Source organism: Miscanthus floridulus, chromosome 7 (assembly GCF_019320115.1).
Source record: "Miscanthus floridulus cultivar M001 chromosome 7, ASM1932011v1, whole genome shotgun sequence".
Lineage (NCBI taxonomy): Eukaryota > Viridiplantae > Streptophyta > Magnoliopsida > Poales > Poaceae > Miscanthus > Miscanthus floridulus.
In genome coordinates this window covers 27,046,086-27,107,033 of record NC_089586.1, presented here as the reverse complement: position 1 = coordinate 27,107,033, position 60,948 = coordinate 27,046,086, and the positions used below count along the sequence as shown (strand labels likewise).

The following is a 60,948-nucleotide window of genomic DNA, read 5'->3' as shown; positions in this document are numbered from 1 at the left end:
AGAGACTCACGATTTATACTAGTTCAGGCCCTCGACTTGGTCGAGTAATAACCTTACGTCTAGTTTTGGCGTTAGCCTGTTTGCGTTGTATTGCTCTGAGTATCGGGTATCCGTTCTCCTCCTACAATGGGAACCCTCGCCAACCCTTTATAGTCCAGGCGCTGAGAGGCGTTGTTTATGTCCTATTTGGATACAAGGTCAGAGTCCTAAGCTACGCTTCGGGCGCCTTTCCTTGTATAGTTAGAGTTAGAGTTTCGGTTTTGCATGTTGCTTTGCTCCGCGTTCTTCTTAGCGATTGGGCTGTAGGCCTTGTTACCAAGGCCTACCTCCCTATAGTATGGTCTATGGGGGGGCCGTAGGGTTCCCCATCAACAAGCCCCCGAGCATTTCATGATTGAGCTTCAAGGGCCGAGTTGTTGTAGTCTTGATCCGGGTCCTTCTTGAAGTGAAATCTTGAGATGGTCTTCTTTGATTCTTCTTTTGGCTGATGTACACTTTTGCTTGATGTCCTCTGGGTTCTTTTTCCTTTGAGTGCAGCAAGTGCAATTTTGCAAAAATTGCACTCATTGAGTGTAGCCCCCGAGCCTCTTGTTTTTTTGGTACAAAAAAGCTAGAGGGTCAAAAAATTTGAAAATATGTTTTTCTGTGGTAGGTACTTGCAGCCCTCGAGCCTTCTCCGGGTTCTTTTCTGTTGAAAAGAAGCCAGAAGAAGGGTCTTGATTTGTACTCCTTTGATCTTTGTCTTTTGCTGGTCACGGATGGGTCTTGTATAGCCATGAGTGAGCGTCTTGTTTTACTTTTTGTCAGGAATCTTGCTTTTGAGTACTATTTGCCTTTGTTGCTTTGCTCTTTTGTTCTTTTCCTCTTTCTTTCTTGTGATCTTTAACCTTGTTTACCTCTGGTTTGTTATAAATACCTTCTTTGTTGGTTGTGGTTCTTCCTAGAGTAGGAAATTTCTTCTTCAATTCTTTCTTCATTCGTAGATATGCTGGTGTGTGAGGTTGAGTAGCCCCTGGGCTTATGCTTGCTTGGTTCTTTTGTTCCTTGCAAGGTGGCCCTTCGTTTCTTCATGGTTGACAGGTTGTTCTTATAGTAATCTGAAAACTCTACCGTGGTGCTAGATGGATAAGTCTGAAATCTGCCCGTTGGATCGTACCATTGTGTAGATTTGTGTCTTTCGTCATTTTAGCTGTGTCAGTAAATGGATCATCGCGTGGTTGATGGTAGAAGCCGAATCGCCATATTGGTTTTGATGAAGGAATTAACTCCGCCCTTAACCTTTTATGAAGAAAGTTTTAACTCCATCCTTATCTCAAGGAGGCTGTTGAACTGCCTGGGATGGCGATTTGGTCTCTATTTAACTGGCCACTCCGCAATTGTTTTGCCATAGCCACAATGACGAAGAAGAAGTTCATCCATAGGTAGAGTGTCCGTAAGGTGTCACGTTCTTCGCTTGTTCGCTCTTCGAGGACGGCCATGGCAGAGTCGTCGAGCGGAAGGTCTTCGTCGTCGCCTTTATTGCCAGCCCCTCCGGTGGTGGGGAAGGCTCCCCTTGTTGGGACATCAGCGCCGGTTGTCCCTCTACAGAAGGAGGATCCCTCGGCTGCTCCTGTGGTCACTCTTGTCCCCCTCTCTACTGCTGATGCTACTTCGACAAGGGCGGATTTGATCGTCCTTAGTAGTGACAGTGAAGATGAGGTTGATTGGGAGGCGCTCGCCGCCGAATACGAGGTCGACTAGGGCACCCTTGCTGTCGAAGATGACAATGATGTCGAATCTATGGGTAGCGGGTCTCCGGCGAGGAACTGATGATGGCTGGATGCATTGTCATTAGCCCTCGCTTTGATGTTGGTGTAAAGGATATCGAAGGGCAGATTGTCCGGTCGTAGATTTATCTTGGTGATTTGATGTATGTAGTAGTCGTGTTCTTCTATGATCATCATAAACTTTGTTTCCCCAATTTCTCTTTTCCTTTTCTTTTGATGTGGCTTCTTTTGTTTCTTTGTGTGGATGTCTCTGCTTTACTTATTCGTTAGACAAATTGTGTGAGTGATCAGGATTTCTTCCGAGTAGTTGCTTTGTGGTACGTATCCGTAGCTTTGAGTAGATGAATTGTTTCCATTTGTCATGAAATGACTCTTTGGTAGGTGGAGTGCTTTGTCTAGCTTTCGTTTGCGCCATGTAAACAACTCAGTATGTGTAGAACGTCGTCTTGAGAGACTGTCTTCGAGTGCTTTGTCTGGCTCTCGTGCAAACAACTCGGTATAAATTGTTGTTTTGTCAGACTTCATGTTCTTGCTAGTACTAAAAAGACTTAGGATCAGCGATCTTGAGATTGATAAGCCTCTGAGTACTTCATGGTGGAGTTCTAGGAATTTCTTCTTGTTCCTTCAGGTCTTTGCCGAGCAGGGATTACCGATGCTTTTTTCTGGTTTTATGATTTTGTGAAGGGTGGCTTTTACCGGTGCATCAACAATGTGGTTTCGTATGTCCGGGTTGTTGCCCCTGATGCTCCTTTTGAGCAGATTACTGAAGCTTCTATAATGGCTGAGTTTTCAAGACACTGGGAGGAGGCCAAAGTATAGCTTAGTGGTCTATCAGACCAAATTCTTGATCAAATGAATGTACTTCCTCCTTCTCTTTCGTCTTCTTGAACAGATGTGAAAAGTCAACCTTCTTTTGATGTCCTTGTAATATACTTTGTCTCTGAATTTTTAAGATGTGAGCAGGCTTCATCCTGTCTTTCTTTTCTTCTTAGATGTCTTTGAATAATATGGACTAGTTTCACCCTGTCTTTCCTTGTGGCTTTTTTCTACTTTGCCATATCTTGTTTCGCTCTTTGGGTCGGCGACCGAGTTGTTTGTACTATTTGTGCCACTCTTTGGTCGAAGTAGTCGATTGTACCGCTCTTGGGATAGATGATCGAGTTGTTGGAGTGTTTGTGCCCCTCCTTGGGCAATGTAGTCGATCGTGCCGCTCTTAGGGTAGGCGACCAAGTTGTTGGAGTGCTTGTGTCCCTTTCTGGGCGAAGTAGTTGATCGTACCACTCTTGGGGTAGGCGATCGAGCTGTTGGAGTGCTTGTGCCACTTCTTGGGCGAAGTAGTCGATCGTACCACTCTTGGGGTAGGCGACCGAGTTGTTGGAGTGCTTGTGTCACTTCTTGGGCAAAGTAGTCGATTGTACCACTCTTGGGGTAGGCGATCGAGTTGTTGGAGTGTTTGTGCTCCTCCTTGGGCAACGTAGTCGATCGTGCCGCTCTTAGGGTAGGCAACCGAGTTGTTGGAGTGCTTGTGTCCCTCTCTGGGTGAAGTAGTCGATCATACTACTCTTGGGGTAGGCGACCGAGTTGTTGGAGTGCTTGTGCCGCTTTTTGGGCAAAGTAGTCGATCGTACCACTCTCTGCTTCTTGGGCGAAGTAGTCGATCGTACCACTCTTGGGGTAGGCGACCGAGCTGTTGGAGTGCTTGTGCCGCTTCTTGGGCGAAGTAGTCGATCATACCACTCTTGGGGTAGGCGACCGAGTTGTTGGAGTGCTTGTGCCGCTTCTTGGGTGAAGTAGTCGATCGTACCACTCTTGGGGTAAGCGACCGAGTTGTTGGAGTGCTTGTGCCGCTTCTTGGGCGAAGTAGTCAATCGTACCACTCTTGGGGTAGGCGACCGAGCTGTTGGAGTGCTTGTGCCGCTTCTTGGGCGAAGTAGTCGATCGTACCACTCTTGGGGTAGGCGACTGAGTTGTTGGAGTGTTTGTGCTGCTTCTTGGGCGAAGTAGTCGATCGTACCACTCTTGGGGTAGGCGACCGAGTTGTTGGAGTGCTTGTGCCGCTTCTTGGGTGAAGTATTCGATCGTACCACTCTTGGGGTAGGTGACCGGACCCATATAGCACAACCATTTATGGGTTGGCTGTTTGCAGGGTAAGTAAGCAATCGTACCAGCTCTTGGGGTAAGCGATTGTGCCCGTATAGCAACAACCGTTTCCGGGTTGAGCTGTTTGCAGGGCTGCCCCTTTTTCCCCAACCTGATTATGGGTTGGTTCTATCCGTTGGACAGGGTTGTTAGTCGTACCATCTCTTTATGGTAGAGTGACAAATGCTAGCTTGGGTCTCCTTACCCAAGAAGCTATTTGGCCGTTGGCCATCAGTCAAACCATCTCCATATGGTTGAGTGACAAGATTGCCCATGTAGCACAACCATTTCTAGGTTGGCTATTAACAGGGAAGCCCCTTTTTCCCCAACTTGATTACAGTTTGGCTCTGTCCGTTGGACAGGGCTCATATTTGAAGCTATTCTTCTTGAATAATTTCTGTTTTATTTCTCTTGAAACTTGAGTACAATCTATTGTACTTAATTGTAGAATCTTTTGAGCTGGCTAATATGCCAAGTGTTCTTTACAGGTATTTCATCTGGAGTCATCAACTCGTATGTGCCGGGTCCTGTTGCTGTCTTCACGATGAAGGGTCCTTCCCATGGACTGAGTAGTTTGTGTCGTCCATCTTTCTTCTAGATTAGTCATAGTACTGAGTCCCTTGGCTTTAGTGATCAGGGTTGAGTACTTTTGTCATAATGTCTTCGTAACCCTTGCTGATATCTTGCATTTTGTATGATTGCACTGTCACTTATTTCTTCTATTGAATCAATTTCTAACTGCCTTGTTTATTCTGCTTCGCCTTCTTCATATTGTTCTATTCTTGGAGATAGCCATATTAAGTTGGTTGGTAGTACTGCCTCTGATCCGTAGACCAGAAAGAACGGTGAGTATCCAATTGCTCTACTGATTTGGGTTCTCAGACCCCATATTACTTTTGGTAATTCATCGACCCATTTTCCACCATAATCTTTCAAATCTTCATATAATCTTAGTTTTAAACCTTGTAATATGAGTCCATTTGCTCTTTCGACTTGTCCATTGGCCTGCGGGTGTGCTATTGATGCAAAGTCGATTTCTATCCCACAATCTCTTGCCCAGTATTGGAATTCTCTTGCTGTAAATGGTGAACCAAGATCTGTGATTATTTTGTTGGGTATGCCGAACCTATGCATGATGTCTTGTATGAATTCCACTACCTTTTCTGCACTGTATTTGACCAAAGGTTTGTATTCAATCCACTTTGTAAATTTGTCGATTGCCACAAATATGTATTCGAAGCCTCCTTTTGCTTTTTTGAGTGGTCCGACTTGATCCATCCCCTAGCATGAGAACGGCCAAGCCGGCGGTATGCATATTAAGTTGTGAGCCGGCACATGTGATTGCCTAGCAAACATTTGGCAATTCTTGCATGTTCTGACGAGCTCTTCTACATCTTTGAGTGCTGTTGGCCAATAGAAACTGGTTCTGAATGCTTTACCAACTAGTGTCCTAGAGGCTGCATGATTTCCACAACATCCTAAGTGGATTTCGTCCAAGATTTCCTTTCCTTTATCTATCGGAACACATTTAAGCAGTACTTCTGATGATGCTGCTCTTTTGTATAGTTTATCCCCCACCAGAACGTAGTTTTTGCTTCTTTGTACAACCCGAGTTGCTTCTGCTTTGTCTTTGGGTAGTTTCGTCTCTTTGATAAAATCAATGTATGTTTGTCTCCAATCACTTTGTATGACCATGATTTGTCTTGACTGGTCTGGTTCTTCTGCTTGATCTATTTCCATTGGATCTGTTGTCTCCTTCTCTTTTTTTGTGTTTCCGAGTTGTTTGATGGATGGGGCTGTGAGTTCTTCCACAAATATACCGGGTGGTACTTTTGCTCTATCTAATCCTAATTTGGCTAGCACATCTGCTGCAACATTGGAATCTCTTAGTACATGATGGATTTTGAGCCCTTGGAAATTTTTCTCCAATTTTCTGACTTCTACACAGTACGCATCCATATTATCTTTTGTACAATCCTAATCCTTGTTGACTTGATTGATTACTACAGCTGAATCATGGTAGACAAGTAGTCTTTTGATCCCAAGCGAGCTTGCAACTCTTAGACCGTGTATTAATGCTTCGTATTCTGCCTCATTGTTAGTTGCCTGCCAAAGTATTTGTAGCACATATTTTAACTGTCTCCCTTCTGGTGATATGAATAGTACTCTAGCTCCAGCTCCTCCTAACTTTAGGGAACCGTCAAAATACATTTTCCAATGATCAAGTATTGGTTTGGGTTCTTTTTGACTGATTTCTGTCCATTCAGCAATGAAGTCGGATAATGCTTGAGATTTGATTGATGTTCTTGGTTTGAAGTCTAGGTTGAGAGCACCGAGTTCTACTACCCATTTTGATATCCGACCTATTACATCTTTGTTGCGTAGAATGTCTTAAAGTGGAAAATTGGTTACCACTATAATCTTGTGTTCATGGAAATAATGTCTCAGCTTTCTTGATGATATCAACACTGCATAAAGTAGTTTTTGCACGTGTGGGTATCTCACTTTTGATTCTGTTAGTACTTCGCTTATGTAATAGACTGGTCTTTGCATTTTGTATGCATGTCTGGGTTCTTCTCTCTCAACCACAATTGTTGTGCTGACAACGTTCTTGGTTGCTGTAATGTATAGCATCATGTCCTCTTTGTCTTTTGGTGGTGTTATTACTGGTGATGATGCCAAGTATTCTTTTAACTTTTGGAATGCTTCTTCTGCCTCTTCTTTCCATTCAAAATTCCCTACCTTTTTCAATAATTTGAAGAAAGGTAGCCCTTTTTCTTCTAGTCGGGAGATGAATCTGTTGAGTGCTGCCATGTATCCTGTAAGCTTCTGTATGTCTTTAACTTTCTTTGGAGGTTTCATATCCATGATGGCTTTAACCTGCTTTGTACTTGCTTCAATTCCTCGGTTACTGACTAGAAACCCGAGTAGTTGTCCTGATGGTACCCCAAAAACACACTTTGTGGGGTTTAGCTTCCACTGCCATGCTTTTAGATTTTTGAAAGTCTCCTCGAGGTCTTCTATCAATGATCCGGGTTCTTTTATCTTGATTACTACATCATCAATGTATGCTTCTGCATTTCTTCCGACTTGACTCCCCAAGCAAGTTTGAATTGCTCTTTGATATGTTGCCCCTGCATTTTTTAGCCCAAAAGGCATTGATTTATAGCAATATGCCCCAAAGGGTGTAATGAACGAAGTCTTGCTTTGGTCTTCTTCTCTTAAGGATATTTGATGATAGCCTGAATAGCAATCTAGAAAGGATAACAGAGTTGATCCTGCTGTCGAGTCGATGATTTGATCAATCCTTGGTGGGACATATGGATCTTTTGAGCAATGCTTGTTGAGGTCTGTGTAGTCGATGCGCATGCGCCATTCTTTTGAATTCTTCTTCTCTACTAGGACTGGGTTGGCAAGCCAATCTAGGTTGATTATTTCTCTGATGAATCCTGCTGCCATGAGCTTGGTGATCTCTTTTTTGATTGCTGCTTTTCTGTCTAGAGCGAATCTTCGTAACTTTTGCTTAATGGGTTTGGACCCTTTGTTCACATCAATTATGTGCTCAGCCAACTCCCTTGGGACCCCTGGCATGTCTGCTGGCTTCCAAGCGAAAATATCTTTGTTGTCCCGAAGAAAGTTGGTGAGCGCGAGTTCCTATTTGGGGTCGAGATTTGCACTGATGATTGCCGTCTTCTCCGAATCACCAGTCAGTAGGTCAATAGTCTTGGTAGCGGCTTCTTTTGGTGGTGCGAAGTTGCTTGGCTTCTTAGCCAGTATCTTAATCTCATCTGGGTTCATTTCGTTGGCCAGCATTGCGATCTCCTTTCCTTCCTTTATATCTTGTAATCTTTTGGATATTTGTACTGCTTGTACGTCATAATCATGTGCTTTCTTTAGATCTCCTTTCAATGATAATACGCCCTTTGTTGTTGGCATCTTGAGCAGTAGGTATGGATAATGTGGTACTGCCATGTATTTTGTTAAAGCTGGTCTCCCAAGTATTGCGTGGTAGCATGATTCAAAGTCTGCAACTTCGAATTTGATGAATTCCATCTGGTATTTGTCTGGTGTGCCAAAGGTGATGGGTAGGGTTATCTATCCGAGGGGCATAGTTGCTCTGCTGGGTACTATTCCGTAGAATGGTGTGCTTGTGGGTATCATTAGATCTTCACAATCCAGATTCATCCTTTTGAGAGTATCTACGAAAATTATGTTAAGCCTGGCTCCTCCATCGATGAGTACTTTAGTTACTGCTACTCCTGTGATAGTCGAACCTAGTACTAGTGGGTAGCATCCTGCGTTTGCTGCACTGGTCCATTGGTCTTCTCTTGTGAAGTGGATGGGGTACTCTGACCAATCTAAATATCTTGGGATGGCTGGTTCAGCTGCCATGATGGCTCGGTGAGCTAGTTTCTCTTGTCTTTTGCTTCGTGTGTTAGGAACACCTGAAAATATCACCGCTAATTGGCGTTGGGGTTCTTGATAATCTCCTTCAGCTCTCTTTTCCTCCTCCTTGGATTTTTCTTGCTTTGGCTCCGAGTTGTTTTGATTCCTGTTTTCTCTCTTCATGAATTGCCGCTGAAAAGTGCTGCATTCAACTAACTTGTGTCTGGCCCCTAGGTGTATGTGACACGGTATATTTTCTATGTTTTCCGGTGCTCTTCCTCGGTAGTTGTTACTCTGATAGTTGCTATTACTGTTGTAACCGCTGTCGTTACGGTTGTTGCTATTGTTGTAGCTGCCATTGTGATTACTACCATTGCTATCATTGCCATTGCCATTGTATCTTCTTTTGTTGTCTGTGGTTGCCACCATATTGTCCTGCCTTGGTCTTTTGTCTTACTGTCTATAATCAGGTCTTCTATTCTCTGGGTTGTCCCTAGCAAATCTGTGCCGAGTTCTTTCTTCTGACGAAATTAGCTTCTCAACAACCCTCTTGAAGTCTTCATTTGTTCTTGGGTTCTCATTGAAATAGTCCTTGTATTGCCAGTTTGCCCAGATTCCTTCTGCAAAGGCCTCTATCACATCCCTATCAGTAATGTCATGGACTTGAGCCCTGAATTCTCCAAATCTTCTATAGTATTCCCTTAGACTTTCTCCTCTCCTTTGCTTTACTCCTTTCAATTCGGCTGTAGTCATTGGATGGGTAATAATGCCTGCGAAGTTGTTGCAGAAAGCTTCTTGCAAGTCTTCCCAATACTTGATTGATCTTGGCCTCAATTTGTCAAACCATTGTAGCGGCATTGCTTCGAGGGCCATTGGGAAGAATAGAGCCTTGATGTCGTCGTCTCCTCCAGCTAATTCAGTAGATTGGGAGTAAACCCTTAGCCATTGTCTTGGTTTGACTTTGCCATCATACTTGGAATGATTTGCTGGTTTAAACTTGTGCGGTAGCTTTAAAGTTTGTAGTCTTCCTGTGAAACAAGGGAATCTGTCATATGGTTCTGTTCTTCCGTAATCTAGCGATCTTGCCCTTCTGTAATAAGACCTGTCTTCTTTTAACTCAGACTCTCCATAGTCATCTTCTTTGTTAAATCTTCTTGATATTTCTTGGTAGCGTTGGCTGAATTTTGGTTTGTCTCTTTCTTGTTGCTTTGAGTAGTGTTCCTTCCTTCCATTGATATCAGCACTTTCTACTGGTCCTATCCTTTGAAAATTCAATTTTTTGGGTGGCTGCTCCCTTTGTGGCTCCTGTGGAATTTCTTCACCGGGTTGTTTTTTTGATCCCCCGACTTCTTTCTTCTGGTCTTCCTTTGCTTTCTCGTTATTCATGAGGGTGTACAACTCCTTTGTTAATTCTTCAATTCTTTCCATTTTTGTATTTTTGTGGCTTCTTTTTCTGCCTTCTTTCTGTTGTATTCTGTTAGCTCCGCTTTGTATTTATTCCAGACTTGCTTTCTTTGTTTAGCCTGGTTCCTCCTTCTAGCTTTCAATTTGTTCTTCTTTAGCCTTGCTAGTCTTTGCTCATCATTTTCGTTGCTGTCGCTTTTCTCATCTGGCGAGATGTTGCCTTCTGATTCGTCTAAAGATTTTATATCTGGTATCTATGGTGGTTCTAAAGGTTGTTCTAACTGCTCTGCCATATATACAATATACCTCTTCCGAGCTCTTCTTGTACGGTATTCCATCCTTCGTTTGGTTGAGCTGTTTGTAGCTTCTGAACTAGATCCGAGTTCTTTTCCCACTTGATAAGGTAGTTCTTCAATGCACGTGCCAGTCTGGACTTTGCTTGAGGTGAAAGAACCTGGCCAATGCACCACACAATCTTGCGGGGTCACTGTCATGATCATCCCTTCTTGTGCTCCCTCTAGGAGTATTCTTCTTGCTGAGTTCATCTTGTTTTGGGTAAAGTGTTGATAGACTAATGCCGCGTTGCGCAGTCCGTAAGTTCCTAAGTTCTTCTTTGAGTTGTACAGGTCGTATCCCTTCGCGATCGTTGTTGTGTCTCTGAGTCCAATTAGGCTTGGCCCTTGTGCCGTGAAGATTGTCTTGGAATCGGGTTGTATCTCTTTTTCAGAGTCGGTTTCGTATCCGCTTTCTTCCTTATTCCGAGTTGTATCCGAAGTTGAGAGTTTCGTCATCTTCTCGGCAAGTTTGTATTGAACTTCATCATCGAATTCTTTTTCTTCTTGGAGATGGGTACGAAGCTTACCGTCGTCGTCAGCCTTGCAGATCTAGGATCCGAAGACAAAGGTTGTTCCCATCGAAAAGGTCATCTTGAGGTTAAGGTCCGCCGAACTCTCGAGAAAAAATTCATCAAAAAGCCCCTACCTGGCGCGCCAGCTGTCGATGTTTTACCACCGATAGCCTACCACAGGGGTACCCGGGACAGTTGTTCGGGCTTCGGCGAATAGCGGAATTTGGTGGTTACGCAAAGAGACTCACGATTTATACTAGTTTAGGCCCTTGACTTGGTCGAGTAATAACCTTATGTCTAGTTTTGGCGTTAGCCTGTTTGCGTTGTATTGCTCTGAGTATCGGGTATCCGTTCTCCTCCTACAATGGGAACCCTCGCCAGCCCTTTATAGTCCAGGCGCTGAGAGGCGTTGTTTGTGTCCTATTCAGATACAAGGACAGAGTCCTAAGCTATGCTTCGGACGCCTTTCCTTGTATAGTTTGAGTTGGAGTTTCGGTTTTGCACGTTGCTTTGCTCCGTGTTCTTCTTGGCGATTGGGATGTAGGCCTTGTTACCAAGGCCTACCTCCCTGCAGTATGGTCTATGGGGGGCGTAGGGTTCCCCATCGACAGTAGCATTGAGCTCATCAGAGGATTGCTCAAGAGCACTAAGCTTCTTTTGCAATTCTTTGCACTTCTTGTTTTTCTTGTTAATTATTGAGTTGGCTTGTTCTAGCATGTTCATTAGTTGTTCATTTGAGAATTCATCATCATCATCACTATGATTTTCACTTTCACTGTCATCATTTTCACTCTCATCATATTTTACCTTGGAGCCCTTGATCATGAAGCATGATGGAGTGTCAAATAGTGAAGGCTTGTTGTTGATAGCAATGCTTGCTAGAGCCTTCTTCTTGGATGCCTTGTCATCATCACTTGAATCATCATCGATGGAGGCATCACTATCCCATGTGACAACATAGGATCCACCCTTCTTTTTCTTGATGGTCATCTTCTTCTCTTTCTTCTCCTTCTCTTTCTTGTTCTTCTTCTTCTTCTCATTATCCTCATTGTCACTATTGTAGGAACAATCTGCTATAACATGATCGGGGCTCTTGCACTTGTAGCACAACCTCACATACTCCTTATTCTTGAAGTGGTCTCTTCTCTTTCTTGCACCATAGCCTTTCTTCTTCTTCATCTTGCCAAACTTGCGCACAAAGAGAGCTAGTGCTTTACCATCACTATCATCATGAGAGCATTCTTCATCACTTGATTCTTCCTTCTTAGCCTTGCCCTTGCTCTTGTTCTTGAAGGATGAAGTGTCAGCCTTGAATGCCACACTGTTCTTCTTCTTGTCTTCCTCCTTCACAATTTTTTCACCATGACTATTGTACTAGTCCTTGGTCATCACATCACCAAGCACCTCATTTGGAGTGACATCCTTCAATCCATCTCTAAAGATGATAGTTCTCAATGTCTTAAATCTCTTTGGCAAACACATCAAGAACTTGAGAGAGAAGTCCTCATCCTTCACCTTCTCACCCAAACTCTTGAGATTATTGATGATGACTTGTAGCCTATAGAACATCTCCGGAATAGACTCATCATCCTTCATCTTAAAGTTTGATAGCTTGTCTTTGAGCATGTAGATCTTGGCACTTTTTACCATTGAAGTGTCCTCATATGTTTCTTCTAGTCTCACCAAAACTTCACTTGCCTTCTCAAGATCTTTGATTTGTTCAAACACCTTTGAATCAATGCCATTGTAAATTGTGTTGAGTGCCATAGTGTTGCATTGCTTGTTGATCTTGTCATTGTCGGTGAGATTGGCAGGGTCAATGATTACAAACTCATTCTCTACCACATCCCACACCTTGTCATTGATTGAACCAAGGTACATCTTCATCTTTCTCTTCCAATAATCAAAAGATGTGCCATCAAAGAATGGTGGTTTACCCCAAATATGGTTGAACACAATTTGAGCTATAATTTGCACCGAAGGTTGTTAAGCCTTGAAACAAACGGTGACCACAACTCCGATACCACCTGAAAGGTCCTAATATGGCTAGAGGGGGTGAATAGCCTATTTAAAAATCTATAAGATCACTAGAGCAATTTGATTAGTATGACAAATAGAGAAATGCAAACTTGCTCTAGCTCTACAAGGGTTGCAAGCCACCTATTCAATAATTCTAGTTACTATAATCACTAGGCACACAAATGAGTAAGTCACTACTCACTAAGAGCTCTCACACTTGCTACACTAAAGAGCTCCACTAGATGATCTTAAGCTACAAAGCAAGCTCTCAATTTGTCGGTGCAGAAAGTGACCAACACGTAAATATTTGTAGTTTTGCCGCACGTTGTGATCGGATGTGGCCTATCACTCAATGACACAGGGTTTATACTGGTTTAGGTAACGTGCCCTATGTCTAGTTTGAGTCGGTTGTTGACTTTATTCCTGAGCCTAGGTGCTCGAAGTTTGCTGTGGGGTTATAAATGAGAGGGAGAAAGATGGGAGGTGTAAGAGGTCCAGTCGGACTCCGGACTGAAGGGCCAAAAGTGACGGGAGCTCCTACGTGCACTAAGTATTCGAGCGAGTGCTCTGTGTTTGTGAGATTGATCATGTGTTGTTCGAATGGTTCGAGAGTCCTTGGAGTTGTCATCGATCGATCGATCCTCCTCATTGGGAGAGAGCGTATCTCCTTTCATAGATGAAAGAGATGGCCTTACAAGTGAGAGAGGGAGAGTTTACGTATGCTATTAAGTCTTGTTGCCCATGCCATCGGGTACAATGATGATTGTAGGCGCCCACAACACTGTTAATGTTAGATGCATATGGGAGGTTCCGTCATCTTCTTCTGGTATGGCAGATGTCAGCGCCTACCATACTGTTGGTGCCCAGAGGTATGTGGGGGGTTTTACCGTGTTCGCCTGGTATGGGAGTTGAGGGCGCCCACAACACTATAGGGCAAACGTTAGCGCCTACAATACTGCTGGGGCTCTAACATGCCTGGAAGGTGGTAGACATGCCCTGTTGGTACTGTGCTGCAGGTGTACAGGGTACAGTCCTTGGTATTGCGGTTTTGACTTGAGCGCCCTGCCTTACTTGCTTCACCCGTTTCCTAGGTCCTCACTGAGCGGGCATCCCCGGTTGGTTGGTCCCAGTTGGCTTTGACTGCGCCAGTCAGAGAAGAGCTATAAGCAGAGGTTCGGTGTATCCCTAGTCGAAGACGCAGGTCAGAGTCAAAAGCGAGTGTCGTTCTGCTTTGGCCAGGCCTCCCGGTCGAAGAGGCGGGCCGAAGTTGGAAGTGAGCGTCGGTCGGAGAGGTGGGCCGAAGTCAAAGGCGAGCGCCATTCCTCTTTCGCCAAGCCTTCCGGTCGTAGAGGTGGGCTAGAGTCAGAAGCGAGCGTCATTCCTCTTTGGCTAGGCCTTCCGGTCGGAGAGGCAGGCCAGAGTCAGAAGCAAGCGCCGATCGGAGAGGCAGGCTGGAGTTAGAGGCGAGCGTCGTTACTCTTTGGCCAAGCCTTCTGGTTGGAGAGGCGTGCAGGAGTCAGAAGCGGGTGCCGTTCCTCCTGGTCAGGCCTTTCGGTCGGAGAGGCGGGCCAGAGTTGGAAGCGAGCGTCATTCCTCCTTGGCCAAGCCTTCCAGTCAGAGATTGGATTGTCCTTCTGGTCTATCGTTAGGTATTTGGGCCAGCCTAGGAGTTGCACGTCGTTCGCAACGTCGTCTGCTGGGTCGAGCTTTTGCTGGGAAACAGGTCCATGAGGGACCCCGGGTTTATCAACCCGACACAATTCTAGCTACACTAAAGAGCTTGCTACAATTAGTTTATGGGAATATAAACGAGTGAGTAGGGTGATTATACTGCCGCGTAGAGGAGTGAACCAATCACAAGATGAATACCAATTCAATCACCGGGAGAATACCAAAAGGGCAAGAGACAACCAATTTTTCTCCTGAGGTTCACGTGCTTGTCGGCACGCTAGTCCCCGTTGTGTCGACCAACACTTGATGGTTCAGCGACTAAGAGGTGTGGCACGAACCTCATCCACATAATTGGACACCGCAAGAACCTACTCACAAGTGAGGTAACTCAATGACACGAGCAATCCACTAGAGTTACCTTTTGGCTCTTCGTCGGGGAAGGTATAAGACCCCTCACAATCACTGGAGCCAGCCATGAACTATCACCAACACGTGCCAAAGGCTCCTCCGCTGCTCCAAGCCATCTAGGTGGCGGCAACCACCAAGAGTAACAAGAACTCCGCAGCCACAACAATCCCTAAGTGACACTAGATGCAATCACTCAAGCAAATGCACTAGAAATCACTCCCAATCTCACTATGATGACGAATCAATGATAGAGGCCCTGTTCGGCTTACCCTATATTCAGCTTGTTTTTTCAGCCGGAACAGTATTTTTTTCTCTCACAACAATTCAGCCAGAACAGTGTTTTCAGCCAGTTTTAGCTAAGATTCAGACCAGCGAACAAGACCAGAGATGAGTGGGAGGTGATTGCTTAGGCTCACAAAAATGTCAAGTATGTCAAAGTACCAAGAGAGTGAGCCTAGGACCAGCTAAACACTATTTATAGACGTCCCCTCGAAATAGAGCCATTGGCCAGTCGCCAGCCGACCGAACGCACCTGACCGGAGGCAGCTCCGCGTCTAGTCGCCCGAGTCCGATCGCTAGATGGCTGCCACGCATCCCTTCATTCAGTTACGTTCATCAGATTTTAATGGTCGAAATCAATCAGCACGTAAGTCAAAGACTGACCGGACGCGCTCCTCTAAACAACCTGACTCTGTGTCAGTCAAAGTCCGGTCAACAACATAGAGGTTTCAGATAAGGAAATAAGTGACCGGACGCGCCCGGTCGAACGCGACCTAACGCATAGCAGTGTCCGATCTTCACTGTTTCACTCACCACGTGCACGACGTCAGCGTACATCAGCGAAAATGCTTTTCTTCTGCGCGTCCGGTCGCTTCTCTGCTCCTGCGTCCGATCGTGCACCGAATGCCGCCTCCTATGGTTAGCATGACCGGATGCACGGCCAGCGTTAGGTCGCTACGTCCGGTCGCTTCTCAGCGCTCTCGGCCAGAGACTTCATCGTGGCTATAAATGACCGTACGCGGCGCTAGAGTCCGGTGCAGCGTCCGATCAGGGACTGCCGCCGCCTTTTTTTTTCTATCTCCTCAAACACTTCGTCCTTGCTTCCAACTTACTAACCACAAAGTATAGAACTTGTGTGCACGTGTGTTAGCATTTTACAAGGGTCAAAGTTAGCACACTAGGTTCCTAAATGCATATGCAAAAGTCATGTCACCTAGTGGCACTCGATAAAACCGTTTAGCCAAAGATTTCTCCTCTTTATAGTACGACTATAGATCCTAAGTGCACTTACACCCTCTATGGTGTCTTAAGTGCTAAAACAAAAATCTATTAAATACCTTTGCCTTGATCATCTCGGTTTTTATTTTTCTCTTTATTTTTTTTCTAAGTTAAGCTTGATCATCTTCAACTTATGTCCATCTCCATCTCTTTGGACTTCATGACCATGCTTCACACTTAGATTGCACCAACCTAGCTCATTTCACAACTCATGACAAATGTTAGTGCTAGGTTTCATCAATTATCCAAAATCAAACTAGGCTTTCAAAAGGCACCCTACGCTCCGTGTAACAGAAAAGAGGCAACTAGCATTGTGTCATTGTGTGGCGTGAACGTGTGGTGGAGAATCTTTTTATTTGGTCGGATTGTTCACTGGATTGGAAACCAGTGAACGACCAAGGGAATGGAATCCGGGAGTTCGGGTGATTGGTGTCTATTTTAAGTTGAAAGAAAAAGAAGACAACAAAAGGTATTCAGTTTTTTACGATATGAAACATCCGAGATCTGTTTATAATATAACAAATCTTTGAGTATGTACTCTAGCCATGGAAACTTAGTTGTGACAATTCGGAATCTCACACGGAAGCCTTTTGCTTTCATGTCTTTTCTACAAACCATTTTCATTGTAATGTTGAGACAAAAATCTTGATAGGTAGAGATCCTCTATAGTAGCACAATCGATGGAGTTTTTACATTATTGCACAGTTTGCACAAGTGCGAGGTAGTCCAGCCCACATGCACGTTAGTTATAAAGTGATAAAATATATTTATGTAGCACTAGTAGAAATGCACGTGCGACACGCACGTGTATATTAAAAAAATCATACGCAATGTTGAAATAATTCTCTCTCAGAGTACAACAAACTAATAGTAATTGTATTTAACAATTTAATCATGCGCGTGCTCCTTCCCTCAACCAGGGTCCAAGATAGGCGTAGAGCATACAAACTAATAATAAATCTATTTTACAATTTAGTCATGGCCGGTATGCTCACTCCCTCAACCAGGTTGCAAGGTATGCCACTTAGGATATTGATGATGTAGTGTATGTTTCAATAGCTAAAAAAGTGATATGTTATGTCTTCTTGTACGGTTAGGTCCTTTCAGAAAAAAAGGAAGGTCATAAAATATATTTATGTAGCATTCACCTGTACCAACACATGTGTATATTTTTTAATATAATCTATATCTAGTATTTAAGACAATAAATTTCTTCATCTCTTGCTTGACTCTCACCTCTCTTAATCAGTCACTCTTTGTCTCACTCCCACATTTCTTCTTTTGTCCTAAATTCGTCGTCCCTTATCTTCTCGTTTTCACGGCCGGCAAACCTAGACTGATGAAAGGAGTCCGTGACCTGAGTGTATCAACCTCCATCATAGCATCGGTTACAATTTGGGGGGCCTATGTGGTAAACGTAGGGCGATGGAATGAGTCTAAAGCCTAATAGATTGTATCATTTGTCAACAAGTGGCCTGTTACAGTTTGGAGATGCAAAACCTTTGTTGGCGTCGCATCGTTCATGTTGTGGTCTAGCCATCGAAGGCTAAGATGTCTTTTGTTACTGGTTTCTGTAATTTAGGTGCAAGGAGATGCCGCAGTGCAAGATGTCTTTGCCGAGATCGACAAGCTGCTGGGGCGTTCTAGCCTGGACAAGAAAACAGAAATGGTGTCCAGCGCATGAGCAAGGAAAAAAAGATTGGGTGCAGGTCCAACAAGTTCATGTAATGTAAGCCATCTCACATGATAGGAACTTCTCTAACCGGATATAGTTGAAGTATAGGGCGACACGTACATGTAATGTAAGCCGTCTCACATGATGGAAACTTCTCCATGTGGCATACGAACTTTTTCTCCAATTGTTAATTGTACGCGAATGGAAGCGACGGATCATTCGTAGGTTGCGAGGGCTTAAGAGATCCTTGCTGCTGTACATGTTTTGTTGCTGTCTTGTGAGCATACATGTCATGTTGTTTCTCAACTGGAGGAATGGTGTTAATGCATTGATTTACAGCACTAGTGATTGGTGTTGTCTTAAGGTTGATCAGTGTTGCAGCTATGATGGTAGCAGTCTCTGTTCACACACGAACACGTTACAGTGTGCTCCCAGCGATGAGCGCGATACGCAGCCTCGCCAGAAGCGCAATACGCAAGACAGCCGACGAGGTCTCTTGATACCCGACACCCCACACGTCTGGGAGGGACCCCGTCACGGAGTGCGGCCACTACGTAAGAAACATTTTTTAGGGGCGGCTCGTAATCCTTCGTAGGGGCGGTTTTGCCAGCCGCCCCTACGAAGGGATGGCTACAAATCGCTAATTTGTAGGGGCGGTCACAAATCGATTTGTAGGGACGGCTGACGGCTGGTGTTATCAGCCGCCCCTACAAATTGATTTATAGGGACGGCTGGATATTGAGCCGCCCCTACAAATCAATTTTCAGAAATCACGAAAAAAGGGGCAAAAATTAGCAATTTTTTTAATCCGAGGAGATCCCCACCGGCAGCCACACACACACTCTATCGTTGCAGCATTTTTTCACGATTTTTGCACACTTTGCGTGGGCCGGGTTTCTAACCCGCAACCTCTCGCTCGCGCGTAAACTCCTCTACCACTGCACCTCACGATCACTTGCGTCTATATTTCATTTTGGTTCCCCACATATTATACAAAACTGAGCATAAATTGATTATTTGAGGCCATAAACTAATTCAAATGAAAAGTTGTCAACTACAAAGTTTTATAACTTTTCGAGACCTACAACTTTCATTTTGGTAGTTTCTCCATCCGAGGTCACTTATAAAATTTGAATTTCAAATTTGAGAAATTCGAACGTAGTTTTCCATGACAAGATGGTTTCAAATGAGAAAATTATCAACTACAAAGTTTCATAACTTTTCAAGATCTACAACTTTTATTTTTACTGTTTGTCCATCCGAGGTCGTTTAAAAATTCAAATTTCAAATTTTAGGAAATTCAAACATAGTTTTCCTTGACAAGATGATTTCAAATCAAAAAATTATCAACTACAAAGTTTCATAACTTTTCGAGATCCATCCAAGGTCGTTTACAAAATCTAAATTTTAGTGCTTAATTTTGAATAGGGGCACTTCAATATTGAGCCGTCCCTACAAATCCGATTTGTAGGGACGGTTGGATATAGAGTCGTCCCTATAAATTAGGCCATTTGTAGGGGCGGCTGATAACACCGGCCGCTCCTATAAATTCATTTATAAGAGCGGCTCATTTGACAACCATTTATAGGGAGCCGCCCCTACAAAGAAAGAAAGGCGTTGCTACGAATCGTTTTTGTAGTAGTGGGCGGCTATGGGCTGCCCTAGCCAGCCTGACCACTCTAGGGCTTCGCCATCATTGAAGCGATGAACATCATCGTCGACAACAAAGAACGAGAAGAAATAGTAGATTGGAAAACATGATAAAAGAAAATAGTAGATATGTATTGATAGGTTAGATGTGTTGTCAACCTGTTACGGCTACCAGTCTGGTCGGTTTAACCAATTCCGAGCCGACCTGTGGTAAGTACATGGGCGAATACATGCATGTGCCTTAACTTGCCTATATCTGCCTTATTTATTTACGGTAACCAGCACTCCACCAAAATATAATAAGCATCCATCACGTGACCATCATCAGGTAAACAGGATTGTGTGCTGCACTTGGACTCTCTCCTGGCACTCCTTTCCCTTCCTTCCCTTCATGCACGTATTCAACTAGGCATGCACCATATACGTGGAGAACTGGAGACCCTTTCCGTGTCGTACAGCCGTACAGGTACAACGCTCCTCCGCCTGTGTGTCCACGGAAGATCTGGCTAGCTTGTCGTTACTGTGTGTTCCAACAAAATCATCCTTCTTTCTCTAATTCATTTGCTTAACCGTCGTGCAAATTTATCAATGTACTAATCACCAGCTAAAACACTTAATCGGCCAGAAACTTCTTTACAATATTATTTTATAGCCTAATTAATCAAACTAAGGCACCTATCACCAAATCAATTTATAAGTCAAATTTGGCTATTCCATGATTCCGAAAAATACAACTAAGCCAAATTTGAGTGTCGACACTCTGATACTTTGCTGAATCAGATACCTTCTTTCAGAGAAAGGTTTGCCATGATCTAAGGCCTAAGGGACTAGCTGGCATTTCTTCATGGATTCTTTTTTCAGAATTAAGTCTGTGTAGAAGAGGATGGCAAGTGCGAGACGTGTGGCACCTTGTCCAGCAAACCGGAATGTAGCATGGTAGAATTAAGTCTCTGACGGACTACGGACCAAGATAGCTTCACATTTTCAGATTCCAGGTTGGTTAGGAAGCACAGTAGCATGGTTAATTCTGTAGCTCATGCTGATTTGGTTGAACAAGACCAGCGAAAGAGCTCAATGACCTGGCGATCTCTTCTGTTCCTAGGCCCTAGCTGGAGCTCAGTAAATTTCTTGAGAAAGGCCAAGAAAAGAAGGTAAAATGTTATGCTGATGATCATTTCATTCCTGCAAGAGAAGGCATGGCGGTCAGAATATGAATTTCCCACTCCAATTAGGAAGTAAGATATATCATTGCACATTTGTTGACGAAGAGCCCTCCGATAAACATTTCAGTATGGCACAAAAACACACATATATATATGGCAACAAATAAGCAAAATGCATATGTGATTCCAAGGAAACTGGCCATTGTAGGCCTTATAAACTGCTTGTGATTACAGAAACAAAACATCGTTCATCTAAAATAATTATACATTGCACACTTACATCAACTCATCTGACTGATACTAAATTCTAGAACCTTGCTGGTCTAACTCAAGGTTATTAGTATCCCGATCCTTATCTTAGAATCTCATGATACTATAATCCTACCAAGTCGAAAAGATACCAATTCCATATATCCTAATTTTTTTGGTATCCCGATCGATCCTACATGAAGGTTTCAAACGATCCTATATAAGATTTCATAGTATCACGATCCTACAGTACTATACAATATTTGATGTAATTAACTTCCTAAATGATTTAGCTGTGTTAAAATTCTATTTAACGTCAAGATAAGTTGAAAAATGCCAAGAATTGCACTTAAATGTAGAAAAAGTAAAATTAATCAAAGTCAATAATATAGACTTAAATGTTTACAGCATATTTCAAGTATCATATAAAATATATAATTCATAAAATCCGATATGATTCCCATCCTCCGATCTGATATTGTCAGACAGAAAATCCCAAATAGGATCCTGATTCCGACAACCTTGGTCTAGCATGGCACCGGCTACAGGGCTTTAGAACAGTTAGCTGTACTGTAGGGGGAACTTTATCCTCAATGTATGCTCTAATAGCTGTGACCGTTCTACGGGCTTCCCTGAGAATAGAGTCTCTCATGGGGATGCATGTTGTATCTTTTTTTCCAAGACACCTAAAACCATAGAGCGTGTCCAGTGTCAGACACTCAAGTGAAACTGCGTTGCTGAGAATATAACATGCTAGCTCAACCAAGCCCTTGGCAGAGCTAAACCCTGTGATGGTCACACTCTTGAGGCAGCAGTGCTGGTGTTCAGGCATCTGCCTCAAATGTGAGGAACCTCCAACAACCGATTCATGCTTCATAAGTTGCTGAGTCACCTGAAAGATCAATAAAAAGGAAAGTGAATGAGTAAGAATGACCTTTGCAAGATGGGATTGGATGGAATGGAATGAACAGCATAGGCCTTACATTCAAGATTAATGTCTCCAAGCAAGGAGATGCATCAAGGAAAGATACCAAAGAAAAATAATCATAGGACGAGGAAAAGCTCAATGCTGATGATATGTCAATGGACAGGTGCTTGAGGTAGAAGAATTTGCTAGACAGCATTGGTGTACTGACCACCTGCACACAATAAATGCGTGATGTCTCAGGTAAGGTTAATTATGCACAAGGTATGGTTTGACCACAACACCTTAAGTTTGAGAGTACATATACCTCCTCCCCTGAATTTAGGACTAGAGTCTCAAGATTTGGCATAACGCATGGAAGCTCAGCACGTGCATAACAGACAACGTTTTTACGGTGCATGGTTAGATTCTTCATGTGCAAGGTTTCTCCAAGCAAGACTTTTGAAATTTTACCGGTAAGGAAAAAGCTGGAGAGATTTGGAGCTTTGCTCTCTATAACCTGCAGCCTCCAACACCCAACGATCTTCAGGTAGCCGAGTTGCCGTAGCACGCATGGTATCTTCAGGCAAACTATCTCCCTGCAATCAAAGAGTTCCAGTTGCTCCAAAGCAAGAGCGTTGGAAAGAAAAGACTCCAATTCATCCCCAGTAATGCGCACAGTACAGAGACATAGACTCGTTAGGCTTCTCAAGGGGCCAAGTTCAGCGGTGGGGTGGAAGGTACAGATCCCAAGCTCAAGATGTTGAATGGAGTTTCTAACCCCGTCAGATAAAAATGAGCATGGGACATTGTACTTGCGTCTATATGGCGTAAGGGTAAGTTCTTCAATTCCTGGTGTAACTGCGTCATCAAGCCAGTTGTCGAGATAACGGCAGGAGATATCTTCTAGATTAAGGTCCAATACCTTCAAGCAGCCTGAGTGATTTCTTAGAATGCGGTCTATTTTGTAACTAAAACTCCCTCTATGTGTATGTGTTTCTGAGCTGAGCACATCCCAGTTCAGGGTGAGATTGGGACAACATCTCCAGGAACGTAGAAAGGCACGGGACAGGCAAGCAGCACGAGCAGCATCACGCAGCGGCATTAGGTAATGTATATGGCGCCAAATGTCCTGCATGCACAAGCATGGGTACAAGTTCAACATTGGGAAATGGTTCCTATAACCAGAGAAGAAATAGTAAGACTACATGTTCTACCTAAGTCCCCAGGTAGCTCTGTGCATGATTGCACAAGGTGCGCCATGTTACATAGCTAGGTAGTGCAGTGATAATGTAACCATGGCAGGTAAACTGAGCATTGCATTTAAAAAAAAAAACTAACAATGTTATTTGTGCCTTTACAAGAAAACAGTTAACAATGGCAGGCACTGATTGATTACTACGAAATGTACTCTTTACTTGCATTAGAGCACCGAGAAATCAATGCTATCGGTTTCTTCTCAACTGTGCCAATCAAAAAGCACAAGATGACATTTTGTTGTGCAACGATATGTTATAAATACATCAAGATAGTGGAGAATCCAAGACTCATGATAGACAGTACTTAAAAAATCTATATTATGCTCACTCAAGGAAAGTAGATGTAGATAAGGGCTTATACCCTCATAAAAAGCACTAGCTTCTTAATGTTAAAGTTTAAGATGCAATAGTTTCTTAAGATGAACTGCATCAGTTAAAAAAAAACAAAGCAAAGCTGCTAATTCAGTATTAGTGTAGGGCTGTAGGAAACAATTTGTTTTCTGTTTAGCACAGTTCCAAGAATATGTGTGGTTAGAGCAGTAATTGCGATATTACACTTGTACTATCTATAAGCCTTCCATCATCAAAAGTTTATGCTGCCACATACCTCAGGAAGTTCTGGGATTGAACATCTCATTATTTTGGCAGCTCGAGAATCACCATCTTGTTGACAGAGCAAACCCTTTCTTTTGTTCACTGATGAAGCATCTGCAACCCAAGAATCATGGTTGTAACTATCATGAATTGGACAAATTCATGCAGGAAAGGCAAAAATATCCTCCCAAAATCAATTTTTTAAGGAATCAACCTTGCTTACTCTGTTGTTCATGTGAAAATTTCGTTTCAATGACGACACTACCTAATTGTCTCCAACATCTTTGAACACGCGGCAATGTTTGTTGTTGGACTAATCTCCTCCCGACGTGATTGGGGGGGGGGGGGGGGGGGGGGGGGGGGGGGGGGGGGGGGGGGGGGGGGATTTTGACTTGTAGCCTTGTAGGGGATTCAATCCCCTCTCATCCCCACCAAACCGAATAAGGGGGAAAATCAATTTTAGGATCAATCAAAGATTGCATATACATAAGGTTATAAAACAGATTGGTTGGGGGACCTAACCTATTGAAACACAACACCAAAGTGGCAATCTAAGCTCTGCAGTACAAGTTTTGCTGCCGGCTCACACTATCCTAAAATGAATAGGTTAGTGGACACAACAGTAAAAAAAAAGATGATCTTTTTTTCTCCGGCGAATCGAAGAAACAGTAGTGATGAGGGGCAGGAGATGTAGGGGGCTTACGCTGGCCTCGGATTTGTTTCAGACGACGACGCTGCCGGTCGCGCTGCAGAGTTATGAGCCGCTGTAGCGCCAGTAGTCCCATGGCCGGAGCCGACGACAATTCCTTCCCGAGGGATCCAGCCGAGAAATCAAATCCGGAAGCCGGAAGTGGTTTTTATCTTATATATGATAATATACCTCCCGCTCTCCGTGTTTGGTCCAGTTTAGAACTCAAATTTGGTTGGAATCCAACCAGGCGCCAAAGGAATCGTGCCTGCGCCGCCATCAGTGCGCGGAGCCGACCGGGGACTCCGCTCCGAACGGGGAGATCATCAGAAGATTAGGCTTGTTCGTTTCATCAGTAACAGGGCCCCAGGAATAATTCATAGTCGGAATAATTCAATAATTTGTACTAATTTTGAGAAGCTATAACGGTTTCTCGTGTATTCTGAGAAAACTGAACAGCCCCTGAATGAAAGTAGACCCACCAAATCCGATCTGCAAGTGTGTTGGGTCGTGTTAGGGCTCTGATTTTCCGACCGTGAACCAATCTAACCTGAAAAAACTCGGCTCAAAGTATGAAAACTAAAAAAAACAAGAAATAGTCCAATAATAGTGCGTCGAGCACGTATCAAAGATGACTGGGTCATTTTTCTAAACCCAGCCCGATGTTTGATTAAGTCTAAGTGAAACACATATTGTAACCCTATATAAGAAGGGGAACGAAGATAAGGGCCCGGCCCAAGATGTATCTGTTGTCAATTTGGGATCCATGGGCGAAGAAATTTCATAAGTGGGCCAAACCCAGTCCAACTGCACGAATCAATTTCAAGTTCCAACTCAGGAGCTCTTTAGATCACAGGAATTCTAAAGAGTCACATGTCGGTGTTTTCGGACCACCGATGAGTAAATTTGTATTTATACGTCTGGCTCGGATGGTGTGCTCAGAGGACACAAGGGTTTATACTGGTTCGGGCGGAACGTTCCTACATCCAGTTTGTTGCTGCTCGTGTTACCGACACTTGGTTTGCAGTAGGGGTTATAAACAGGCAAGAGAAGAAAATGATCCCAAGTCTCTGGTGAAAGGAATGAACGGGTGCTGAGAGCTCGATCGCTGCTCAGTCATGTGTTCGTGTCGTGCTCTTGTGTTTTTATCTTATGGTTCGGTCTTGTGCCGATCGGGATCCCCCATCCCCCTGGTAGGGGCGCCCTACTTTCTCTTTTATAGGCGAAGGGAAAGCGTGGGTTATAGCGGAGGAAAAGGAGAAGAACCAGAGGGAGAAGAAGGCTTCCAAGATCAATGGGTCCTTCTTCTCTTTCATGCGGGTCCCACCGACCCTGTAGATGTCAACAGGGACGGATCCACGTCGCGGTCCTGTTCGTCACTGGCGACGTACGCAGGTGTCATCTGTCGGCCATGGCGTCCCACTCCGTCCAGGTGGACGTCGCGGTGAACTGACGCACCTGTCAGCGTTCGTATGAGGGTTAGGCAGAACAGCACCGGCAAGCCCAACGCTGTTCTTGATGTGAATCCCCAGGTATGGCCCGTCATGGCCACGGGTTACATCGAGTCATCCCCGTCTCTTCCCTGGTGTCGGAGTTTTGACCTAGGCCCATACGCTTGGACCTAAAGTGGTTGGCGGCGGTATGGGTCCCCGTTAGACGAGACGGAGCCCGCGACCCTTAGGGGTCAGGCGAGACAGAGCACGCACCCAGGGGTCGGGCGAGACGGAGCCCGTGACCCAGAGGTCGGGCGAGGAGGGGCCCACGACCTAGAGGTCAGGCGAGGCGAGGCCCGTGACCTAGAGGTCGGGTGAGGCGGGGCCCGTGACCCAGAGGTCGGGCGAGGCAGGCCCCCGACCCAGAGGTCGGGCGAGGCGGAGACCACATTCCTGGGGGTCGGTTGGAGCTGTAGTCGTGCTTTTGACTGCTCAAATGAATCATGTTGATGACCATTAGCTCCTCCTCTTTGGGCACCCTAGTATTAGTCCCCGACAGTAGCCCTCGAGCCTACGGAGGAGTAGAATACTCCTTCGGAGGCTTTTCGGAACGGGAGGACTCTGAGGGCTTTGGCCTTCTTTTGTCGCCCACGGCGTGTCCTGGGGACGACGATTCCCTTTTGTTTTAGAAACGTTGTTCTTAGTTTTCGTTCGTACCCCCTCCCTAGGATCAGAGCCATCGTTCTGCGACCGCGCATTCGGTCTCCTTACGAGTCCAACTTTCCTCGAGCCTCCATGCGTAGCGGGGGTCCGGTAGAGGGTCGGCTCGTCTTTGTGATCGTTACCCCATCCGTGGTTTCCACAACCGGAGGGGTTGAGCTAACGTCACTTGCCTCGATGGAACCGCCCAATTTATACAAGATCAAGTACGGCTATCCGCTAACATGTTGACACGCGTATACCTTCACTTATATAAACCTGGTAGTCCATCGAGTGTCACGAAGGACCTTGGTAAATCAACATCACAACCAAGATCATGTGATTAAGCAAATACACATTACATACGCAGAGTTGCAGCGGAAATAATATTATAATTGGGTTCACAAATAATAGTACAAGTTTGGATTTCAAAACTGATTAGTGAAAACAACATAGCTTTCAAATGATTACATTAATATAAGTTCCAAATTCATTGCTAGCATAAGTGACATCCTCTGATAAAAGCATATAAATGAGAAGTAATTATAGAGTCATCGAGCCCACCGGCGGTTAGCCACCATCTTCAGCAGGTCGAGAACTTCACCTGCAACATGGTGGGATAAACCCTGAGTACTCGAATGTACTCAGCTAGACTTACCTGTCATAAACCAAAATAAAATGACACCAAGGATTATGCAAGGCTTTATAAGTGGAGCTAGCATGACAACATTTTACATAAAAAAGCTACTAATTCAGCTATACATTTTATAATTCGATCATCAAGTTAATTATAGCTATTCATCTCTAGATTAGCAACTAACCTATACCAAACATGTGGTATAGCATTTAGTAGCATGACAATAGTAACCATAGCCAGTGTAGTAATTCTATGTTTATCCGAACCATCACATTCCATAATACAATTACTACGATGTTGGAGCTAGCCAAGTTTCTCACTATCCGGGAGAGACGGCGATTCGAATCGATTTCAACCAGCTAGGAATTTATTCCTAACACAAACCCAGACATACCTACGCCAAGGTAGTCTTAGGTCACCTCTGGTACAACTTATGTACACATTTCGCAGGTTCACCCAGCGCCGCACAATCAGGGACGACCAGCTGCCAGGACGATCAGGACTACCCTTCCCTTGGGCTCATGTCTGGCTCCCCGCACATACTTACTACCATCTAGAGTGCACACTTTTATAGAGCGGGGCCTGACCTGAGTTGAGCTACTCAGCTTCGCAGTCAGAACGAGTTATCCGGCCACCTAAGTGAGAGGCATGCGTTCAATCTTGTCAGAAGTTCCAACAACAGTGCGGTCCTTAATCAAGTGGTTCCAATCAACACTTATAACCTAATGCATCAAATATAAAGAACTCAAGTGATATTTATAAAAACGTAGGAGCCTTAGAATGCTCTGGGGCTTGCCTGTGATTCAACAATAGGTTAGTGTTTGTTAGATAACACTCGCTTGGTGAGCATCTCCTGTTCAGGCATGTACTCCAGGGGTCCTTCCATCTTCGGGATAGGTCCACCATACACTGTCTTTGGGTTCGGCTCCAACATCATGGCCTTCACATGGTTTATCTAGCGTACCTAGATGAGATGCAAGATGCAAGTGCATGAATATGAAGAATGGTAATATGAGATGCATCACATAGTAGCATTCAAGGCAAACATAAGATCATGCAAGACATAGGCACCTAGAGTTATTTAACTAAACATCACACAACCTATTATAAAGGGACAATAAGCATATTAGGCATGGAACACAAGTGAACTTAAGTTTAGATATTGTACACATGCATCGATCAAGAACTAACCAACTAGTTTAGCCAAAACAAGAGCAAGCTAAAGCAATCATCTATCACATGTATAGAAATCTAGACAGTAGCACAACAGTCACTTGTTTTAACCATAACTAGTGATCCAGACATCCAAAGAAGATGATCATAGACTTTCTAGAAAGTTTATTAAATTATCTAAAACACGTTTATTAACATCACAAGGTGATTCCACCATTAACAAGGTCAATCAAGCACAATTGAGCACCTCTGTCCAAACTCGGACATATTCTGCCATGCAACTTCACAAATTTATAACTGGAGCTCTACAACACCAAAAGGGGTGATCTAGGATAATTTGGAAAGCTTAACTAAAGCACTATAACTCTTGTATTACCACCAAGACATGATTCAAAGCTTAGCTAAGTCAAACAACACAATCATTCAGATCTGTACAGAGAGCATGCAAACCTAACAGTGAACTTGTAAAATCTATATATCCTAAATTATAAGGCCTATGGTCATGAAAATTTATAACAAGCTATAATATGAAATTATCTACAACTTTGGTATTCACTACAACCACAGAAAACATCATTTCCACCATGAAAATACTTGCACCGCAAAACTGCACATGCAGCCCAATAGCAGTGGTACAGAAAAATGATAGGAACTTCAGAGAAGCATAACTGGAGTTGTAGACCTCCAACAAATATGAATCATAACTTTTTGAAAATCTTATGAAGTTAACTAAAACTTTCTTATTATCATCTTAAGATGATTCTATAGTTAACAAGGTCAATTAATCCAATAAATACATCTCTGTCCAAAACATGGACAGAATCTGACATGCCACTTTAAATAGCTATAACTGGAGCTCTACATGTCCAATAAATGTGGTTCTAGACTTTTTAGAAATCTTATCAAATTATAAACAACTTTGTTATAAACACCTAGAGTTATTTCTACTATTAAAAATGTCCCACAGTACCAACAAGGCGACCCTATCTGGGTTTGGGCAAAAACAGTCACAGAAATTTAAACAACTATAACTAAAAATCTATTTAACCAAAAATCATGATATTTAGCTTTTTGAAAAGCTTAATAAAAGTAATACAACTCATGTACTGTCATAAAGTCATGATTCATAACTTAACTGAGCCAATTAATTCAAACATGCAGGCCTATTCAGAATAGGAGCAAAGCAACACATGTTATTTGTTATTTTTATAGCTCTTAAACTATCAAGACTAAAATCCTCAAATTTTCACCAGACATCAACCATCACATGAGTAGCACTCTATAAAAATTTTACATTTATTTGAGCACAACAACTATAGTTATGAAAAGGACAAGACACAACTAGTATTAAAAACCTAACTGCATGAATCTATTTTTACAGCAAAATATTTAAACTAAAATATGCCATATTATACATCTAATGCATAGATAATTTCATAAGGATTCCAAAAAGTCCACATTTGTTATTTTACAATTTTTCTACCATTTCTACAATTTTCCAAAGTCCAGCTGATTATATGCATATAATGAAAAAGAAAAGGAAAACACTTTTGCACTGGGGCCCCTGCAAAAAACACAAATTAAACTCTAGCGAAGAGGTCATCAAGAGCACTATTCATATGTGTCTATGGTTTGTAGATCGACCCTTCCCATATGTTGAATTTCTGCGCGAAGTCCCTGGCGTCGTTCAGAACAGAGGAGGTGGCCGGGAACGGTGACTCCGGCCAGTGGGGCTATTCCCCGACGGGGAGCGACGGTGTCACGGCCAAAGAAGGCCTATGCGAACCCATAGAGGGGCACTTCCCAGATGGAGAGAGCCCGTAGGAGGCCAGCCACAGAAGCCGATGGCTCAAGCCCGCCCGAACTAGCGGCGACGACGCTCCGGTGGCCTGAAGAGACGGTGGAACGGCAAGGGCGCTCGTACAGTCCCACGTGAATCTGATGGGGAGCTCGGTGCAGGCATAGGAGGGCTATAGGAGAGGGAGCCACAACAGCATGGGAGCTCGGCGGCGGCGGCCTTGGTGGCCGCGCTCTGGCACGCACGTGTGCACGACACCGAGAGCGAGAGAGCGCAGGGGAGTGGGGGTGAGTGAGGGAGGTCGAGAGAGAGCTTTGGTGTCCGCATTTGGAGGCACAGGGAGTAGGGCGGCGCGTGGCAATGGAAGTGGACGCGCTGTGGTGCATGGCGGCCACGTGGCACTCTACCGAATAGGTGGCGTGCGCGAATGAGGCCGAATTTGGGTCCTGTTATTGGCATATTCTAGTTGGATTCAGACCTTGGCACCTATAGAAAAGTTGGTCTCCTCTGAATGCTCTTCGACTTGTATTAAGGGATCAAGACCATTAGAGCTATGGATTAGTAGGTAATTAAGCTCTAAAGTGATAGTGTCAACGTATTGACAGCGACAAATAAAAATCCAAATTGATGGTCCAAACGAAGTCAAACGAGTGCCATATTTTTACATGCTCATCTCCATTGTGTACACTCCAACTTTTATTTTGGTACCAAATTAAGTTTCTTAACAAAATTTGCAGAACGCGGAATGCCAATGTCGATGTTAGTTAAGTGACAAAGTAAACTTTTGATGTTTTTAAAACTATTATTGAAGATCCAAATGAACTCCAAAATTGATGAGACTTGATCTTTTGTTTTCACCATGAAAAGTACTTCAACTCATCTTAAGGAATCCAATTGAGCTACCACATGAATTTGGAAGATAAAAATTCACAAATATGTCAACTTGTCGTTGTCAATCGGGGACTATTTTTCTAAGATCCTAAGACAGAAGCTGATCCAATCTTCAAACCTCAGTTTGACTTAGTTCCAAGTTGATTTGGCTCTTGGTATAAAAACAAAGTTTGGTCTACTCCACTCAAACTTCAAATTTTATTTAAGGTGCAACTTCATGCAAGCACTATAAGCCACTGTTCAAACCAAGTCAAAGTAGCATCACAGTAAAGCTTAAATTAGGGTTTTTGACCAATTGAGGCATTTTCTTGACTTCTGCTCAACACGAACCCTTCATGACTTTTGTTGTAGAGTTAAATTAGAGTCATTTGAGCAAGGTAGCAAGGTTTGGTTGACTATTTATAATTCCATTTCACTTAATAAAGCAATCTAAGAAAGATTATAACTTATCATTTTCATGTGACTTCTTGATTCCAAACTTTATGAAACTTTTCCACTGGTCTAGATAGCATGCATGTTGATGTAATGTACATGGAATGAGCATGTTTAACCTTACTCTTACATAATCTTAATAAGGGTCCACATGTAAATAAGGGTGTGTTGGCCAAGTTTAAGTTGGTGCTCACTCTTGTAGATTTGATCTTCACACCTTCATCACCACTTAACATGTCATGTTTGAGTTTAAACCCATTGCTTAACTGGTGACAAACACCTAGGGTGTTACAGTTAGGATCGAACGAGAAGGTTGAGATGACCCTTAGTCCGCTTCTGAGTGTGTCAGCCAAAGCCTGCTAGGGCTCATCTACTGTTTTCTCCCTTGGCTCTGTTCGACACGAGGCGGCCTCGAGCCCTTCGTGGGCCGGCCTTCGAACCACGGTCGGTTGCCATTTTTGTGATCGTCACCCCATCCGCGGTTTTCGCAACCGGAGGCGTTGAGGTAACGTCACTTTGCCTCGATGGCTCGAGTGTCGCGCTCGGTGAGCTCGCTAACGGGCATGTCCGAGTGGAATCCGGGTTTGTCGTTTGTAACAAGGTCGGCATAGCCCTCATGTGGGATTCCACTGCTCCTTAACCCGCCTCCCGGCAAATGCCTGAGTCATTTCGAAGACTGACTCAGGTGGCCTGCTGGCCTCTCTTCGATGGAGATTCTATGGGCATGGCTTGAGGTTAGGATCGAACGAGAAGGTCGAGATGACCCTCTCCGCTTCTGAGCGGGTGGGCAAAGGCCACTGGCGCTCATCTATGTTTTCTCCCCTAGCTCTATTCTATGCGAGACGGCCTTGAGCCCTTCATGGGTCAGCCTTCGAACCCCAGTCGGTTGTCGTTTTTGTTGAATGAGACGACTACGGCTTCGTGATGCGACATGAAGCATTGTGATGCAATAATTGCATATGCGATGCTTGGATGTATGAGAATGAATGAATGAATGTTTATGCACTAGTAAGGTAAAATCGGGGTTGGTAAAGTTACCTCGATGGCTCGAGTGATGAGTTTAGGGAGCTCTTATCGGATATGTCCATGTGGAATCCGGATCCGTCGTTCATGACAGGGTTGACATAACCTATATGGGGCATCCTACTGCTCCTTATCCGTCTCTCGGCAGCGGCTCGAGCTATCTGATCAACTTGGGTGACCTGCTGGCATAGGACTTACCTCGATGGCTCGAGTGATGAGTTCGGGGAGCTATTATCGGATATGTTCGAGTGGAATCCATATCCGTCATTCATGATGGGGTTGGCATAACCCGCATGGGGCATCCTACTGCTCCTTACCTGTCTCTCGGCAGCGGCCCGAGCCATCCGATCAACTTGGGTGACCCGCTGGCATAGGACTTACCTACAGAGATAGAGGATGATATCATCCCAAGAAATTAGTTAGGCAGATAAGCCAGGCGGCGAACTCGTAGAAAAGCTCTTAAATTTCGTCATGGCCAAACAAATTTTTAGCCCTTGTCCCCTTTTATATAAAAAGGTTAATGCGTTTCGACCCTTTCCATCGTTAAGGCTATAAAGCTCAGGGTGCGGGTGAACAAACTCTGATCACGCTGGTGAGCAAAAGCGTCATAGCCGCTAGGACGTAGGTTTCTTGCAGTCCGACCAGTTTTACTCAGCGTTCGTTTTTGTGACCCTTGCTTCTAGATCTTAACGTGAGAGAGGGTCGGGCACAACATCAGGTGGATATACTCTTAAATGTGTACCAACTCTTTAAGTAGTTAAGGCTAAAAAGCTTAGGGTGCAAAAAAAACTCTATCATGTTGGTGAGCAAAAACATTGTAGCCACTGGGGCATAGGTTTCTTGTAGTCAGACCAGTTTTACTCAGTGTTTGTTTCCGCAACCTTCGCTTCTAGGTCTTAATGTGTGAAAGAGTCGGGCATGGAGAATGTCTACCGGATAGATATGCTCTTATCAGCCCCTGAGTGAGGCCCAACCCCCTACCGCTGCTGGGGTTGGGTGTCACTAAAGATCGAGGAGTTGATTGCAAAACTGATAAGAGAAAGCGTGCATAAATTAAGAGTAAACGTGACGTAGATGTTCGATGTTCTAGGCGTTGATGAAGACTTCGTCGTCGATGGTCCTGAGCTTGTAGGTGCCTGGTCGAAGCACCTCCATGATGACATACGGTCCCTCCCATGGCAGAGAGAGCTTGTGGCAGTTCTTATTGCTCTAGATGAGGCGGAGCACCAGGTCCCCGATGTTGAAGGCCCGACCCCACACTCGACGGCTGTGGTACCTATGCAATGCTTGCTGGTACTTGGCCGAGCAGAGGAGGGCAACATCACGTGCTTCATCTAGCTGGTCCATGGCATCCTCGAGGGACACCTCAGCTCCCTGTTCGTCGTACGCCCTGACCCTTGGCGCTCCATAATTGAGGTTGGTCGGGAGGATAGCCTTGGAACCGTAGACCATGAAGAATGGTGTGTAGCCAGTGGCCCAGCTGGGGGTTGTCCTCAGGCTCTAGAGCACCACGGGAACTGCCTCATGAGGACATAGTCCTTATATAGGTGCTCGATGGGGAAAGCATGGTTCGGGCATGGCCCTTCGAGCAGCTTCTCAAAGTGGTTTAGGGTACCCTTGGTGGGCTTCCGACCCCCCTTGCGGTCGGCGGCGGCCACGAGTGAGCCCTCATGCTGCTGCTTGTTGTTCTTCTTGCTAGGACAGTTGGAGGTGCCTTCGCCAGCATCCTCAGTCCCGCTTAGCCTTGCCTTTGAGGTGGTCAAAAATTGCCCCGACCGCCTCCTCACCTGAGGCATGGCTGGTGGCGATGTCAAGGAGCTCTTTGGTGTTTCACGGGCCCTTACATCCTAGCTTGTGAACTAGGGACTCGCAGGTGGTTCTAGACAGGAAAGCTCCTATGACGTTGGCGTCGGCGATGTTGGGCAGCTCGTTGCATTGCTAGGAGAAGCGCTAGATGTACCCACGAAGAGTCTTCCTCGGACTTCTGTCCGTAGTTTTTGAGATCCCATGGGTTCCTAGGACACGCTTATGTGCCCTATAAGTTTTCCACAAAGATCTCTTTTAGGTCCGCCCAACTTTGGATTTGGTTGGGTGGAAGGTGTTCTAACCACGTTCGCACCGAATCGGCCAGGAACAATAGAAAGATTGCGGATAATGAAATCATCATTATCCATTCCATCGGCTTGGCAAGCAAGCCGATAATCCTCGAGTCACAGTCCAAGGGTTCGTTTCCCCAGAGTATTTTGGGATGTTGGTCGGGGGTCGGTACCATTGTGGGAAGATAGCGTTGAGGATGTGGTGGCCAAAGGCCTGAGGTCTCGACCGGTCAGGGCTCGGGCTTCGGTCCTCGCCTGTTGTCGTAGCGTCTGCTATGACGAGGGTGGTAGCCACGACTAGCCTCCTCCCTCGCATCGCCATGACTACGCCTATAGGCATCCACGGTGCCACACGTGTCACGGTGGAGGCCGAGACGCTTATGCACCGAGATCGCGGTGCGCGGCCTATCGCCTTGCTGTGCCTGGTGGAGTGACATGTCCTTGTTGGGTCATTCAAAGGGCATGTGCTGGCTAGCGTTGAGCTTGCGTCGTCGAGACAGTGAGCTCTTGGCTTGTTGCGCCACTGCATGCTCGAGTAGCGCACAAATCTCGCAATGGGCCCGACGATCCTTGAGCATCATGGCCCCAGAAGCCCTCGGAGCAAGGCCACCGTACCAGCGATGTTCTAGTTTGCCCAGGTGAAGTGTGGGAGGGCTTCATCATCCTCGATGATCCTCCGGTTCACGTCGTGGGCCACAACGTGCGCACGCCTATGAAAGCTCTAGTTTGGTTTTGGTGAATTGATGAACCCTAAGTGCTAACCTAGTTTATCAAAGTGATCATGAGATAGGTAGCACATTCCAAGTGGTGAAGCAAATGAAGATCATGGCATGATGATGGTGATGCCATGGTGATGATCAAGTGCTTAGACTTGAAAAGAAGAAAGAGAAAAACAAAAGGCTCAAGGCAAAGGTATAAGTGGTAGGAGCCATTTTGTTTCGGTGATCAAGACACTTAGCCAGTGTGATCACATTTAGGTTCGATAGTTCATACTATTAAAAGGGGTGAAACTCGTATCGAAATACAGGTTATCAAAGTGCCACTAGATGCTCTAAGTCATTGCATATGCATTTAGGATCTAGTGGAGTGCTAACACCCTTGGAAATGTTTGTGAAAATTGCTAACACACATGCACAAAGGTGATACACATTGTGTTTAGCACTTGGGAGCAAGGGTTCGAAACTTCATCGGCTGGAGTGTTCGCCCAGTAGAGTGCAGGATAAGTCCGACTGGTGCCACCGGTGCCCCGTATAGAAAAGACAGGGTTTCACAGAGTGCACTGGACGCTGGTCACGCAGTGATCGGACGCTGGGTCCTACGTCCGGTCAGTGGCGCGCAGTGAAGGCCACCCTCGGTCTCTTGATCCGGACACAAGCGATCGGAACTCTAGGCTAAACACTGTTCAACGTCCTGGTCCTACTGATGTGGCAGCGCACAGAGAAGACCTGTGAGTGATCCGGACGCTGGGCGAGTTCGGTCGGGCTTGACCGGACGCGTCCGGTCGCGAATTTCCACCTCTAGAACCTTACTAGAAGTGACCGGACGCTGGGGTCCTGTGTCTAGTCATGATCTAACTAACATGTCTGGTCAGTGACTACAACCTTACTGGAAGTGACCGAACGTTGGGGTCTTGTGTCCGGTCCTACACTGTAGAGCGTCCGGTCACAACTTAAATGTGCTGATGACCATTGAGATCGAACGATTAGCATTTGAAGTAGGGGTCACGTGGCGTGCATCGTGCGACCAGACGCTGGGGTCCTATGTCTGGTCGATCTGACCGGACACATCCGGTCACCCCGAGCAGTGCCCAATAAAGGGGTACAACGGCTCTATTTCGTGGGAGCTTCTATTTAAGCCCCATTGCCGACTCTAGCTCACTCACTTGGCTATTTGCATTGACATAGCAACCTTGTGAGCTTAGCCAAAGCCCTCCCACTCATCTCCATCATTGATTTATCATCTTTGTGAGTTTGGGAGAGAATCCAAGTGCATTGCTTGAGTGTTTGCATCTAGAGGCACTTGGTGTTCGTGTTTCGCTGCAGGATTCGCTTGTTACTCTTGGTGGTTGCCGCCACCTAGACAGCTTGGAGCAGCGAGGATCATTGAGCGGAGGTTATGCGGCACCCTTATTGAGGGTTTGGCGTGTGATGCCAATTAGTGCGTGAACCTCCATGTGAGTATATCGCCACAACGAGGACTAGCTTGCTGGCAAGCAAGTGAACCTCGGTAAAAAATCATTGTGTCATCATTTGATTTCGAGGTGATGGTATTCATTGGTATTTATCCTTGTGATTGATTGGTTCATTCCTCGACTCGGCGGTATATCCATCTTGCTCTATCTCTTTATATTACCATAAACTAGTTGTCAAGCTCTTTAGTGTAGCTAGTCGTGAGAGCTTGTTAGTTTGGTTAGTATGGCTCTTTAGTTAGCCTTTGAGAGCACACTAACTTAGTGTAGCAACATAGCCATTGTGTGGATAGAGACTATACAAAATAGAATTGGGTAGGTGGCTTGCAACCCCAAGTATAGTGCTAGCACAAAATTTGCTTCGCCATCTTATTGACTAATCATTTGTTTTAGTGTTGTTGTAGAAAGTTTTAATACGCTATTCATCCCCCTCTAGCCATTAGGACCTTTTAGCCTACTGTCTCCATGGCGCTCGATCTCTCGCTCGAGCTAGAGTCGTGCTTCCTCAATCTCTTGGTGCTGGGCCTTCAGCTGCTCTACCCACAGGCGAGGTGGGGCCCCTACATCCCCCCAACCTCATCGTCGAGGTCGTTCATTGTGGTAGCCTCTCCCTCATGGATGCTTTCGACGTATCCCTCAGGGGTACCTGCTATGAAACATTCACGAGAAGGGTGATGGCTCCCCCTGCTAGAGTCAGAGTCGGAGGGCGACCCCAATTCTCTCGCGAGGAGGTCATGGAAAGATTCTGCGACATATTCGATCATCCCCATGAACTCATCGTTCGCAGGGGATGGAGGCGTGCGTTGTGCCACAAGGTGGCCAACGGTCTCTGCGGCGTTGTGGAGACCGAAAACAGGAGCATTGTCGGGGTGCTTAGGATGAGGTATTCCGAGGAGAGCGGCTCTCCCCCAGCCAGCTACATCATGACGTTGGCAAAGGAGAAGGTGAGGCAGCCTTGGTCCTCCCAGGATGGTCGAGGTCCCAGGAAGACACCGAGCTGGCGCTCTAGCCTCCCATAATCAACGTCGAGGAGCTGGTCGCTCCTAGGGGCATGGGCCTCTAGTGTGTGTAGCTATAGCTCCTCAAGCGCCTTAGCGATCGTGTCGAGGCTGATGGAGTGGGGAGGTTGGACGGCGATAGGAGCCTGTGCCAACTCTCCCTCCATCGTGACGATGAAGTCCATGTTCTTGAAGCACACGTGTGTGCCTAGGGACCCAGCTGATGCCATGCCTAGCCATCTGAGGCCTGATGTGGACATCGAGACGCTGCAAAAAGCCCATACCTAGGTGCGCCAACTGTCGGTGTTTTTGGACCACCGATGAGTAAATTTGTATTTGCGCGTCTGGCTCAGATGGTGTGCTCGGAGGAACACAAGGATTTATACTGGTTTAGGTGGAACATCCCTATGTCTAGTTTGTTGCTGCTCGTGTTACCTGGCACTTGGTTTGCAGTAGGGATTACAAACATGCGAGAGAGGGAAATGATCCCAAGTCTCTAGTGAAAGGAATGAATGGGTGCTGAGAGCTCGATCGCTGCTTAGCCATGTGCTCATGTCGTGCTCTTGTGTTTTTATCTCATGGTTCAGTCTTATGCCAATCGGGATCCCCCATCCCCCTAGTAGGGGCGCTCTGCTTTCCCTTTTATAGGCGAAGGGAAAGCATGGGTTACAACGGAGAAAAATGAGAAGAACTAGAGGGAGAAGAAGGTTTCCAGGATCGCCGGGTCCTTCTTCTCCTTTCATGCGGGTCCCGCCGACCCTGTAGATGTCAACAGGGATGGCTCCACGTCGTGGCCCTATTCGTCACTGGCACCATACGCAGGTGTCATCTACCGGCCATGGTGTCCCACTCCGTCCTGGTGGACATCGTGGTGAACTAACGCAGCTGTCAGCGTTCATACGAGGGTTAGGCCGAACAACACCGGCACGCCCGATGTTGTTCTTGATGTGAATCCTCAGGTATGGCCCGTCATGGCCACGGGTTACATCGAGTCATGCCCGTCTCTTCCCTGGTGTTAGAGTTTTGATCTAGGCCCATACGCTTGGACCTAGAGTGGTTGGCGATGGTATGGATCCCAACGGACGAGACGGAGCACGCACCCAGGGGTTGGGCGAGACGGAGCATGAACTCGAGGGATCGGGCGAGACGGAGCCCGCCCCCAGAGGTCGGGTGAGGCAGAGCCTGTGCTCCCGGGGTCGATTGGAGCTGTAGTCGCGCTTTTGACTGCTCGGATGAATCATGTTGATGACCATTAGCTCCTCCTCTTCGGGTACCCTAGTTTTGGTCCCTTGACATCACCATTCCTATATTTTCACTCCTATAGCAGCGTTTGGAATGAAGATTATCCACATGCTTTCGAAAGAAATGTTTATTGTGCATGTACGTTTGGTGGAAAATGAACATCCAGCCCTATTGATTTTCTTTCCTTCACGAAGTCCAATACAATATAATAGCATGTGTATGTTGGCATGCAAGCTAGCCAAAACCTTATACAAAAGTCTAAGGCCTCCTTTTGGTTCACATGAATTTCATTGGAAAAATGGGGGATTGCCTTTCCTTTAGGATTCCACACTGTAGCACCCTTTGGCTCATAGGATGCGTCCGATGCCATGGAATCTGCTACAAAGTTAATGTGACTAGGATAGGATTTGTTAACCTGAGGACTGGCCTTTTTCCTAGGGATTAGACCAAGTCAGAAAAGGGATTGTGCTTTCACAGTGCATCAATAAGAAGGAATAACTTGTTCACGGTAAAGAACTTAGGCTATTGGGATCGACCCTAAACCAAACGAATTTGAAGCATTTATTTGAACAACACCAAATCATTTTACCATAGGAAATGTAATTCCTTCATAGCTCATTCCATAGGAAAAGTACATGAAAAAAAATCCACTCTAACTTCTTTGTTTGTCTGGCTTGCGTAGGAACGAGGCATATCAACAGCTAAATCACAGGTATCACCAAGAAATAAAGAGCTAGGGGACAAATATCACATCACATCATGGGAGATTATACATTCCTATTCCTATGAATTTCCTATAGCCATCAAACACCTACCTAAATAGTTTTCCTATGTTTTTGATCCTATGTTTTGTAATTGTATTCACGTGAAGTTCCTATGTTTTTTCCTATCCCTATGTGTTTGCAATCCTTAATTTCAAAGGGGGCCTAATCATATACGTCAATATCAGGTTTGAGCATGTCTTTCATTCGTGCGTTCCAAATGCTAATGTTTTAAAAATTCTTGTGTTTTTTATGGCTCTGTTTTAACACTACATTCCTATCTCTTTTATATGCTTTGTTTGATTGCTCTGTTTGTATTCCTACGTTCCGAATTTTTTTTAGAGTTCAAGGGCAAAAACGCCCCGGCCTTTCATCATTAACAAAAGACCAAAGTTCATAGCGCAGTTAGCTCAAAGAGCTCATCAAACTCCAACTGCCAGACAGTGAACACTCACCCCGCCATTACCAGGCAAACAACCAAAACAGAAGACAGAGTACAAAGCAACCTCCAGAAGCAGGCACTTAGACCAACACTAAAGAACTACACCCTATTACATCTTCTAAAAAGTTCCAGCTCCTTCGTCAGGTAAAACCCGGTAGGACCAGCATCCTTGAACACTTTCCAGGTAACTGATCACCTTCATCAACGGCCACCGATGTCATGCTTCTGAAGTACTTGGCATTGTGTTTCTGGTGAACTCGGGAAGCCAGTAAGTCATCTTTGCAGCAGTCTTCAAGTCCTCCAGGAAACCATCCAGCCACTTCTTTTTGTTCACCAGGCACAGAACTATCCAGTTCTATAGCAGCCCCAAGATCTTGTAGAACAATACCTCCATACTTTTCCACCCAGTCCTCTGAAAACAAAGCTCATTCCTGAGTTTCCAAATCGACCACAACACAGCAGAAGTTATCATGTTAATAACACTATACTTTTTTTCACTCAACCACAATTGTCCTACACTAACTATGTCTCCACCTACTTGTATTCCTAACAACTCAGCAACAACTGACCAGCATCTCCTAGCAACCACACAACCAAAAAATAAATGCAGGCAGCTTTCATTCTCCACACAGAAAAGACAAGAAGCATCATCTACTTTTCTATGTTTGGCTAAATTATCCCTAGTTAAAATTCTGTTATTAATCAACAGCCATAAAAACATATGAACTCTAGGAGGAACTTTAATCCCCTAAACAGCCGAAACATGCCCTTGCTTAATCCCTCTAAAATTAATAACTTTGTACAAAGATTGAGAAGAGTAAGATCCTTTAGAAGAAAACTTCCAGATCATCTCATCTTCCTCCTCCGAAAGATTAACTGTTGAAACTAGTTCAACTACTTCTAACCATAACTGATAAAGAACATCATTTATAGTTCTCCTAAAGGTACATTTCAACTGAAAACCATCCCATAATTCTGCAACAGTCTTCCCATGTTCATTGATGATCCGTTAAAGAGGCCAAAACTGTATGGCCAGACTAGACGATCCTAACCAAGTATCTTCCCAAAACCTAACCTTCCTCCCATTCCCAACTTTCCATAGAAAACCCATCTTAGCAGCCTACGCTGCCCACATAAAACCCTTAAAAAAAACTAGAGGCAGAAGAAGATCTAGTAAGCAGAACATGAGGATTCAAAGTATCATACTTGAAGTCTATTAACTCTTTCCAGAGTTTATCTCTATCTACATTATATCTCTTAAGCCACGAAGCCAAAAGACACAGATTTAGATCTCTCAGATTAGGGATCCCAAGACCTCCAAAATCTTTATGCATAGAAACTAACTCCCAGTTGGCTAAATGATATCTATGGTTATTCTCACAATCATCCCAAAGAAAATTAGCCATATGGGTATTTAACATTTTAATGGTCCATTTAGGGATCTTGATAAAAGACAGAAGATAAACAGGTATACTAGAAAGATAGGATTTGATTAAAACTACCCTAGCAGCCAGGGACATCAGTTTTCCTCTCCATCCTGCAATTTTATTCATCATTTTATCCACTAGAGGCTGTATGTCATCTCTGGTCAGAACATCAAAATGTAGCAGAATACCTAAGTACTTAAAAGGGAAATTACCAACAGGGCAGGAGAGAATCTGGGCTAAACTATGTACTTCATGATCTCCTAAGTTGATTGGAATCATTTCACTCTTGTTAAAGTTAATTCTCATACCCAAAACTTGTTCATACCACATAAGAATACATTTAAGATTTTCTAACACAGCCTCCTCAGCTTTGGAAAATAAAATAGTGTCATCTGCATACTGTAGAGTCACAATCCCCCCTTGCCTAAAACCCTCTAGGAGCCCTGCCACAATCCCTGTATGAACTGCCTTTTTCAACATTCTAGACAGACCATCTCCCACCAAGTTGAAAAGGAACGGGGACAACAGATCTCCCTGTCTTAGGCCCTTGCCAGGCTTGAAATAGGAACTTTCCTCCCCATTAACCATAATACCCAAAGATCCTCCCACCACCACTTGTCTAATCCAGTTTATCCAAACTGGATCGAAACCTCTGGCTTCTAACATATCAAAGAGAAAACTCCAAGATACTCTATCATAAGCTTTTTCATAATCCAGTTTAAGAATAACCCCAGGTTCACCACTTTGATGTACACTATGAACCAACTCATGAGCCACTACTACACTTTCTAAAATAAATCTTCCTTTTATAAAAGCTGATTGAGTTGTAGCCACTATCCTTTGAACCACAGAACTCAACCTAAGAGTTAACAATTTAGAAAAAATTTTGAAGCTGCAGTTTAACAAACTAATAGGTCTGAATTGCTTCATATTTGTTGCCTCCCCTACTTTTGGAATTAGAGAAACCAAAGCAAAATTAAGTCTCTTAAGTTCTAAATCCCCCCTATGAAAAGCATCAAAAAGATATACCACATCATTTTTAATGAGATTCCAAAACTTTTGGTAAAAGAGAAAAGATAAACCATCCGGCCCAGGAGCACCTTCTGCATAACAGCTAAAAATGGCGTTTTTGATCTCTAACTCAGAGAAAGGTGCTATGAGTAACTCGTTTTCATTCCTCAAGACCTTATCCTCCTTTTCCCAAAAATTTTGTCCTAGCTTAAAGCCAGGCTCTGAGTCCTTAGCGAATAAACCTTTGTAAAAATCTACTGCCACTCTCATCATCCCTTTCTGATCATAAACCAAACTAGTAGGGCTTTCAAGGCATTCAATCTTCTTTTTTCTACTCCGTTGGTTAGCAACCGCCTGAAAATAAGCCGTATTCCTATCACCCTCAAGAATGTTTCTATCCCTAGAACGTTGTCTAACTCTAATCTCTTCTAAAGACCAAATTTTTTTTAACTTATCTTCAATGTGCGCCAACTCTTGTCTCTCAACACTAGACAACTCCCTGATTTCAGCTAGACTTTCCAGTCTAGTGAACTCTTTAGACAAAACCACTTTATCTCTATTCTGGACAGCTACCTCATTTGCTGCCCACTCCCTAATCATCTTTCTTAAGGTCCTCACTCTAAATTGCCATCTATCCATACAGTTAGACAGGGTGCAAGGGGTTCCCCAAGCTTTCTCCACTATACTATAAAAGGACTCCTTTTCCAGCCACCATTTCTCAAAACGAAACCTCTTTTTGCCAAAGCAACTATTCATCCCAAAATCTAAAACTAGAGGGTTATGATCACTTGGAAACCTATCTAGAGCCTTGACACTGGACAAAGGAAAAGCAGCATCCCACAAACCAGAGACAAAGATCCTATCAATCTTAGCTAAAATAGGGTGCTCTTGATTATTTGTCCAGGTAAAAAAATTTATTACTAGGATTCAACCCAATCAAAAACCCACTTGTTAATCCAGCTGTTAAACTCATCAGCCCACCTGTGACTATGCAGATCCTAATCCACAAATTTCTACTCTAACGCTTTGTGAATGGCCTCACGTCAACCTCATGTTCTTTAGCTCGCTCCTTGGATTAAGCCTGCCACGAAGAATGTTGTCTATAATAAAGCTGACACTAAGGGCGTCTCTAATGGCCTAGCTTAGAGCTGGTTTATTATTTTTTTAATCATAAATAGTGCAAAAGACAAGAGATTAGCGTGGACTCGACAGATCGTGGACTCCGCTCTCTGCTCGGTGCTCACCTCCTCCCTCCTTTCCTCTCTCTATCTCGAGGCGTCTCTCCCATAGGCCAAAGAGCACGCCCACGCCCAACAGTCGCAGAGCCAGGAACCACCAGAGCAGCGCCTCCTCCAGCCGCGGAGGAGGTGGAGCCATGGAGGAGAACTCCGGCGGCGGCGAGGAGGAGGAGGAGGGGCAGGACGACGACGAGCTGGAGCTGGGGCTCTGCCTCGGCTCCAAGAAGCAGCAGCCCCCGTCGGCAGCGCCGTGCCGGATCCTCACGGACCGGGACCTGCAGCCGGGGGTCTCCGGATTCCTCCGTGTCCTCCCAAACGGCGGCAGGACGGCAGGTCCAGGTGCCGCGGCGCCGAGTAACAAGGCCAAGGCGGATGCGGCGCCCAACGCCACCACCTCGCCGGGGGCCGGGGACGATCGCTTCTGGCCACCCAGAGAGGTGAGCAGCAACAACAATTCCGTCTGCAGAGTTCAAAAATCGAATCAGTATATAAGTGCCTCCACGTCTGCTTGTTGTTAGGATCATAGGATGATGCGTCACCGTTCATTTTGCACCTAATTTGTTCAGGAAAAGAAACCTTCTTTCTTGTTTATGCACAGACATCTTTTTTTTGAGCTCATTATGCACAGACATCTCCTAAGACTAATCTTTTTTTTTTCCCTGCCGAAGCTACCTAATGTGCATGCTTCCGTTGCCTTATTATTACGGAAAAAGTCTACTTAACCCTCACTTTTCATATATGGTCTACTTCACCCCAACTATGAAATCGTCTGTTTTACCTCCTGAATTTTTCAAAACCGTCTATTTTATCCCGGGTGGTTTTCAGCGACGTCATGCTACAGTAACATCGGATTTACTGCAGCAACGGTTGGTTTGCTACAGTAATGGTGGTTTGAATTTTCTTTTTTTTATTTTCGATGAATCTTTAAAAAATCACAGTAAATCATAGAAAAATCATAAAATAAAGAATCTGATTTTGTTGGACTCCATATGAGTAGATCTACATAGTGAATATATAATACGGTATGCTTTAGTATAAAATTTTTACTGTAGCATTAGATTAATTGGAAAATCTAATTTTGTCTGTAATTAATTTGAATAATTCATAGCTGTAGCTTTTATGGTCCAATTGTGGTGAAATTTTTATGGTACGCTAATTATTGTATGCTTGAACTATAGTAAAAAATTCGTACTCATTAGACTATGTATAACTTAGTTATAGATAAATTCTAATTAATTACAGACAAAATTGGATTTTCCAATTAATCTAAAGCTACAAAAAAAATTTGTACTAAAGCATACCGTATTATATATTCACTGTATAGATCTACTCATGTAGAGTCCAATAAAATTAGATTTTTCATTTTATGATTTTTCTATGATTTTTCAAAAATTCACCGAAAATAAATAAAAAAAAAGAAAATTCAAAACCACCGGCACTGTAGCAAAACCGCCGCTGAAAACCGCCCAGGGGGTAAAATAGACGGTTTTAGAAAGTTCAGGGGGTAAAACAGACGGTTTCATAGTTGGGGGGTGAAGTAGACCAAGTATGAAAGGTGGGGGGGTTAAGTAGACTTTTTCCTTATTATTATTATTTTTTTACCATGGCATCCTTCAAACTCTGATAGAGAATAAAAAGGAAAGGAGTCTTTTAGTTTGTTGCATTGCCCTGCAGATCTGCAACTGCAACCGCCAACATTTTCTTGACAAGAAAAGTATCCTGACATTATGTCTTCTTGTTTTGAAAAGAATGGCATTTCTTTGCTTGCCCAGCTACCCAAATTGACTTCAACTGATCTTAACTGCATTTTCCGCTTTGGTAGCAGCTTTGGAGTTTGGAGTGGTGGGATGGCCACCCATAAGAACTTTCAGGATGAACAGCGTATTTAACCAGGCCAAAGAAAATGCCTCAGAGGCTGGCACCAAGAAGCCCGCTGATGAATCTGGCATGCAGAAAGACAGAGGAGAGCAAGAAAGGACGGTTGGGGTGAAGGTGAACGTGGAAGGAGATATCATTGGAAGGAAGGTGGATCTCAACGCCCATCAGTCCTATAAGACCCTTGCTTCAGCACTTGAGCTCATGTTCATGAAACCATCCATCGGTCTTTGTACTTCTAGTAAGTCATAATCAGATCTTTTACTTTCACTATAGTAGAATCCAGTGCATATTCTAATCATGTCAACCTATATGGTTTGAAACTTTTCTATATATTTTCCCTTTTTTGGATAACCATCATCAAGTGTAGTATCAGGGTTGTTCTAGATATAGTTTCATAAGTTTGTGAGGATGTCTTTTCTGCTCTCATTTCTGAACCTCGTGTCAACCTATATGGTTTGGAACTTTATATTTTTTCCCCCTTTTTTTTGGATAACCATCATCAAGAGGATCAGGGTTGTGGTAGATCTAGTTTCATAAGTTTGTGAGGATGACTTTTCTGCTCATTTCTGAACCTCATTTGTATTGATCATGAAAATTATCATGTAGATTGAAGTCTCTTAAGCTATTGGACAACTAGCTCATCGGAATATCAGCTCACCTATGAGGACAGGGATGGGGACTGGATGCTTGTTGGAGATGTTCCCTGAGGTAAGTCTTCTACACTGTGTTAGCAACCAGAAGTTGAACAGGAGATCTTATTATTGACCCTTTTTGAAGTGTCATGGAATGGTTCTTTCAAATGGCTTATTGTTTTACTCTGCAGGATGTTTGTAGGTTCAGTGAAGATGCTCAAGATCATGAGGATCTCTACAACACTCCTTTCAAGAGGTACACAGTGCAGGCTCAGCTAAGTTGATTGGTGACGACTTGATTGGCGAGGAAAAGAAGCCAACTGCAGAGCTAGTGATCTTCAAAGCCAATTATAACTTAGAGCTGGAAGAACATGGCACTGGTTTTGTTATGGTGTTGCCATCTACTGGGTGTGTGACAGACCACTTGTCCCTGATTGTCTAAACCAGTTTGGTTAGGTAATTTCTTCCTTGTTCTTTGTGGAGTGTGTGCTGGCCATCGAGTCTTTATTATTAAACTGTTGGCCTCAAGTCTAATTATCCATGGTGCAGGTGTCCTTTGATCTCGAGAATAGAAATCAGGAGCTTAAGAGTGACTTGAAGGACCTTTTTACATCAATGGAGCAGTGGGTTTATCTTCTATCTTGTATATTTGTTTGAACCTTGGGTGTATTTGCTGCAATCTAATATGATAAAAATTGATTGCTCATTCCATGCAGGCAGATGGATGTGTCTGGCAACATAAAACTGTTATCATCCATGTACCATATACAGCAGCAGCAACAACAACAACAATATAGCCTTTCAGTCCCAAACAAGTTGGGGTAGGCTAGAGTTGAAACCCACCAAGAGCCCCAAGTCATGGTTCAGGCACTTTAATAGCTGCTTTCCAAGTACTCCTATTCAAACATAGATCTCTAGGTATATTCCAAGCTTTTAAATTTCTTTTTATTGCCTCCCCCCATGTCAATTGCGGTCTTCCTCTACCTCTCCTCATATTATTAGCTTGGTTTAGGATTCCACAATGCACTGGTGTCTCTGGAGGTCTCCTTTGGACATGGTCAAACCACCTCAACCGATGTTGGACAAACTTTTCTTCAATTGGTGCTACCTCTAGGCGATCACGTATATCATCGTTCCGAACTTGGTCCATTCTTGTGTGACCGCAAATCCATCGCAACATACGTATTTCTGCAACACTCAGTTGTTGAGCATGTTGAATCTTTGTAGGCCAATATTCTGCTCCATACAACATAGCCGGTCTAATCACCATTTTATAGAACTTGCCTTTTAGCTTTTGTGGTACCCTCTTGTCACAGAGAATGCCAAAAGCTTGTCGTCATTTGATCCACCCTGTTTTGATTCTATGGCTAATGTCCGCATCAATATCTCCATCCCTTTGTAGCATCGATCATATATACCGAAAGGTATCCTTCTTAGGCACTACTTGACCTTTCAAACTCACATCTCCCTCCTCCTGTACAACTCCGCCAAAGTCGCATCTCATGTATTCGGTTTTAGTTCTGCTCAATCTAGAACCTTTAGACTCAAGGGTCTGCTGCCATAACTTTAGTTTCCTATTTACTCTCGCCTGACTTTCGTCCACTAACACTACATCATCAGCGAACAACATACACCAAGGAATATCTCCTTGTATGTTCCTGGTAACCTCATCCATTACCAAGGCAAAGAGATACGGGTTTAAGGCTGACCCTTGATGAAGTCCAATTTTAATCGGGAAGTAATCTGTGTTACCATCGTTTGTTCGAATACTAGTCATAACATTGTTATACATGTCCTTGATGAGGGTCACATACTTTGATGGGACTTTATGTTTGTCCAAAGACCACCACATAACATTTTTTGGTATCTTGTCATAAGTCTTCTCCAAGTCAATGAAAACCAAGTGGAGGTCCTTCTTCTCCTCTCTAAACCGTTTCATAACTTGTCTTATTAAGAAGATTGCTTCTGTGGTTGACCTTCCGGACATAAAACCAAATTGGTTTGTTGATATCTGCGTCGTTCCTCGCAGGCGCTGCTCGATGACTCTCTCTCATAACTTCATAGTGTGGCTCAGTCAACTTAATTCTCCGATAATTAGTATAACTTTGGATATCTCCCTTGTTCTTGTAAATTGGTACCAATATGCTTTCTTCTACACTGCTCAGGCATCTTGTTCGATCGAAAGATATTGTTGAACATCTTGGTTAGCCATACTATAGCTATATCTCCGAGACATCTCCACACATTGATTGGGATACCATCAGGGCCCATCGCTTTGCCCCCTTTCATCCTTTTCAAGGCTTCTTTGACCTCCGATTCTTGAATCCTCCGCACAAAGCGCCTGTTAGTGTCATCAAACGAGTCGTCCAGCTGAACGGTGTTCTCGTTCTCACCATTAAACAATTTATCAAAATACTCTTGCTTCACTAAGAGCTGCTCCCTCTCATCCTTTATGCACTTGATTTGGTTGAAGTCCCTTGTCTTCCTATCGCGAGCCCTAGCCATCCTATAAATGTCATTCTCTCCTTCCTTCGTACTCAAACGTCGGTAAAGGTCCTCGTAGGCCTGCCCCTTTGCCTCACTCACCACTCATTTTGCAGTCTTCTTTGCCACCTTGTACTTCTCTATGTTGTTTGCATACCTGTCATGATACAAGCGCTTATAGCACTCCTTTTCCTTAATAGCCGTTTGCACATCTTCATTCCACCACCAAGTGTCTTTCGAGTCGCATCCGCTCCCTTTGGTCACTTCAAGCACCTCTGAAGCAACCTTCCGAACGCATGTTGCCATCTTCTCCCACATGCTGTTTGCATCACCTTCATCATTCCAAGGGCCCTCTTCAATGACATTTTCCTTAAAGACCTTTGATGCCTCCCCTTCTAATTTCCACCACTTCGTTCTAGCAACCCTAGCTTGTTTGTTCCCACGAGCTTGCACCAGAAAGCGGAAGTCAAGCCACCACCAGCTTGTTTGAAGCCGGTATTGTCCACCTCCTTCAGCCTTCTGCTCCTTCCATTTAGTATCTTGGACGCATAAGATATTTACACGCCTCCTAACCGCTGTATCCACTAACTCTCTTAACTTACCTGTAAGGTACCCTACATTCCAGCTACCTAAACGGATCCTAGTTGGCTCGACTAGCTTCTTTACCCTTCGCAACCGCCGAGGATAGGTGTGAAGACCCTTGCTCATTTTGCACCACACCCGGGCGCCGATGTGGCGCTGCCACTAAGGATGCGACGACCTGATCCTTACTCACTTGACACCGTGTCCAGATCGCGACATGGCGCGTCACGGGGGTGACGACCTGGCCCTTGCTCATTTAACACCATACCCGGGTTCCGACATGGCCCGTCGCTAAGAGGGTTACGCCCCCAACGAGATTCTTTTGGGTTTCATCTCCATTAAAGTGGCTAAGTTTTTACATTGGACTCGTCCACGCCTAACACAACCCTCCTCCTTTACCAGGGTTTGAGACCTTGCTATGCTGGGACACCAAAGGCGCCCCACCATAGGCGGAGTTATCCATGTACCATATAGGCTACAAAACTCTTACGAGAAGGTTCATGTGAGGCTTGTTGGGAGCTTGAGAATAAGTTCAGTACTTCAGTGGGAAGGTGAGAAAATTATCCATGGTTTTGCAATTACATCATGTTTCTTACAGCATTTATGATTATGACTTAGAGAAAAGTTGAGAGGGTAAGTTCATTCAACAAGGGAATAAGGTTTGGAAAAAGAAATATATATATCTACAAGCTTTCTGATTATGACTTGGAGAAAAGTCGAGAGGGTGTAACATGACGCATAAGGACAATTGGAGGGAGTTGTAACTATAGTTAACTGGTTGTACACCTTGCGGAAGATGGCAAAACAATAGTTGCTTCACACTATCCTGATAAAGGGATCATCTATGGATCTTACTCAAACTAAATGAATATTTGGGCATAGGAAACGAATTTCTATTCTATTACTCAACATATACAGGAGAGTAGAGACTATATAGCAGTGTTTTAAAGGCGGCTAGGCGTCCAGGCGAGTGCTGGGTACGCCTGGACGCCTAGGCGACAAGGCGCCACTGTTTTCCAAGGCGAGGTGGGTACGCCTGGACGCGTAGGCGACGCCTTTAAAACACTGCTATATAGTAATATTTGTAAACTGATGTGCATTTTACTGTAGACATGGATGGTATGACAAATATGGAAAAAGCCATTCCTTCCTGTCATGTTCTCTTCTTACTTCCCTGCGTCCTATCTTGATCATTGCTCAAACTGTGGATTTGGGCACTGTTGTCCTTAGGTAAGAGATAAAACCGAGATCTGGTCCAGTTCTTAATTTCTTTTCTCGAATATGCAGGAGAATTGCATTTCATTGCATCAAGAGAAGAAGAGTTAGGCCAAAATAGCCATACACAGCGCGCGTGCGCACACACATGCCTACACCACTTGCCCGTGATCACCAGGCTATTACTTTTACATTTGCGCCAAAACAGATATGTTATGACCAGCTGGACCCTCCCAACTACTGGACAGGGGGCCTCGTGGCGACCACGGCACCAAGTCCTTTCACACCTGCAAGCATCCAGAGTTCAGATTCCTCCCGTGCCAGTAGGAAGGTTCTGTCCACTCTAGGGGTGATCCCATTGAACACCACATCATTCCTCGCTTCCCAAAGGGTCCATGCCTCTAAAACAACCAAGGTGTTGAAACCATTCCGCACACCATTGCTCATTCAATCATTTGCTTGCTGCCACCATAAGAAGAAATTGTTACTGTCCGCTTGGGGTGTGACGTCCGGAATCCCCAAAAATCTCCATAGCTGATGCCAAAACTGCCGGGCGAAGACATTCAGTTCGTCACAAAAAAAATGACATTCAGTTCTTAATTTTTGGTACAGTATGTTTATGCAGATTTGGTTGGGATGCAGGAATGTTCTGATCTGCTGCAAACAGAGCTGCTTCTGTAATGTACAATTTGGATCCCATATATTGGATTTTACCTAGTGGTACTGGAGATCCATGCTTCCTAAACAGAACAATTGACCTCTTCCATGTTATGAAGGTGAGCATTTGTGCTTAATGTCTTTTGTGTGGTTTTTGCACAGAGTTGGACTTTTCATCCTTGATATTGCCAAGAATTGTGTCTATATTGGTTCAAAAGCACTAAAATGTGGCTAGATATGCAAGACAATTTGGTTATTGTTTATGCCAGCGTTCACTTTTCTCATATGTGCAAATCCTCACTGTTTTTGGGTGGCCATTACATTCATGGTACTTATTTCTTGGTGTTGTTTGCCTACACCTGATACCTAGAGTTCAGTTTTCTTGATATTAACTATGCATCTAACAGGAAGAGTTTTTCCCATTTCGTGTACAACAAAGGACCTACATTCTAATTTGTTTTTTTATTACATCCATTCTCTTGCCTGTTTAATTATTTACAGTTTCAAAAGGATAGAATTTTCCAGTTTTCTTTACATGTTTCAGATATGTTTCTAGCAAAATGGCTAAAATGTCAGTTCTCCAAGCTACCAAATATTCAGAAAACGGTATGCATATGGTATTAGCTAATTAGCTTCCAACGAAACTACAATAGATGCAAGTTGGGCTATGGATACAAGCTTTCAGAAATTTTGATACAACTTCACTTCCTCGTGATATTAGTACTTTAGTAGAGGTAGATTTACCCTTCCATTGTCTATGACTTCTTACAAACTGTGCTCGAAACTTCCAGGGATGATATGCGTTGGGACATACCGACATAGTGAAGGAAATGGCTACCAATAGCACGCCATAGCAGCAGAGCAAATCTGAATGTCTTCCGTATTGCATATTTTAGGTCATGTTTAGCCTACCCCAACTTGCTTGGGACTGAAAGGCTATGTTGTTGTTGGTGTTGGTGGTGGTGTTGTTTAGCCTGCAATAAGACTGGCTGCAATTTTCATGTCGATTATCAGGTTAGTTATCGCAGACCAAAAATTCTTGCACATTTGCCCGGAAACTGAGAATCCAAGTTCTTTTGGCATATTCCAAGACTGAAACAACTCTCTTTGTCTATATATCTGCACATTGTTTCAAAATAAAGTGTTGCGTGATCTTATTATACATTAGTCCACACATACAATACATCTATATCTTTATCCTATCGCCATTTGCTAATGATCCAACTATAGGTTGGAAGTTAGGTAAGGTCGTAAGGATAACAGTAATATGATTTGGCCCTACATAGCCATGCATGGTCATTAAATAGGACAACGATAGCTAAAATGGCCATACTTAGTCAAGCAAGATAATAAATTGTTTTTAAACGTGCACATGCCAAACTAATTCCGTATTTGAAATAAATTGTATGGATATGATATGTTACAGCTAACTGCACCTGCACATCCTATGGAACTTCACACATTCTGATCCAAGCAGTGAGAATTGTTTAGTCTCAGTGCTGAAGCTTATTGGCACATTTGAGCAGTATTTAAAAGTAGACATTATTTGGTTGTCATGGACATTGGCCTTCTTTTTACCTTTTGTGGTTCCTTCTAGGAAGACGAAATTATGCATTCACGCATGACGCATGGATGAGATGCTTGAACAAAAATTATGCATTCACCCAGACTTAATGAATTTCACATTCTTGCAGAAACATTTGCATGCTATATCTGTGTGACCGATGAGATGGAATAAAGGCTATGCTGATAAATAACAACACATAAGAAACTGTTGCAGGAGATTGGCTATGCTGTGATTTACTACGATAAGGGACTACCACCAGACGCCCTCTTTTTTTTTTGGTTGAAGGACTCTGAATTTCTGATGATGTGCAACCTGATCAAACCAACTATATATGTATGTTTGAAACATTTTAAGAGCCTGTCTCTGTAGTTGAAGTGGAGTTGATGTTGTGTAACTGATTATCCTTGAGATTAATGTAACATTTTCAATTAATCCCATATCATTGAAGTTGTTTTGGAGATTGATGTAACATTTTCAATTAATCCCACAGACGCCGGCTGCTGTGTCATGAACAAACAGAACATTGGATTATTTGGAACTACTGAGACAACCATATATGACTTGTTTCTTACTTACTGCTTACAGGATATCACCCATGACTGCTACTGTATACTAGTAGCCATATATGACTTGTTTCTTACTTACTGCACACATGATATCACCCATGATTGCCACTATATTCTATATACTAGTAACCATATATGACTTGCTTGCTTCTTACTAACCGATGATAGTACTGAACTACTGATTACTGTAGATTCAGTGCTAACAAACTAGAACAGTTGCTGCTACTCCTATTTGAACCTGGGAACTGGAAACGATGAGCATCCCACTTCACCTCAGATCACCTCTGGCTTTGGGGGGCGGACGGGGTACCTGATTCATCACGGGCCCACGGCGTCGATGGTGACGCCCTCGTCACGAATGGTGGTGATTTTGCGGACGAGTTTGCGAGCGCGCTGACCGCGTGCGGCAGCAGAACGGCGGCCGCTGCGCAACTGGACGCCCAGCTTCCTGGCGGCCTTGACGACGTAGTTGGTGCCGTTGGAGAAGTAGCCGCCGGCCTGGTTTCCGAGAACCTCCAGCTTGTGCACCATAGGGTACAGCTCGTCCACCCAGGCGCCGTTGTGGGGGTTGTCCGAGATGGCTGGGAGGACGCTCTCTTCGAGGAGGGCCAGCACGGCGTCGGCGCGGACCAGCTTGCCGAAGGCCTTGGTGTTGCGGACGCGCCAGCGACGGGCGTGCAGCATCTCCTGCACCGGTGCTGCGTCGCGGACGCGGATACCAGTGACGATCACCTCGTGGTTGCCGGGGGCGGCGGCGAGCAGTCGGCGGTGGCCCTCCACCATGCTGCTGATCACGATCGCCATGCGGACCCTTCCCCTTCTGCGCGTGCTTTCTCCTCTCTCGGATAGGTAGTTTTGAAATTTGAAATGAGAAGAAAGGTGGCTCTGGAATTTTCCTTTAGAACTCCTTTTTCCTCTACCTGTATCCTGTATATATATAGCCTTCGAACCAATTTTCGGACGGGGGGAGAAATCCCGCCGGAGGGAGATGGGTGTCCCGGTCCCGACCTGGGCCGAGTAGTGGGCCGCCGATTTCTTTCTTGCAAAGCACGTCGAGCATTTGTTCCAAATTCTAAAAAAAAAACATAGTTACTAAACTGAGTATCCAAATTAGATTCTAATCATATTATTGTGTTGTTTTTTTAATAAATTCTTCAAAATAAAAAAAACTCCATATGAATATATTTACGTAAAATTTATTAATAAACATTTATCTTATAAAATAGATTATTTTTATTTTATTGAGTTCAAACGATGTTCTAGTTCCAAGATAAAATGTCACGTCTTTATAGGAAGAATGTTTTTAGTTTAGGAGAACAATATTTTATATTTATGATACAAAATTATTGGGTCATACTAATGGTATTTAATATACAAGGAAATAAATTAATAAATAAATAATAAAAGTATGGATTATATAGAATAGATAAATAAATAATATAATATAACATAAATATAAAAAATAATAAAAAGATGGTCCAAAACATAAGGGAAAAGAAAGTTAGTAAAATTAAAAGACAACATAATATAGGAAAAATTAAAAACATCATATGGATATTATTTGAACATCCTAAATATATTATAAAAAAATTTACGGATAATCATGAAACATCCAATTGTCGCCACGTGTCTAGAGTACAATAGCAAAGGGCAACGTCGAAGAAATCCCGTGGCATACCCTAACCACTGAACAACTAGACCAACAGAATTAGGGCTTTAACCTAAGCTCTGGTTCAACCCTAGCAAGGGCACCAAACAAATTCGGTGGGTTCAAAAACATGGCCTTAGTCCTTCTCGCAAAGTGTTTTTCAAATGCGCTAACTCCAACTGAATCCCAAGGGACTTTGACACCTTTAGCACTTAAGTTTGTATTTTCAAAAACATTTTCACTTGCATGCTCACCACATCACTAGATCTAATGCATATGCAAAGTAAGTTCAAACCTAGTGGTACTAGATTAACATAATTGCAAAGTTAGGCCAAGTCCATCTAAGGCTAAGATGTGTAGTGTTATGATGTGCTGATGAATTGTTTGATCCTTAAGTGTGATGATCCTTTGTTGTTTATCTTCGTAGCAGTGCCAGCCGTGACAAGTGGTTAGATGATTATGATCGGGTTGATGTCGTAACTCTGATATGATGATAATAGCATCATAAAGTGAAATGTGTTGAATGCATTTCTACAGAAGATTGCTTAGACATCTGTAAAGGCATCTTGGTTTGGAGTAATCTTCTGGTATTTAGCATGAATTGCAAACACATCACACCATAGACCTTAAATTATGGTGTATGTTTTGGTGCATCTATTTTTTTTGTAGTGGCGTCTCAAACTATTAATTGGTCTTCCAGTACAGAGAGTGCTAGTTTCTCACTTTATCACTATTAAATTAAAAATGATCATCAAGCGAATTTAAGATGCTAAAGCTAGTTCTTGTGGATTTGGGTGTCACTTGTTTTCGTTTAATGATAATAGTTGTCTAATATGATAAATTTTCTTTGTTCCAAGTTGTAGGATGTTGCCAAGTCCAGGACACATTCACCCTTTTTAGGCTTTCACTGTGGGGGACACTTATCAAACCAAAATCCAACATGTTCATGCACCTTCAAGCTTGAGGATATCACGGGGGTATCAGAGAAGAGAAACCTATGGGACCACAAGTGTAGATTGCATGTAGAAAAATAAGAGCCGAGGGGAAAGCCGTATAAGTCTGTTTGTAGGGACCCTGAGCTTCCATTGGATATGTGGGAGAAGTTCTGCTAAATTGTTCAAGTTGCCAAGAAATAGCTCCATGACATGCCTCAGAAACCGCTACATTTTCACATGTCAGTCTCGCGTTGTCTACAAGAAATTCTGCATGTCCCATATTATGTTTCGCTCATTTGCAAACAAGGGTGAACTGACTGGCGTAAAGAAAGCATCGTGGTAGATGGTATGCAAAAACATCCCCATATATCCTAGGTCATCGAGCACACTCACTTCTAGCGCTCCCTTGAATCTATCCATGCATGCTTGAGACCATGGATTACCGCTCTCTTTCTCATGATGATATATGACTGTTGAAATCCCCAGCGCACAACCATGGTAGATTTTTAGTATCTCCCAAGTTTTATACTTTAGCTCTGCCTGTGCCCTCCACAAGTCCCCGTAAGTCTCCACCACTTCTCCTTTTCCTTCAATTCTCCCTTTTCCTTCACAGTCCACCACTTCCATGCTTGCCATGTCTAGCTTCTTCTTGAAAAGCAGCATCCTTTTCTCATCTAGTTTTGTCACGAACAAGAAAAGGACATTAGCATTCTCAGACTTGTAACAACGCAAAAGCCCCTGAACTACCAGGGTGTTTCCCAACCCCTGACGGTTCTAGAACATGAGCTTCATTGTTCCTTGCATGACCGGTCCACCGGTCCCGCTTTCTTTGCACCCGAACTGGTGTCACCATCAACTGCCTTCCCCAACTTTCGTGCACAGTTGAGGCCATCCTGATCCACACTATCATCTACCTCTCGAGCCCTCTTCCTTTCTTCTAAAATCTTATCAGATGCAGCCACACTCCCCTTACCTAACTCCCTACACAAGCGTTTGAATGACCTATGCATCCTCCCATCTTCCCCCTGGTCTCCTCCGTTCCCACGTCAGTTACCCCTATACATATTGCATGGAATTATTTAATGGGAGTTCTTCTCCTATGACCCGCTAGAGGCCAAGCCCGTATGAGCTGCACTCTGCTGTATCTTCACCGAATTGTCACCATCGTTAGCTGCTGGAGACCCATAATGGTCAACCCTGGTCGACCCTAGAACAAAGACTTCTTTGAGGATCCCTCCACCAAGGGTACTTTGTTAATCTACAAATGACTCATAACCTCCTATTCTTCCCCTTTTCTTCCTGCCTTTTCATCCCAATCAGCACCTCCTTTCTCTAGCTTGGGCCATCACTTCCTCTGTATCCACCACACCCCAGCTCCCTGATCTGCCATTGTCTCTCTCGCCCGAGCTGCTCCTCCACAAGACTTGTTGTCGAGTACCACTTGTTCTACCTTTAAACTCCTCGCCTCCCTACTTCTTTTTTGGGATGTACCATTATGGTAGAACCACCCGAAATAACACGCTTCTAGAGGCGCTCATCTTCCACCAGACACTAAGCTCCCTGAAAGCTGGCTACATCAGACGGTTCTGTCGAGCACACTACACAAGATACAAGTAGTATAAGTTTCAAGTGGTATCTACAAGTGGTGTCATTCCAACAATCAAGTGATGTCCATAAAAAATGCAAGATTCAAGCTTCAACTATCTACCCCAAATGCATACCTTTGCATCAATGAGAAGAACACCTTTTATGGAAATTGATGACAAAGGGGGAGAGATTGTACAAAGATATGAAAGTTTTGAGATTGAGATTGAATAAGGGGGAGAGATAAGGTTGGACATGGACATGGACATGGACAAAGAGGGAGCAACATTGGAGAAAAGAGATGGATTAAAATTCTTGGATAAGAGAAGCACACAAGTAGGGGGAGTAAGCTCATGAACTTTGATTGATTGCATTTGATATGTGCATATTCATGTGCTTGCTTGCATTGCATAAGTTCTTAAATTCAATATGCATGCTTGTGTGATGTATGCTAGTTGTAAAATTTGATTGATGAAATGAAAACTAGCATGCATAGGATGATAGCTAGACACTTGGTATGCTTTTCAAGTAATGCTAGTACCTTTCTTTTAATGTTGATCTCATGGGGTATCTAGTGCTTTTTATTTTTCCAAGTGTTATCTAGCTAACCATGGTGCTAAGGATGAACTTAAAGGTGCAACTCCAATTGGTATCACACTTTAAAGGTTTACTCTATACACCTTAGCATCATTTGGTAGTAATTACTCTCCCATAATTCCAATCTATGCATATGTGTGAGCTTCAAACCAAACACTCTAGCATATATGTAGGGGGAGCTAATACTACTATTTTGGGTTTGTGTTACTTGTCCAAAATCATTTTCACATGGTAAAATTGCTTGGGCAAGCAACATGAATCCAAAAGAGCTTAATTTCTATATCTTTGTAGAGTTGTCATCAATTACCAAAAAGGGATATTGAAAGGTCCTGGTGTGGTTTTGGTAATTAAGTGACAACCTAGGTGGACTAATTATGTTTATATGAGATACACAAGTGATTAGTCCATAGGTACATGTGTGTGAGCAACATATGTCATGAAGGTGAAAATAGCTTGGAAATGTTGCAAAGCTCACACATATGATGATGAAGGAGCTCATTGCAAATGAGACATGACATTAAGTCATGTGATCAAGGTGGAGAAGATCAAGACATGACTTGGCTTGATGGACCGGTTGCAAGCGTGAAGGGTAAGTTGGACGCTTTGGAGCGATGGACCGTGTGGCGATGAAGCTTAAGCAAGACTTGGCGCCGATGGACGAAGGCAACGGTGAAAAGCAAGTGAAGTCAAGATCGATGAACAATATGATCATGTGATGACATGAAGTGGATCATTTCATTATTGATCATGTTGGTGCATGTGTTGCATCGACATTAAAGATTTAAAGGAGATGGAATGGAATGCGCAAGGCAAAGGTATAACCTAGGGCATTTCACTTCACCGGTCATAGGTGTGTATAGAAGTTGATGACTAGGTTTAGGATAGGTGACCATACTATCAAGAGGGGTAAACTTATTTGTATATCGGTCATCTAGTGCCACTCGAGTGATCTAACTTTGCATCATCGCTAGGATTGAGTGGCGTGGCAAGTTGAGTGGCTAATCCTTTGGAAAATGATTATGAAAACGCTAACACACATACACATGGTGGTGTTGGCACATTTACAAAGGAGATGAAGTTGGAGTTGATGTGGATCAACTCGATGATGGAACGGAGGCGAGAAAGGTTCAAAACTCCACCGATGGAGTGTCTGCCCGTAGAGTGCGGACAGTCCGATAGTGCCACCGACGCCTAATATATAGAAAATATAGGGTTTCACAGTGTGCACCGGATGCTGGTCACGCAGTGACAAGATGCTGGGGTCCTACGTCCGGTCAGTGGTAGTAGTGAGCACACAGTCTCGGTCTTGTGACCGGACGCTGGCGCGAAGTGTGACCAGATGCTCATGGTCTACGTCCTGTCAGTGCTGATGTATGGTGACGTAGGTGACGCTGGAGTTAGGCGCGTGGGCATAGAACTAATCAGACGCTGGTCTACGTCCGATCATGGTGGACTAGACGCGTCTGGTCACAAAATATAGGCTCAGGGAGCTCTCTGGAAACGATCGGACTAAGACACAACAGCGTCCGATCATTCACTGTGCAGCGTCCGGTCGTAACTTAACCGTTGAGATCGGGCAGCTCAGGTTGAACACAGAGCGACACATGGACGACGTAGAGTGACCGGACACTGGCAGGGTGCGTCCGGTTGATCTAACCAGAGCGTCTGGTCATCTCGAAATTTGCCCAGTGAAGGGGTAACGGCTAGTTTAGCCCATGGGGCTATAAATAGAAGGTGGTCTCGGCCATGGCTTTAGCTGAGCACCTTGGGGAACTTTGTGTCCATGCTTGTGAGTGCTTGGGAGCCCTCCATCTCACATATACTTTATAGTGATCATTCGATTGTGTGAGAGAGCAATTCTAGTTCGATTGCATCATGAGGTTGCATCGAGTGGCACTAGGTGATCGAGTTGCAAAGCGGTGGTGCTTGTTACTCTTGGAGGTTGCCACCTCCTAGATGGCTTGGTGGTGGTCTCTATCAAAGCCTGCAAGAAGCTTGTGCGGTGCTCTAGAGAAGAGCTTTGTGAGGGGCATTATGCTTGCCCCACGGGAGCCGCGAAGAGCAACTCTAGTTGAGTGTGTCATTGAGTTACCCTCACTTTTGGGGTAGGTTCTTGCGGTGCCCGACGTGCGGGCTTGGCGGGTGATGCCAATTAGCTGCCGAACCACCAAGTGAGCGGTCGACACAACAGGGACGTAGCATGTTGGCAAGCATGTGAACCTCGGGAGAAAATCACCATGTCAACCTTGTTCTTCCTATTGCTTTGCAATCCCTTTACACAAGCTTATGATTACTTTTATATATATTGTGCTTGTGTAGTTGCTCTTGTAATTAGTTAGCTTGTGTAGCTCACTAGTTACCTTCTTGCTTGTGTAGCATAGAAGTAGCTCCCTTGTATGGCTAATTTGGTTTGTGTAACCTTGTTAGTCATATTGCTTAGTTTGTGTAGCTAAGTATTTGCACTCTCTAATTTGGCATTGGTTGCCTTGTTATTGAGCATTGCTCATGAGCTTAGTTGGCTTTGTGCTTTTGCTTACTAGCATGTGTAATGGAGACGGGGATCCCGATCTTCCATCAAGTGATGGTAACTATCGTTGTGGCGGAGAATGACACATCGATCCGGCTTCAGATCGAAAGATCGAACTCTGCAATCTTAGCACCATAGCTCCTCTAGTTATCAACCGAGTCACGAACCAGGTTGACCTCGCCAAGAAGGCTAATCCCTACCTACGCAACAAAGAACACAAGCAAGAACAAGAAAGAATGCAACTAAATTGCAGATGAACGATTAAACTCACGAAGTTGGGGTCTCACAAACCAATGAACAGCAAAACTGTTCTTGACAGATTAATCTAAGCAAAACCCGAACCCTAATAGAGGGGCGGTGGTTGTTTATGAAGACTCTAGGATCATACAAGACCCCTGGACGCGCCCCTAATGGGCCCAAACTCGATACATGGTCCAACGGACCAAAAGACGGTGTCGCAGCACCCTGGCAGATTCTGGATGCTGAA

General features: G+C 44.1%; 3 protein-coding genes across 3 annotated transcripts; 1 reads left to right on the top strand and 2 right to left on the bottom strand.

The window, feature by feature from the left end:
- Window positions 1-9,301: 9,301 nt before the first annotated feature.
- Window positions 9,302-12,429, bottom strand: LOC136465261 (protein PXR1-like). The gene is made up of 3 exons (XM_066464069.1): window positions 11,947-12,429; window positions 11,350-11,886; window positions 9,302-9,319 (listed from the first exon to the last, which is right to left on the bottom strand). The coding sequence occupies exons 1-3, from the start codon at window positions 12,427-12,429 to the stop codon at window positions 9,302-9,304; spliced, it is 1,038 nt and encodes a 345-aa protein (XP_066320166.1).
- Window positions 12,430-20,990: 8,561 nt separating this feature from the next.
- Window positions 20,991-24,633, bottom strand: LOC136462910 (FBD-associated F-box protein At1g66310-like). The gene is made up of 5 exons (XM_066461958.1): window positions 24,116-24,633; window positions 23,426-23,526; window positions 21,888-22,691; window positions 21,639-21,794; window positions 20,991-21,547 (listed from the first exon to the last, which is right to left on the bottom strand). Exons 1-5 carry the CDS (start codon window positions 24,195-24,197, stop codon window positions 21,137-21,139), a joined length of 1,554 nt encoding a protein of 517 aa, XP_066318055.1. The 5' UTR covers window positions 24,198-24,633; the 3' UTR covers window positions 20,991-21,136.
- An 18,944-nt stretch (window positions 24,634-43,577) lies between these two features.
- Window positions 43,578-53,131, top strand: LOC136466754 (auxin-responsive protein IAA10-like). The gene is made up of 9 exons (XM_066465256.1): window positions 43,578-44,026; window positions 45,412-45,705; window positions 46,074-46,175; window positions 46,291-46,555; window positions 46,649-46,722; window positions 46,816-47,017; window positions 50,993-51,156; window positions 51,829-52,051; window positions 52,732-53,131. Exons 1-2 carry the CDS (start codon window positions 43,727-43,729, stop codon window positions 45,448-45,450), a joined length of 339 nt encoding a protein of 112 aa, XP_066321353.1. The 5' UTR covers window positions 43,578-43,726; the 3' UTR covers window positions 45,451-45,705; window positions 46,074-46,175; window positions 46,291-46,555; window positions 46,649-46,722; window positions 46,816-47,017; window positions 50,993-51,156; window positions 51,829-52,051; window positions 52,732-53,131.
- The last annotated feature ends 7,817 nt before the right edge of the window (window positions 53,132-60,948 follow it).

Excerpts from the sequence above, each read along its gene's own strand:
- LOC136462910 (XM_066461958.1), bottom strand. The coding sequence starts at position 24,197 with ATGGGACTACTGGCGCTACAGCGGCTCATAACTCTGCAGCGCGACCGG. Across the intron at positions 22,692-23,425 it reads CAATCCCAGAACTTCCTGAG|GACATTTGGCGCCATATACA; the intron begins GTATGTGGCAGC and ends TTGTGCATGCAG. Across the intron at positions 21,795-21,887 it reads TCCTAAATTCAGGGGAGGAG|GTGGTCAGTACACCAATGCT; the intron begins GTATATGTACTC and ends TATTGTGTGCAG.
- LOC136466754 (XM_066465256.1), top strand. The coding sequence starts at position 43,727 with ATGGAGGAGAACTCCGGCGGCGGCGAGGAGGAGGAGGAGGGGCAGGAC. Across the intron at positions 44,027-45,411 it reads GCTTCTGGCCACCCAGAGAG|CAGCTTTGGAGTTTGGAGTG; the intron begins GTGAGCAGCAAC and ends CCGCTTTGGTAG.
- LOC136465261 (XM_066464069.1), bottom strand. The coding sequence starts at position 12,429 with ATGAAGATGTACCTTGGTTCAATCAATGACAAGGTGTGGGATGTGGTA. Across the intron at positions 11,887-11,946 it reads AGGATGTCACTCCAAATGAG|GAGGAAGACAAGAAGAAGAA; the intron begins GTGCTTGGTGAT and ends AAAATTGTGAAG.